This window comes from Coregonus clupeaformis, chromosome 24 (genome assembly GCF_020615455.1).
Source record: "Coregonus clupeaformis isolate EN_2021a chromosome 24, ASM2061545v1, whole genome shotgun sequence".
NCBI classification, from domain to species: domain Eukaryota; kingdom Metazoa; phylum Chordata; class Actinopteri; order Salmoniformes; family Salmonidae; genus Coregonus; species Coregonus clupeaformis.
In genome coordinates, this window is record NC_059215.1 from 9,822,936 (window position 1) to 9,895,024 (window position 72,089).

General features: G+C 43.7%; 2 protein-coding genes across 4 annotated transcripts; one reads left to right on the forward strand and one right to left on the reverse strand.

Annotated features, from left to right (window-relative positions):
• Positions 1-12,632: 12,632 nt before the first annotated feature.
• LOC121538508 (protein bicaudal D homolog 2) lies at positions 12,633-49,219 on the reverse strand. 3 transcript variants are annotated; one of them, XM_041846614.2, is made up of 10 exons: positions 48,865-49,219; positions 47,811-48,142; positions 37,301-37,513; positions 36,869-37,021; positions 29,820-30,296; positions 18,607-19,527; positions 18,049-18,225; positions 16,623-16,774; positions 14,081-14,438; positions 12,877-12,965 (listed from the first exon to the last, which is right to left on the reverse strand). In XM_041846614.2, the coding sequence occupies exons 2-10, from the start codon at positions 48,054-48,056 to the stop codon at positions 12,960-12,962; spliced, it is 2,703 nt and encodes a 900-aa protein (XP_041702548.2). In that variant the 5' UTR covers positions 48,057-48,142; positions 48,865-49,219; the 3' UTR covers positions 12,877-12,959. The 3 variants fall into 3 exon arrangements, with proteins under 3 accessions (XP_041702550.1, XP_041702548.2, XP_041702549.2); XM_041846615.2 differs by lacking the exon at positions 48,865-49,219 and adding an exon at positions 48,250-48,321; XM_041846616.1 differs by lacking the exon at positions 14,081-14,438 and having other exon boundaries at positions 12,633-12,965.
• Positions 49,220-54,078: 4,859 nt separating this feature from the next.
• Positions 54,079-58,916, forward strand: apex2 (APEX nuclease (apurinic/apyrimidinic endonuclease) 2). Its single transcript, XM_041846617.2, has 6 exons — positions 54,079-54,376; positions 54,607-54,690; positions 55,039-55,222; positions 55,402-55,545; positions 55,679-55,748; positions 55,867-58,916. Exons 1-6 carry the CDS (start codon positions 54,262-54,264, stop codon positions 57,052-57,054), a joined length of 1,785 nt encoding a protein of 594 aa, XP_041702551.1. The 5' UTR covers positions 54,079-54,261; the 3' UTR covers positions 57,055-58,916.
• The last annotated feature ends 13,173 nt before the right edge of the window (positions 58,917-72,089 follow it).

Below are 72,089 nucleotides of genomic sequence, written 5' to 3' on the forward strand. Positions count from 1 at the left end.
TGGCTGGCAACGTTCTTATCCCTTGCTTGCTACGGCTAACTTAGTCACGTCAAACAGTGCAGCCAGAATAACAGCAAAGTAGCTGATTTGCATTTGTTTAAGCTGTTTTCTAGTGACATTTCTTTGGAAACATCCATAACAATGAGCTAATGAGGTGCGATTTCGCCTGGCATAGAGAATGTGCTCACTCGTCAGGACACTGTTGTTCAGAGGAGCTAGCCAACACCTCACCTAACACAATATCTTAAAACTGAAGCTGGAAAGACTGCAAACTAGCTGCACTTCGTTTCGTTTTACCTTTTTTCAATTGACATTTCTTTGTATATATCCATAAAAATGATGCCAGCTGATTCATGATTTCGACTGACTGAGAATGGCTGTCTGTCTGTCTGTCTCGTCCGGACAAGTTCATTACTATTGGACAGCTGGAGATCGAATTTGAATATTGAAACAATGTAGCAAATGTCGGAGAGACAGCAAGGTTTATATAAATCTCAGCTGTTGAAAACTAAGTGTTAGTCTAAAAGAAATGTGAGATCATTTCTAGATGCTTTTCATAGTGGAGGTCAAGTTTATAAAGTGCCTGGCTGGCCTGATGAGACAGTGGATTGCACAGTCAGATGGAACAGAGTAAATAGATATTTTAATGTCATAGATTTAGCCTGTGGTAACTTGTGGAATAGACACCGTCTGGAATGCGTTTTTAACCAATCAGCAGTCAGGATTAGACCCACCAGTTGTATAAATGTAAATAGACCATTGCCATATATGGATCTGTGCCATTTCCTTTGAACTGGACTGTGTTTGCAGCTGTGGTCCTGAGTTGGTGGGCTTGTTTTGAGATCAAAGCAAGAGCTGCATGTAGCCACATGTGCACTTTTTGTTCATATCCTTTGCTAGTTAGAGAGTTATTAGCCCAGTTATTGTTTTCGATGGTAGGCCACTCTGGTAAGCCTACATTACGATCAAATATCCACAGTAGCCTACTAGGTCACTGTTAAAACTGTAACTTAAATTGGGTACAGCCTCAGTGTTCACAGTCAACGAACGATGGAAGTTGCACAGAATTTTTACAATGTTCAAGTTTGCGCTCAGCAGACTTGAAATTTGCTCAGTGCCTGAGATGATTAGATGGAACAATGGACATACAGTGGGGAGAACAAGTATTTGATACACTGCCGATTTTGCAGGTTTTCCTACTTACAAAGCATGTAGAGGTCTGTAATGTTTATCATAGGTACACTTCAACTGTGAGAGACGGAATCTAAAACAAAAATCCAGAAAATCACATTGTATGATTTTTAAGTAATTAATTTGCATTGTATTGCATGACATAAGTATTTGATACATCAGAAAAGCAGAACTTAATATTGTCAGAAGGTGTGCTGTGAAGGTGTGGTGCAGGAATCAAGCGCAGGACGCAGGAACTTAGTCCAATAGACTTTAGTGAACCAAAACTCAAAACGAGTCAAAAGAGCTTGGATACGAGCGATTACGCACACAGGCGTAAAATCAAACAAAATAACAATAACGCACAAACACGTGCGAGAACCTCTCCAACACAGAGGAGCGAACGAAGCACAGACATACACGACAGCAAGTTCAATCACACACAACACATGACAAACACAACGAGAACTTATAGGACAATAATGAACGCTAAACGATAACAGGTGTACAACATCAAGACAAAACCAAACGAACATCGAAACATACAACGGTGGCAGCTAGTACTCCGGAGACGACGACCGCCGAAGCCTGCCCGAGCAAGGAAGAGAGGCAGCCTCGGCCGAAACCGTGACAGTACCCCCCCCTCCCCTTGACGCGCGGCTCCAGCCGTGCGCCGACCCCGGCCTCGGGGACGACCAGGAGGACGCGGAGCAGGGCGCGTCGGGTGACTACGGTGGAATTCTGTCAGGAGAGACGGGTCCAAAATGTCTCTCCTCGGCACCCAGCACCGTTCCTCCGGGCTGTACCCCTCCCACTCCACGAGATATTGGAGACCCCCCATCCGACGTCTCGAATGCAAGATGGACCGCACGGTGTACGCCGGTGCCCCCTCGATGTCCAATGGGGGCGGAGGAGTCTCTCTGATCTCATCTTCCTGGAGTGGACCAGCTACCACCGGCCTGAGAAGAGACACATGGAACGAGGGGTTAATACGATAGTCACTAGGCAGTTGTAATCTGTAACACACCTCGTTCAATCTTCTCAGGACTTTAAACGGCCCCACAAACCGCCGACCCAGCTTCCGGCAGGGCAGGCGGAGGGGTAGGTTTCTGGTAGAGAGCCAGACTCGATCACCAGGTGCGTACACCGGCCCCTCACTGCGGTGGAGATCGGCGCTCGCCTTCTGACGACGGATGGCCCGCTGCAGGTGGACGTGTGCAGCGTTCCACGTCTCCTTCGAGCGCCGCACCCACTCATCCACCGCAGGAGCCTCGATCTGGCTCGGCTGCCATGGTGCCAGAACCGGCTGGTAACCTAACACACATTGGAAAGGGGTCCGGCCGGCCCTGGCAGTATGATCTAAGAAACCTACCCACATCCTGGTTCACACGTTCCACCTGCCCATTACTTTCTGGATGGTAACCCGAGGTAAGGCTCACCGAGACCCCCAAACGCTCCATAAATGCTCTCCAGACTCTGGAGGTGAACTGGGGACCTCGATCAGACACAATATCCTCGGGTACCCCGTAGTGCCGGAAAACGTGGGTGAATAGAGCTTCGGCGGTTTGTAGGGCAGTAGGAAGGCCCGGCATAGGGAGCAAACGACAGGCCTTAGAGAACCGGTCCACAACGACCAGTATAGTAGTATTCCCCTGCGAGGGGGGAAGGTCAGTGACGAAGTCCACCGAGAGGTGAGACCATGGTCGTTGTGGAACGGGCAGGGGTTGCAACTTACCCCTAGGCAGATGTCTAGGCGCCTTACACTGGGCGCACACCGAGCAGGAGGAGACATAAACCCTCACATCCCTGGCTAACGTGGGCCACCAGTACTTAGCACTAAGGCAGTGCACTGTCCGGCCAATACCAGGATGTCCAGAGGAGGGTGACGTGTGAGCCCAATATATCAATCGATCCCGAACCTCGAGCGGAACGTACGTCCGACCCTCCGGGCATTGAGGAGGACTAGGGTCGGTGCGCAACGCCCGCTCGATTTCAGCATCGACCTCCCACACTACCGGTGCCACCAGACAAGACTCCGGCAGTATGGGAGTGGGCTCCACGGACCTCTCCTCCGTGTCATACCGCCGAGACAGTGCGTCTGCCTTACCGTTCTGTGACCCAGGGATGTACGTGATCTTAAATCGAACCGGGCCAAAAACATGTTCCACCGCGCCTGGCGAGGGTTCAGTCTCCTAGCTGCCCGGATGTACTCCAGGTTACGGTGGTCAGTCAAAATGAGAAAAGGGTGTTGAGCCCCCTCAAGCCAATGCCTCCACACCTTTAGGGCCTGTACCACGGCTAACAGCTCCCTGTCCCCTACGTCATAATTTCGCTCCGCCCGGACTGAGCTTTTTGGAATTAAAGGCACAGGGGCGGAGTTTAGGTGGCGTGCCGGACCGTTGCGAAGCACGGCCCCTATACCGGCCTCTGACGCGTCCACCTCTACCTGAAATGGTAAAGCGGGATCCGGATGCGCCAGCACCGGAGCCGAAGTAAACAGGTCCTTCAGTCTCCCAAAAGCCCTGTCCGCCTCGGCTGACCACTGCAAACGCACCGGACCCCCCTTCAAAAGAGACGTTATGGGAGCTGCCACCTGTCCAAAACCCCCGGATAAACCTCCGGTAGTAATTTGCAAATCCCAAAAACTGCTGCACCTCTTTAACAGTGGTTGGAGTCTGCCAATTACGCACGGCTGACACCCGGTCAACCTCCATCTTCACCCCTGACGCAGACAACTGATAACCCAAAAAGGAGATCGACTCCTGGAAAAACAGACATTTCTCTGCCTTGACATACAGGTCGTGCTCCAACAGCCTCCTCAACACTCGGCGCACCAGGGCCACATGCTCGACTCGGGTTGACGAGTACACAAGAATGTCATCTATGTACACGACCACCCCCTGCCCCTGCATGTCCCTGAAGATCTCATCCACGAATGATTGGAAAACTGAAGGAGCGTTCATCAACCCGTATGGCATGACAAGATACTCGTAATGACCCGAGGTGGTACTAAACGCTGTCTTCCATTCATCGCCCTCTCTAATGCGTACCAAGTTGTAAGCGCTCCTGAGATCTAATTTAGTGAAAAAACGCGCCCCGTGCAATGACTCCGTCATGGTCGCAATCAGAGGAAGTGGATAACTGTACTTCACCGTGATCTGATTGAGACTACGGTAATCAATGCACGGGCGTAACCCTCCATCCTTCTTCTTCACAAAAAAGAAACTCGAGGACGCAGGGGAAGTGGATGGCCGTATGTATCCTTGTCTCAGAGATTCGTCTATGTAAGTCTCCATAGCTCTCTTCTCCTCTTGAGACAGAGGATACACATGGCTCCGTGGGAGCGCAGCTCCTGCCTGGAGGTCTATCGCACAATCTCCCTGCCTATGAGGAGGTAACTGCGTCGCCCTCGACTTACTGAACACAATAGCCAAATCCTCATACTCGGGGGGAATGTGCAATGCGGGCACCTGGTTTGGACTCTCCACCGAGGTAGCCCCCACGGAAACACCTAAACATCGCCCCACACACTGGGCAGACCACTCCATCAGAGCCCTCTCCTGCCACGAAATAGATGGATTATGGATACTCAACCAGGGCATTCCCAGCACCACCGGATACGCAGGAGAGTCGATCAGATATAGCTGGATAATCTCCTCATGACCCCCCTGCGTACACATCCTAAGTGGTGCTGTGACTTCCCTGATCAAGCCCGATCCCAACGGACGGCTATCTAGGGCATGAACGGGGAATGGGACGTCAACAGGAAGAAGGGGAATCCCTAATTCTAAACAAAATGTACTATCAACAAAATTCCCAGCCGCGCCTGAATCTACTAGCGCCTTATGCTGGGAATGAGGTGCAACCTGTGGAAATCGCACAGGTATACAGAAGTGCGCAACAGAGAGCTCTGGGTAAGTGGGGCGCCTACTCACCTGGAAGGACTCCCCAGTGCGGAGCCTGTCGTCTTCTCCCCTAGGAGACCCTCCCCAGCACCTAGCCGCGGTGTGTCCTCCACGGCCACAGTTGGTGCAGGGGACGGCCCCCCTCGTGCTCCGACCCCTCCTCTCTCTAGCACCAGTACCCCCGAGCTCCATAGGGCTCGGCTCGGAGGTGCTGGAGGATGGAATGGACGGACCCCCCTCGGAACATCCGCGGGTAGCCAGCAGGGTGTCCAGCCTGATGGACATGTCCACTAACTGATCGAAAGTGAGGCTGGTATCCCTGCAGGCCAGCTCCCGACGGACGTCCTCTCGTAGACTACAGCGGTAGTGATCGATGAGGGCCCGCTCATTCCACCCTGCATCCGCCGCTAGAGTTCGGAATTCTAAAGCGAACTCCTGGGCGCTCCTCCTCCCCTGCCGGAGGTAGAATAGACGCTCCCCGCCGCTTTCCCCTCAGGTGGATGGTCAAACACAGCCCTGAAGCGGCGGGAGAACTCTGAGTAGGTGATAGTGGAGGCGTCTATTCTCCTCCACTCGGCGTTGGCCCATTCCAACGCCTTGCCGGTGAGACAGGAGATGAGGGCGGACACGCTCTCGTGTCCCGAGGGCGCCGGGTGTACGGTGGCCAGGTATAGCTCCACCTGTAGGAGGAAGCCCTGACACCCGGCAGCGGTCCCATCATATGCCCTCGGGAGCGAGAGCCGAATTCCCCTGGGTTCCGGAGCTTGTATGGGCTGACTGGCCGATGGTGATGGCACGGAAGGTGGAGGTGTGGGTGTCCCTCTGGTCTCCCAGCGTTGAAGCGTGTTGATCACGTCCTGAAGGGCGGTCCCGATACGAAGGATCTGGTCGTTCTGCTCGCGGACCCGCTCCTCCAGAGACTCAGGTGCTGCTGCAGCTCCTGCTGATTCCATCTTCGGTGTGTGATTCTGTCAGAAGGTGTGCTGTGAAGGTGTGGTGCAGGAATCAAGCGCAGGAACTTAGTCCAATAGACTTTAGTGAACCAAAACTCAAAACGAGTCAAAAGAGCTTGGATACGAGCGATTACGCACATAGGCGTAAAATCAAACAAAATAACAATAACGCACAAACACGTGCGAGAACCTCTCCAACACAGAGGAGCGAACGAAGCATAGACATACACGACAGCAAGTTCAATCACACACAACACATGACAAACACAACGAGAACTTATAGGACAATAATGAACGCTAAACGATAACAGGTGTACAACATCAAGACAAAACCAAACGAACATCGAAACATACAACGGTGGCAGCTAGTACTCCGGAGACGACGACCGCCGAAGCCTGCCCGAGCAAGGAAGAGAGGCAGCCTCGGCCGAAACCGTGACAAATATTTGGTACAGAAACCTTTGCTTGCAATTACAGAGATCATACGTTTCCTGTAGGTCTTGACCAGGTTTACACACACTGCAGCAGGGATTTTGGCCCACTCCTCCATACAGACCTTCTCCAGATCCTTCAAGTTTCGGGGCTGTCGCTGGGCAATATGGACTTTCAGCTCCCTCCAAAGATTTTCTATTGGGTTCAGGTCTGGAGACTGGCTAGGCCACTCCAGGACCTTGAGATGCTTCTTACGGAGCCACTCCTTAGTTGCCCTGGCTGTGTGTTTCGGGTCGATGTCATGCTGGAAGACCCAGCCACGACCCATCTTCAATGGCTTACTGAGGGAAGGAGGTTGTTGGCCAAGATCTCGCGATACATGGCCCCATCCATCCTCCCCTCAATACGGTGCATTCGTTCTGTCCCCTTTGCAGAAAAGCATCCCCAAGAATGATGTTTCCACCTCCATGCTTCACGGTTGGGATGGTGTTCTTGGGGTTGTACTCATCCTTCTTCTTCCTCCAAACACGGCGAGTGGAGTTTAGACCAAAAAGCTCTATTTTTGTCTCATCAGACCACATGACCTTCTCCCATTCCTCCTCTGGATCATCCAGATGGTCATTGGCAAACTTCAGACGGGCCTGGACATGCGCTGGCTTGAGCAGGGGGATCTTGCGTGCGCTGCAGGATTTTAATCTATGACGGCGTAGTGTGTTACTAATGGTTTTCTTTGAGACTGTGGTCCCAGCTCTCTTCAGGTCATTGACCAGGTCCTTCCGTGTAGTTCTGGGCTGATCCCTCACCTTCCTCATGACCATTGATGCCCCACGAGGTGAGATCTTGCATGGAGCCCCAGACCGAGGGTGATTGACCGTCATTCATCTTGAACTTCTTCCATTTTCTAATAATTGCGCCAACAGTTGTTGCCTTCTCACCAAGCTGCTTGCCTATTGTCCTGTAGCCCATCCCAGCCTTGTGCAGGTCTACAATTTTATCCCTGATATCCTTACACAGCTCTCTGGTCTTGGCCATTGTGGAGAGGTTGGAGTCTGTTTGATTGAGTGTGTGGACAGGTGTCTTTTATACAGGTAACGAGTTCAAACAGGTGCAGTTAATACAGGTAATGAGTGGAGAACAGGAGGGCTTCTTAAAGAAAAACTAACAGGTCTGTGAGAGCTGGAATTCTTACTGGTTGGTAGGTGATCAAATACTTGTCATGCAATAAAATGCAAATGAATTACTTAAAAATCATACAATGTGATTTTCTGGATTTTTTTTTTAGATTCTGTCTCTCACAGTTGAAGTGTTCTACCTATGATAAAAATTACAGACCTCTACATGCTTTGTAAGTAGGAAAACCTGCAAAATCGGCAGTGTATCAAATACTTGTTCTCCCCACTGTAACTACAGCTTTATACGATTTAGGGACTTTAATTTTCGGTACTAATCAGTTTGAGGTGATGCTAGTTGTACAGCAAGAGTGCACAATGACTATGTACCTGAAGCAAAGAACAGAGTTTAGTGAGGCAAGCAAAAACAGGATTACAGGGAAGTCATAGGGAAGTCATATGAAGAGGCAAATTTACTTCTGCCCACACACAAAAACAAACAGCAGAATGTGTTTATAAGATAGATCACTGGATCAAAAAGTTTAGCTAAATTCCTGATTTATTATATGTAAATTGTAAGGATTTCAACAATGTAGCTTTTTTTTTTTGCTCCCTGTTCTTCCTGAGCAATCATATCAGTCACACAGCAAACACACATATTAAAAAGAGGGTCAACATCGGTTTCCCAATCTGTCACTAAATTCCTGGAATATGACCACATTTCATTTTGAGCTGCCTATAACAGATAAGTGGGTCATGGCCTTTTAGATGAGACAGGAGTGACAGCAGCTGGCCGTCAACGTGATAGATTTACCATATCTAACTTGTAACCTCATTCTCAAGTCTGTCTCTCCCCCAACTCTGCCTTTACCTACAGTATCAAGACCCTTCTTATGTCTTTATAGCGAGGAATTTGCCAGGGGCGCAACTTTCACTGGGGACATGTCCCCCACAGTTTTATTATTGGAATGGGATATAAAACGAGGCAACGGTGTGATTTAGGACCATGCGGACGCCGCCGAGCAGTCGGGTAGGCTGTTTGGAGTGTTTATCCTACTGGATAAAAATAATAATAATTATGTCCCCCCCCACTTCTAAAACCAAAGTTGCGCCCCTGGGTTTGCTGTGTCTGTGTGCTGACATAATGATGCTATAATCCAGGGACCAGAAAATGAAACAGAATATGCAATCATATGGCTAGTGGGTAAATGAGAACGAGTGTGTCAGAGACCATTGCCTGCCCTGCATGGGTTTGGGATTGGTCCTGAGGTTGTTTGATATACCCTAGATGATAAGAGTGTTGGTTTCAACAATTTCATTTTCTTAGAACAAGACCAATGATTGACAGGATTGCCATCCAGCTGTCATGTTTGACCCACTTTCAAACCTAGTGAAGGATGAACTGTTACAGCACTAGTCTAGAAGAGGATGAATTGATACAATCCTTGTGCATATTGTCTTCAACCTGCAGATGACATAACTCACACATCAGTAGCAAAACTCCCCATCAGCATCCAAATGGTTGTAGTTGCACATTATAAGCAATGTATGTCACCATAAGTGGATGCACATTACAAATGATGGGAATCCCTCAAAGTTTAGCCTACCTGACGTTGAGTGATAGGGGGATTTATGACAAAGGAAAACTGAGGTCAGTCTACTACTTACCGTGCACAAGCCGTTTCATCTCATTATAACGTGCCCATAGGTATGTCCTATGATCTGCTTTTGGGGCGGTGGAGGAGTATGATCGTCCGGACACGACTCCTCAGGACGCTTCTTGCCTCCTGCCTGATGTCTTTGAGTGGCAGGTGTTGAGGAAGCTGCAGGGAAAGGTATCTCTGCATCTTTACATTTCTTCTCTCCACTTTTCAATTCACTGCTTATTAAAAGTTGTTCGAAGATCTTGAAAGAGGTGGTATCCTGCTACTGTTTTGCCATAATGCACGGCCCAGTGTAGTATCCACTTTTTTGCAGGTCAGTCTAAGAAAAAACGTCAGAACCAATGTGTAAAAATATACTGGTATTGTTTACAATTACTATAAAGGAACATTACCAATGAATTTGCTGGCTGCTTACAGATAATAAATAATGTGCCGATATGACAGGTTTGACTTCCCCGGTGTAGGGGGAAGGGCCTGGAGTTAATTGAATCAATCACAATAAGTTGCGCGAATCCAAAGGAGTAGACAATGTAAACAAATGAAACATAAAATAAACTGGATACATAACTTGCTTCAAAAGATGCATTGCCTCAACTTTTAACTTGCCATGTCATATTAGGGGAGGGATCTCAAAGTATTAATCATAAAGGCAAAAAAAACATCATACAGTTTGATTAATAAGCCATCAGCCCAACAATTACTTACACTGACAGTGGTGTTGCTTTATTCTCCATCCCACAAATGTGGTTCACAGGTCAACAAAATTAACTTACTTTACATACACAGAAATTGATGAGGACCATTTGGGCATCTTAGGTTCTATCGACAAATAAAATCAATGTACAGATTAATTTTGTCCACACATACAGTACTAGTCAAAAGTTTGGACACCTACTCATTCAAGGGTTTCTCTTTATTTTTACTATTTTCTACAATTGTAGAATAATAGTGAAGATATCAAAACTATGAAATAACACATATGGAATCATGTAGTAACCAAAAGTGTTAAACAAATCAAAGTATATTTTGTATTTGAGATTCTTCAAATAGCCACCATTTGCCTTGATGACAGCTTTGCACACTCTTGGCATTCTCTCAAACAGCTTCATGAGGTAGTCACCTGGAATGCATTTCAATTAACAGGTGTGCCTTCTTAAAAGTTAATTTGTGGAATTTCTTCCTTCTTAATGCATTTGAGCCAATCAGTTGTGTTGTGACAAGGTATGGGGGGTATACAGAAAATAGCCCTATTTGGTAAAAGACCAAGTCCATATTATGGCAAAAACAGCTCAAATAAGCAAAGAGAAATGGCAGTCCAGCATTACTTTAAAGACATGAATGTCAGTCAATACGGAACATTTCAAGAACTGATTTCTTCAAGTGCAGTCGCAAAAACCATCAAGCGCTATGATGAAACTGGCTCTCATGAGGACCACCACAGGAATGGAAGACCCAGAGTTACCTCTGCTGCAGAGGATACGTTCATTAGAGTTAACTGCACCTCAGATTGCAGGCCAAATAAATGCTTTAGAGTTCAAGTCACAGACACATCATCTTTTTTTTTTTCAACAAGACAATGACCCAACACACCTCCAGGCTGTGTAAGGGTTATTTTACCAAGAAGGAGAGTGATGGAGTGCTGCATCAGATGATCTGGCCTCCACAATCCACCGACCTCAACCCAATTGAGATGGTTTGGGATGAGTCGGACGGCAGAGTGAAGGAAAAGCAGCAAACAAGTGCTAAGCATATGTGGGAACACCTTCAAGACTGTTGGAAAAGCATTCCAGGTGAAGCTGGTTGAGAGAACGCCAAGAGTGTGCAAAGCTGTCATCAAGGCAAAGGGTGGCTATTTGAAGAATCTCAAATATAAAATATATTTTGATTTGTTTAACACTTTTGGTTACTACATGATTCCATGTGTTATTTCACTTTTGGTTACTACATGATTCCATATGGGTTATTTCATAGTTTTGATGTCTTCACTATTATTCTACAATGTAGAAAATAGTAAAAATAAAGAAAAACCCTTGAATGAGTAGGTGTGTCCAAACTTTTGACTGGTACTGTACATATTGACGTTGTATGATGATCAGTTACATTTACAAAACACCTACCTGTACAAACACATTTGTGAAAGCGTGAGGGGGGGAAAAAAATTACAACAAGTACCAAAGAGCCTATTATTAGTTTCCCGAAAAGCAAAACACAGAGCTCCATAATCATATAAAAAATTAACTAGACATTTCATATTTCATCACTTCAACAGTGTTCAACATAGTTTATCTTTAAAAATATGATTTAGTCTTAAATTAAATGACTGGAGCAGGAGGAAAACCAAGGCACTGTTTTCAACATTGGAACCACCAATTAGCATGATGTGTTGACCTTCACTAAACACAGCATGGAAACCCAACTGGACCAAGTTGAATTGAGCCCCTTTTTTTCTTATTTATTTTTCAAATAGAAAACAAATTGCCAAATCACTTAGGCTACTAGATATAAAGGTGGATCTGCCCCACCATGGACCCTGTACTGTAGGAGGCTGGCAGTGTGGTCCTGTAGAGACCCTGTAGTAGAAGACCCACGACCACTGCAACCCTGCTACCAGAAGACGAGGGGGAAATTAAATAGATAGAACCCATAGAAATATAATTAATAGATGTTCTCATAATTCTATTTCTATGGAACCATCAGCCTTTGAGGCCCTCCTTACCCAGGTCCTGGAAAACAGCAGTCTGCAGGGCCTTCAGTCTCAGAGCTATCTGCATAGTTTGAAATGAAGCAAGCCCATCAAATATCTCTCATCTTTTTGTTAGCTAGTTAATTCAACTGTGATATAAACCTGAGGTGCTGAGGCTACGGCTGTGTAATTTCCATCAGTGATCTTGATCTCCTGACTGATGGGCATGGCTGGTAGGCCGAAGCCAAACAGTCGGGTAAGTCACAGGATAAAGAGAAGGATTTAACAGTTACCGGCGGTAGAAAATGCAAAGAGCTAAAGGAATAAATAAATCTCAAAACACGAGAGAGACAGGACTCTTCAATGTGCTTTTAGTATTTCAATTATGGTTAGTAAGGCTGCTGTGTTTTAAAATGCCCATGAAACCAAAATGGCACCCCTATTCCCTACCTAGTGCACTACCTTTGACCAAATCCCCATGAGCCCTGGTCAAAAGTAGTGCACAATATAGGAATAGGGTGCCATTTTAGATGCAGCCATGGTGGTCAGGCTAAGCAACAGTTGTCCAAGGGGGGATGCTGTCTGACACTAGAAGAAGCACGTTTCCAGACAGGAATATATTCGCATAAATATCCATCAACAGCAGGAGAACACCGCAGGACAGGGTTTTCAGTCAAACAAGTTCTTCAGTTTGAAAGAAAGGGTCAATAATACTGTGAAGGTCAGAAAAACAGTCCTTTACTTCATAACATAAATAAAATCAGAGCATGTTTTCTTCTTTAACTCTCCTTTCCTGGTTGCATGCAGGTAGGCATATTGGGTCCATACAGAGAGTAGGAAGACAGAAAGGAGAAACAGAAAGGGCAGCCAGTCCACTGGGTCTGAGGAGTAGAGTAGAAAGGTCTGGGAGTTGACTCAGGAGGTCTGGGATGAAGAGGATGTCTTAGGAGGAATGACGTCTTCAGGAGGAAGGGAAGGCGTTTGTTTCAGGAGGTCGACATGGAGGACTGGGGGGTTGGGGTGATCGTGATGACTGACAGGTTTTACCGCTGCAGAGACAGGGGGAGACAGAGACATAAAAAGGACATTTAGTAATAAACCAAAGTACCAAAACAAACTAAAAAAGGATACTGTCACTGATCCACACAGCACAACAATTGGTTAAGACAACAGGTTAAAAAGAGTAAGTATTAACAAGAGGTTATGGAACTATGTGGTGCCATTAGTAGACAATCAATGCCGAGGCCAGGTGTATTGTACTTTGCTTGTCTACTTTCTCTAACTTGGGCAAAATTCTTGAGCACTGCTAAAGGTGTGCAAAGGTGGGTGTAATGGTTAATCAGACTATTTGTGACTACAGAGAACTTATGCTGATGAAACTCCAAAGTGTCATCGGTTGTGTGAGCGTGATCCTCTGGGCTGTGAACTAAGAGCTCTGGGCTGTGAACTAAGAGCCCTGGCTGGTTGTGGGTGAGGAGAATCACTGGTGCCCCTATAACTAGGCCTACTCAAACTACCCTGTGATTCTGAGCCTGGGGCCTGTCTGGTCCTACTTGACTGACTTGGGAGAGAGAGCTGCTGTAAGGCACCTTGGGGTTGGAGAAGAATTGGAATGGGAAGATTTTGTGGACACCACCTCTGAAGAACTTGATTTGTAAACAACGTTTTGTTGTTTTCTATGAACAGAAACCTCCAAGGTTGGCTTTAACACTGGCTTAACAGCATCCTGTGGGTCTAAAATATTGACAGAAGGGAGAAAACGAGACCTGGAAGAGGCCAGATTCTCTATCGATCTGGAATAGGAAGACTTTACTCTGGAGGCAGAGGAGCACAAAGTGCGATTGGTGAAAAAGGTGTCTTCACGATTAGGGCCTGAAGCCCATCTGGCGCCCCTTATAAGAGCCCTCCCAAAGACAGCGCTATCCAGGGAGCTGGAAGATCCTCTACGGGAGTCGGACTGGGTGTCATCCTGCTCCTCCCACAGACTCAGCCCTGCTCGGAACACATCAGTGACACTACGACTTCTAATGAACGTGGCATCCCTGGGGAGCTTGGCTCCTTTGCGTGGTCGGGAAGTGGTACGGGTAGAGGAGGAAGAAGTATGTATGGGAGGAAGAGGGTCAGGATGGAAGGAGGTAGTGGTGGAGGAAGACTCGTTTCTTACAGGGCTGGTGTGGAGGCTGCGGGTGAGGGCTCGGAAGTGGTGGCTGGCGGTGCTGGACACACTGTTGGTGAGGACTGGGCTGGAGCGGGGGCTGTTCCTGCTCCGTACGGGGCTGTTGCGCCGGGGGCTCCGGGGGGCCCGGCCCGTCTTGGTGCCCAGCTCCCTGGCCCTGGCACGGCGAGGGCTGTTGCCGAAGCTGTGGGGGGACAGAGGGGCCTCCAGGTCCTCCAGGCGCTGTGTCAGGGCCAGCTTCTGCTGGATGGCCATGCGGAGCAGGGAGTTCAGGGTCTTCTTCTCATCCTCCGCCGCTGCTAGCTGCCTCTGCATCTCATCCAGCTGGGTGACATACTGGTCACACCTGGGAGTCACACATGCATGTTAGCGCAACACAATAACACACATTTAGTAGACATGTTAGACAGATAAATGTCATACAAACTGTACACACATAGAAAACATCTGAATAATGTACTGCTCACCATCTCAACAGCTATAACAAACACACAGAGAGGAAGATGACAGCCATTTATAAGAGAAGACAGACAGTAGGATCACATGGGACAAACCCAAGAGAAGAGAGAAACCCAAGAGAAGAGAGAAACCCAAGAAAATACAAAGACAGCAACGTTTCATTTCTGAATTGGTTGAATAATAGTTTGAGTTTGAGTGTGAGACAGTTGCTCTAAATTACCACATGATGGCACCATTACATAACATTTCCCAAGTCAAATTTCAGTCAGGGCATCTGGCCGTAGCAGCAGACTGTAGGCTTCTGCCGCACCCTGCATTACAGGGCCTTTCAAACGCTAGGCTTAATCAAATGTCAGCTCATCTACTGCCTAGTGAAGAGATGGAGCTTAATGTCTTTCCAGGAAAAAAACATTCTGAGCCAACACTCCTTTCATTGAAAGCCCTTCTTGAGCTTGCGGTACTGAACAATCGATAAATTAACATTTTATATTTCATTTATATTTAACCAGGTAAGCCAGTTGAGAACAAGTTCTCATTTACAACTGCGACCTGGCCAAGATAAAGCAAAGCAGTGCGATAAAAACAACAGAGTTACATATGGAATAAACAAAACGTACAGTCAATAACACAATAGAATATATATATATACAGTGTGTGCAAATGTAGTAAGTTATGGAGGTAAGGCAATATATAGGCCATAATACTAAATTGTAATTATTTTGCACTAACACTGGAGTGATATATGTGCAGAAGATGATGTGCAAATAGAGATACTGGGGAGCAAATGAGCAAAATAAATAATGTAAATAACAATATGGGGATGAGGTAGTTGGGTGGGCTAATTACAGATGGGCTGTGTACAGGTGCAGTGATCGGTAAGCTGCTCTGACAACTGATGCTTAAAGTTAGTGAGGGAGATAAGTCTCCAGCTTCAGAGATTTTTGCAGTTCGTTCCAGTCATTCTACATCCCTCTAACACACAGATGCATTGAAAAGAGAACACATCCACATGTGGAATCACTACAGTAACAGTTGCTCCAGTACTCAACACAGTACAGAACTGTGCAAGCAACGTCAACAGACACCATCTCAAACAACAAATGCCTTTGTCACGCCACACACTAGTTTAGGACACACATGCCAACACTGAAAAACACATCTGCCTGCCAACAGAGTATCACACGTGAGGCAGGCTCTGCACAGTCCACTCTTCGTTGCTAGCAGCTATCCCTACAGAGATTGTTGGAGGTGGGGTAGAGGGGGAGAAGGGGCCGTTGCGTGGAGAGTGTCCTTGACCCGACTTGACAGACAGGTCGGTCCAGGATGAGGCTCCAAACAGGGCAGTAGCATGTGAGTGCTAACCTGCACGTGAGGAGAGGGATTGTGGTGGACTGCAGAGGGGTAATCTGATTAGATGACACTGTAGTGACGGAAGCGCTAGCATGCGTCCCAAATAGCACCCTCTTCCTTATTTAGTGCACTATTTTTGACCAGGGTCCTTAGGGCTCTGGTCAAAAGTAGTGCACTATATAGGGATCAGGTTCCATATGGGTCACAGCCAAGCTCTAGTCTACCATGTCATGGAATGTCTGACTGTCTCATCTAAACATGAGCCACAGGAGCACAAACATGACGATTAGCTGCTTTAAGATGGAAAACAATTAGTTCCACTGGAGTGTCTGTCCACTACTAGGTCTAAATCTGCTCACAGCAGCAGAGGGAGTCTGTTGATGTGCAGCCAAGTGGAAAATAGGCCTCAAACGCTAATCTCAGAGTAGGCCTACCACAGGACTTTGGACATATGTCATGCAATACGTATATTTTTGATTGTAGCACATCACCAATTGATGCACACAACTGAAATACTTTTGTGTGTGTTATCCTCAGAGATTTGAAATACATTGTATCCACTTGTGAGGCTGAATTCTGTTTTAAATTGTCAAATAAATAAATCTAAAATCTAAACAAATAAATAGAGATTACTGTAGTCCTCCAACTCGGAGGTCTCTAGATTGGCGTTATTCTTGGTGATTGGGAATATAAAAAGGGCAGTATATATAAATGACTGTACCGGCTGGCGAACATGACCCTCAGTGAGGAGAAGGTGGCAGCGTCCTCTTTCAGGGCCTTAAGCTCATTCCTCAGCTTCACCATGGTCTCAGACACCATGCTCTTCTCTGTCTCGTACTTGGTCTTCAGGTTGCTCAGAGCCAACTCTGCTGTCTGGAATATAAACATTATGACTCATTGTTACAGGTGGGGAAAATACATAAAAGTACAGAACAGATGTCAAAGTTGACCTAAAAAATTTCAGATGGGACATATTTTTAGCAATGAAAATATCAACCCTTTATTTAAACAGAAACAATAAATACAGCATGTACCCTGTCAAATTAAATGACCAATAATTAACTGGTGAATAACTTAATTCTAAAGTGAAAATGTATGCACTCATTACTGTAAATCGCTCTGGATAAGAGTGTCTGGTAAATGACTCAAATGTAAATAAAGGCCATATTCTATTTCTAGCACAGCTGAAGGGAACAGTGCTAGAAGGGAACAAAGAAAGGTTAACCACTCATTTTTTAAATGATATTAACTTATTAAAATATCATAGTTCTGTCTGAATCTTTGTGGTAGTGGAATAGAAGAGAACCAGACATCTGAATTCAGAGGCTAACTCGTGACAGAGAGGCTCGCCTAATCGAGCAGAGATTAGCCTTAGAGTTTGTGTGTGAGAGAGAGAGAGCGAGAATGAGAGGAGAGGAGAGAGACAGTGAAGAGGTTGACAGAAGAAGGTCAGCCAGGGCTAGAGGCGTACAGAGTAGAGGGGGGAGGAAGGAGCAGTGTACTGGAAGATCTCTGAGGAAGACGTAATCATACTCCATCTCCTACTAAAGTGCTCCATCTCTGACTCAGTCTACACTCAGACCATCCAATGATGTCTAGCCTACCCCTTTCCCCCTCTCCTTAGGGAATATCATTCGTTTTTCATAGAAAAAAAGACAGAAAAAGTATATTGATTGCAAAAAAATATGAGACAATTGAACAAGGAACATTGCCTCCAGGCAGACTGGTGGTTCTAGCAGTCAGGAGGACCTTACTGGTGTTGCTATGGGTCAGATACCCAAGGCTTTATTGACAAGCCAAGAAAATAGAACAGGATGCAAAAATAGAAAAAGAAAAGTCAGATTTAATGCTCAGTTATCGAGTTAGGACATTATCTACTGTCTTTGGTCTGAGGATTACAGGTCATGGACAGGTCAGGCTGAGAGTCAGTCAGCCCCAGACCCTCAATGGAAAAATAGATCCCTCAAGGAATTACATTTATTTTCAAGACAAAAATAGAACTACACCTCATTGATGACCATTTGGTAAGACCAATTATGATGGTCACACCTGTACATCTTGTTACGCAGTAAGTGACCCGTCTGAGTCTCATTAACATGGTTGTGTGTGTGTGTGCGCGTGTTCAACTTGACCTTGTTGTAAGTTACCTGTTTGTTGGCTTTGAGGACCGTCCTGAGAGTGGCGATCTGTTCTCTCTTGGTGCTGAGGAGAGACTTGAGCTTCAGCACCTCCTCCACGAGAGCCTCGCTTTCCAGCTCCCCTCCACAGCTGATCCCTCCCGAATAGGGCAGCGTGCCCCGATGGCGACACAGGTCCACCGCCACCTGAGGGAAACAGGCATGATGAGTGCTTATTGCCTTAGTGTTGTTATTCAGCATACTTTCAGTTTTACTGACATGATGGACCACTCAGGAAACACATGTGGCTGAATAGGTCTTTCCAATGGAACTGAAGCAAGGATGTAAAAATTATCCCAAATATCTCTCATATGTAGTATTAGTGGTCTACTACTCTACAGTTCACAGATATCTGCTTCCCAAATAATGCCAAGCGCCAGACAATCTGCTTAAAAGCTTTCTGAACGTAGCCAAATAATACATTCTGTACTGTGGGATCAGAATTCAGCACGGCATACTATGACCTTAATTAACTATTCATTAAATATGTATGTTCAGTGGAAGACAATATGGAGGCAGCACTCGTACCTGGAGGTGTTTGATCTGGCAGCGGATGACAGCCACCAGGTTACGTACGTTGGAGGGGTCCCTGAAGTCCAGTGTAGGGGAGCCAGGGAAGACTGGGGCGGGGGAGGAGCAGCGTGGCGAGGGAGAGTTGTCACGGGAGTCCTGGGGAGTACCAGGCCTACTATCTCCATCCCCTCCGTGCACTGCTTTCGCAAACAACTCATTGGAGCGGCGCTTGTTACGTCCGTGATGGGGGTGGGGGTGAAGGTGGTTGGACCTCCCTCCACTCCCCCCTGACTGGCCCCTGGCCCCATCGCGGTAGTAGTCCAGGGTGACACGTTTGGGCGTGAGGTTGTTGCACACACAGATGTGGTGGTAGAGGTTGGCCAACTCCTCAGAGAAGGCCAGCAGTTCCTCCTGTGCCACGCTGAGATGACCTTCAGAATCAGTAGCCACTTTCCTCGTCGCTCCGATCTCTTTCTCCAGCTCGCTGATGCGCTCCTGGTCCTGCCGGCTGGACTTGATGCACTGGCGGATCTTCTCAGCCAGCTCATGGGCCTCTCCCCTCCACCTCTCCTTCTCCTGCCGGCAGCGTTGCTCCAGAGCCGAATAACGTTTCCCCGCCTGGGACAGCTCCTCACGCAGCTTCAGCAGCTCCTCGCCGGCCGCCTTCATCCGGGCCTCCAGCATCTCCGTGCTCTTCATGTCCAGCTCATAGTCGTAGTCATCCGCCCCATTCTCCAGGGTCCTGCTGCTGCTGTCCCCCTGGTCGCTTGCTTGCTTCCCCTGGGGCAGAATGTGTTTCTGCAACTGCACGGCCTCCAGTTGCTGGGTCAGGGAGCCCACCTGGTCCTCCTGCTCACTGAAGGCCTGCTGGGACAGCTCCAACTGCCTCTGGAGGTCCTGGACCGTGTTGGCCAGACCAGTCTTATCCCTCTCAGCCTAGAGAAAGAGACATGGAGGACTGAAAACCATTGCTTAAATTGTTTTCGCTTCATACTGTAGATAGCTAAATATATAACAGAAGGAATGACAGATTTTCCATAGCTATTTAAAGTGCCATTTTTTTCCAAAACAATTGCTTAAAATAGGTATTTTCTTCATAGATTGCTAAATGTATAGTAAAAGCAAAACATGTAATTTTACATAGTTAGTCTGAAGGGCCACTTTGCCCTATTTTGAGTTATAGTCTACATACACCTTAGCCAAATACATTTAAACTCAGTTTCACAATTCCTTGTCATTTAATCCTAGTAAAAATTCACTGTCTTAGGTCAGTTAGGATCATTACTTAATTTTAAGAATGTGAAATGTCAGAATAATGGAGAGAATTATTTATTTCAGCTTTTATTTCTTTCATCACATTCCCAGTGGGTCAGAGGTTTACATACACTCAATTAGTATTTGGTAGCATTGCCTTTAAATTGTTTAACTTGGGTCAAACGTTTCGGGTAGCCTTCCACAAGCTTCCCACAATAAGTTGGGTGAATTTGGGCCCATTCCTCCTGACAGAGCTGGTGTAACTGAGTCAGGTTTGTAGGCCTCCTTGCTCGCACATGCTTTTTCAGTTCTGCCCACACATTTTCTATAGGATTGAGGTCAGGGCATTGTGGCCACTCCAATACCTTGACTTTGTTGTCCTTAAGCCATTTTGCCACAACTTTGGAAGTATGCTTGGGGTGATTGTCCATTTGGAAACCCATTTGCGACCAAGCTTTAACTTCCTGACTGATGTCTTGAGATGTTGCTTCAATATATCCACATACCTTTCCTTCCTCATGATGCCATCTATTTTGTAAAGTGCACCTGTCCCTCCTGCAGCAAAGCACGATGGTCATTATGGCCAAACAGTTCTATTTTTGTTTCATCAGACCAGAGGACATTTCTCCAAAAAGTACAATCTTTGTCCCCATGTGCAGTTGCAAACCGTAGTCTGGCTTTTTTATGGCGGTTTTGGAGCAGTGGCTTCTTCCTTGCTGAGCGGCCTTTCAGGTTATGTCGATATAGGACTCGTTTTACATTTTAGTCATTCAGCAGACACACTCTTATCCAGAGCGACTTACAGTTAGTGAGTGCATACATTTTTCATACTGGCACCCCATGGGAAACGAACCCACAACCCTGGCGTTGCAAGCGCCATGCTCTCCCAACTGAGCTACAAGGGAGTTTTACTGTGGATATAGATACTTTTATACCCGTTTCCTCCAGCATCTTCACAAGGTCCTTTGCTGTTGTTCTGGGATTGATTTGCACTTTTCGCACCAAAGTACGTTCATCTCTAGGAGACAGAACACGTCTCCTTCCTGAGCGGTATGATGGCTGCGTGGTCCCATGGTGTTTATACTTGCGTACTATTGTTTGTAAAGATGAATGTGGTACCTTCAGGCGTTTGGAAATCGCTCCCAATGATGAACCAGACTTGTGGAGGTCTACACATTTTTTTCCTGAGGTCTTGGCTGATTTCCTTAGATTTTCCCATGATGTCAAGCAAAGAGGCACTGAGTTTGAAGGTAGGCCTTGAAATACATCCACAGGTACACCTCCAATTGACTAAAATTATGTCAATTAGACTATCAGAAGCTTCTAACGCCATGACATCATTTTCTGGAACGTTCCAAGCTGTTTAAAGGCACAGTCAACATAGTGTATGTAATATAATAATAATAATAATAATAATAATAATAATAATAATAATAATATGCCATTTAGCAGACGCTTTTATCCAAGTCACAGAGCTGGTGTAACCGAGTCAGGTTTGTAGGCCTCCTTGCTCGCACACGCCTTTTCAGTTCTGCCCACAAATGTTCTATAGGATTGAGGTCAGGGCTTTGTGATGGCCACTCCAATACCTTGACTTTGTTGTCCTTAAGCCATTTTGCCACAACTTTGAAAGTATGCTTGGGGTCATTGTCCATTTGGAAGACCCATTTGCGACCAAGCTTTAACTTCCTGACTGATGTTTTGAGATGTTGCTTCAATATATCCACATAATTTTCCTTCCTCATGATGCCATCTATTTTGTGAAGTGCACCAGTCCCTCCTGCAGCAAAGCACCCCCACAGCATGATGCTGCCACCCCGTGCTTCACGGTTGGGATGGTGTTCTTCGGCTTGCAAGCCGACCCCCTTTTTCCTCCAAATATAACGATGGTCATTATGGCCAAACAGTTCTATTTTTGTTTCATCAGACCAGAGGACATTTCTCCAAAAAGTACAATCTTTGTCCCCATGTGCAGTTGCAAACCGTAGTCTGGCATTTTACTGAGGTCTTGACTGATTTCTTTTGATTTTCCCATGATGTCAAGCAAAGAGGCACTGAGTTTGAAGGTAGGCCTTGAAATACATCCACAGGTACACCTCCAATTGACTCAAATGATGTCAATTAGCCTATTAGAAGCTTCTAAAGCCATGACATTATTTTCTGGAATTTTCCAAGCTGTTTAAAGGCACAGTCAACTTAGTGTATGTAAACTTCTGATCTACTGGAATTGTGATACAGTGAATTATACGTGAAATAATCTGTCTGTAAACAATTATTGGAAATATTACTTGGGTCATGCACAAAGTAGATGTCCTAACCGACTTTCCAAAACTACAGTTTGTTAACAAGAAATTAGTGGAGTGGTTGAAAAACAAGTTAATGACTCCAACCTAAGTGTATGTAAACTTCCGACTTCAACTGTAGTTACTGTACTGTAGCAAAAATTCAAGTGACTGCACTGAACAACAAATTCAGCACTAGACAAGTGATGTCAGTTATATTTCAGCAGGTTGATATTTCTTCTCAGTGAGACAAAAGGAGAGGTTTCTCAGACAGTAAAACACACATTTCACCCTGGAGTGCCTTTTTATCTCACTATTTATTATTCATGTAGCGGAGCAGCACTTGAGACACACAGGCTCAACCCACTCAAATACTCTTAACATCTGCTGGGCCTATGTTGGGCAGCAGCAATACCAACCCCCAGCTAAGTGCATTATAAATTATTAAATTACACAGTGCTGGACTTGAGCAGGAGCTCACTGGAACGGAGTACCGACACCTCACATTTTCTAGTGCTCGAGTCCCTGCACCTCTTATAGAATATTAGCTCAAAAGCATTGCACCTAAATACACTGCTCAAAAAAATAAAGGGAATAAATAAAGACATCCGCCAACTCCTGGACAGTCTGTTGTGCAACGTGGCGTTGGTGGATGGAGCGAGACATGATGTCCCAGATGTGCTCAATTGGATTCAGGTCTGGGGAACGGGCGGGCCAGTCCATAGCATCAATGCCTTCCTCTTGCAGGAACTGCTGACACACTCCAGCCACATGAGGTCTAGCATTGTCTTGCATTAGGAGGAACCCAGGGCCAACCGCACCAGCATATGGTCTCACAAGGGGTCTGAGGATCTCATCTCGGTACCTAATGGCAGTCAGGCTACCTCTGGCGAGCACATTGAGGGCTGTGCGGCCCCCCAAAGAAATGCCACCCAACACCATGACTGACCCACCGCCAAACCGGTCACGCTGGAGGATGTTGCAGGCAGCAGAACGTTCTCCACGGCATCTCCAGACTCTGTCACGTCTGTCACATGTGCTCAGTGTGAACCTGCTTTCATCTGTGAAGAGCACAGGGCACCAGTGGCGAATTTGCCAATCTTGGTGTTCTCTGGCAAATGCCAAACGTCCTGCACGGTGTTGGGCTGTAAGCACAACCCCCACCTGTGGACGTCGGGCCCTCATACCACCCTCATGGAGTCTGTTTCTGACCGTTTGAGCAGACATGCACATTTGTGGCCTGCTGGAGGTCATTTTGCAGGGCTCTGGCAGTGCTCCTCCTGCTCCTCCTTGCACAAAGGCGGAGGTAGCAGTCCTGCTGCTGGGTTGTTGCCCTCCTACGGCCTCCACCACGTCTCCTCCACTTCTCCTGATGTATTGGCCTGTCTCCTGGTAGCGCCTCCATGCTCTGGACACTACGCTGACAGACACAGCGAACCTTCTTGCCACAGCTCGCACTGATGTGCCATCCTGGATGAGCTGCACTACCTGAGCCACTTGTGTGGGTTGTAGACTCCGTCTCATGCTACTACTAGAGTGAAAGCACCGCCATCATTCAAAAGTGACCAAAACATCAGCCAGGAAGCATAGGAACTGAGAAGTGGTCTGTGGTCACCACCTGCAAAACCAGTCCTTTATTGGGGGTGTCTTGCCAATTGCCTATAATTTCCACCTGTTGTCTATTCCATTTGCACAACAGCATGTGAAATGTATTGTCAATCAGTGTTGCTTCCTAAGTGGACAGTTTGATTTCACAGAAGTGTGATTGACTTGGAGTTACATTGTGTTGTACAAGTGTTCCCTTTATTTTTTTGAGCAGTGTATAAACTGTACCGGCACTCAAAATGAGTACCAGCACCTATTTCAGTACAAGTCAAGCACTGCATTTACTTACATAATGGAAATAGTAGACCAAAGGCAACAAGAGTACCATTCGGGACTGAGCAGAGCTATAGGAATGTGTAGGAAAGCGCAATTTAAAATGTGCAATACGGTCTTTGTTGGGCAATTTTAACCTTTACTGTCAGTAGAGTCTCTAGAGAGACTCATTGAGTGATCCAATTCTATCTGTAGCAGGATGTGGTCTAAAGCCGGAAATAGCAGATATAGTAGGCCTGCCTCTCAGTCATGCAAAGCTAACCTGCCTGAAACCCTCATAATCTCATAAAAAGTACATGGAGAAGTAGCATAATCAGAGCAGAGCTAAATCTAGGCATTGACACGTGGTAACTACTAGTCTACAGACCATGTCTGTTTCAATGTGGTTGCGTTTAAACAATTATTCAATGAAATAACATTTAAACAGATGATTCCTTTAAGTGAGTTAGTATACATACAGTGGCTTGCGAAAGTATTCACCCCCCTTGGCATTTTTCCTAATTTTGATTTACACAACATGCCTACCACTTTGAAGATTTTTATTGTGAAACATACAAGAAATAAGACAAAAAAAAACAGAAAACTTTGAGCGTGCATACCCCCCCAAAGTCAATACTTTGTAGAGCCACCTTTTGCAGCAATTACAGCTGCAAGTCTCTTGGGGTATGTCTCTATAAACTTCGCACATCTAGCATCTGGGATTTTTGCCCATTCTTCAAGGCAAAACTGCTCCAGCTCCTTCAAGTTGGATGGGTTCAGCTGGTGTACAGCAATCTTTAAGTCATACCACAGATTCTCAATTGGATTGAGGTCTGGGCTTTGACTAGGCCATTCCAAGACATTTAAATGTTTCCCCTTAAACCACTCGAGTGTTGCTTTAGCAGTATGCTTAGGGTCATTGTCCTGCTGAAAGGTGAACCTCCGTCCCAGTCTCAAATCTCTGGAAGACTGAAATAGGTTTCCCTCAGGAATTTCCCTGTATTTAGCACCATTCATCATTCCTTCAATTCTGACCAGTTTCCCAGTCCCTGCCGATGAAAAACATCCCCACAGCAAGCTTCCACCACCATGCTTCACTGTGGGGATGGTGTTCTCGGGGTGATGAGAGGTGTTGGGTTTGCACCAGACATAGCGTTTTCCTTGATGGCCAAAAAGCTCAATTTTTGTCTCATCTGACCAGAGTACCTTCTTCCATATGTTTGGGGAGTCTCCCACATGCCTTTTGGCAAACACCAAACTTGTTCGCTTATTTCTTTCTTTAAGCAATGGCTTTTTTCTGGCCACACTTCCGTAAAGCCCAGCTATGTGGAGTGTATGGCTTAAAGTGGTACTATGGACAGATACTCCAATCTCCGCTGTGGAGCTTTGCAGCTCCTACAGGGTTATCTTTGGTCTCTTTGTTGCCTCTCTGATTAATGCCCTCCTTGCCTGGTCCGTGAGTTTTGGTGGGCGGCCCTCTCTTGGCAGGTTTGTTGTGGTGCCATATTCTTAAAAAAAATTTTTTATAATGGATCTAAATGGTGCTCCGTGGGATGTTCAACGTTTCGGATATTTTTTTATAACCCAACTCTGATCTGTACTTCTCCACAACTTTTTCCCTGACCTGTTTGGAGAGCTCCTTGGTCTTCATTCCACTTCACCAATTTGGACTATTTTGTGTATGTCCATTACATGAAATGCAAATAAAAATCCATTTAAATTACAGGTTGTAATGCAACAAAATAGGAAAAATGCCAAGGGGGATGAATACTTTTGCAAGGCACTGTACAGTATGTGCCAGTAGGTATATGGTTAGGACCATAGTATTACATATAGTCAAGTCTCGAATTTCCCTGTGTGGCCGTAATGCCCTCTAAAATAATCCAGGCCTTGCGGCCAAAGTGGCCGTTGTGCCCTTGGGCTGAACATAATCATTATAATTCCCTTCTCCCGGCTACCAATCGTAGTGCTCCAAAGCCCCCCTCACTCACAAGGCGCTCTCAGATATCTCAATTCTTATTAGCCAATGCCCGTCACGTGATCAGGTCCTTCTCACAGGGATCACAGCTCCGAAGCAGGCTACAAGTGAAGACCGACACGTCGGGAATGCAACGGCGCACGTCCTTATCGAATTCAGAGGCGCATATTGAAGATGTTAGAACTGTCCACATATACAGTGGGGGGGGGAAAGTATTTAGTCAGCCACCAAAAGTTCTCCCACTTAAAAAGATGAGAGAGGCCTGTAATTTTCATCATAGGTACACGTCACTCCAGAAAAATCACATTGTAGGATTTTTAATTAATTAATTTACAAATTATGGTGGAAAATAAGTATTTGGTCACCTACAAACAAGCAAGATTTCTTGCTCTCACAGACCTGTAACTTCTTCTTTAAGAGGCTCCTCTGTCCTCCACTCGTTACCTGTATTAATGGCACCTGTTTGAACTTGTTATCAGTATAAAAGACACCTGTCCACAACCTCAAACAGTCACACTCCAAACTCCACTATGGCCAAGACCAAAGAGCTGTGAAAGGACACCAGAAACAAAATTGTAGACCTGCACCAGGCTGGGAAGACAATCTGCAATAGGTAAGCAGCTTGGTTTGAAGAAATCAACTGTGGGAGCAATTATTAGGAAATGGAAGACATACAAGACCACTGATAATCTCCCTCGATCCACGCAAGATCTCACCCCGTGGGGTCAAAATGATCACAAGAACGGTGAGCAAAAATCCCAGAACCACATGGGGGGGACCTAGTGAATGACCTGCAGAGAGCTGGGACCAAAGTAACAAAGCCTACCATCAGTAACACACTACGCCGCCAGGGACTCAAATCCTGCAGTGCCAGACGTGTCCCCCTGCTTAAGCTAGTACATGTCCAGGCCCGTCTGAAGTTTGCTAGAGTGCATTTGGATGATCCAGAAGAGGATTGGGAGAATGTCATATGGTCAGATGAAACCAAAATAGAACTTTTTGGTAAAAACTCAACTCAGTCGTGTTTGGAGGACAAAGAATGCTGAGTTGCATCCAAAGAACACCATACCTACTGTGAAGCATGGGGGTGGAAACATCATGCTTTGGGGCTGTTTTTCTGCAAAGGGACCAGGACGACTGATCCGTGTAAAGGAAAGAATGAATGGGGCCATGTATCGTGAGATTTTGAGTGAAACCCTCCTTCCATCAGCAAGGGCATTGAAGATGAAACGTGGCTGGGTCTTTCAACATGACAATGATCCCAAACACACCGCCCGGGCAACGAAGGAGTGGCTTCGTAAGAAGCATTTCAAGGTCCTGGAGTGGCCTAGCCAGTCTCCAGATCTCAACCCCATAGAAAATCTTTGGAGGGAGTTGAAAGTCCATATTGCCCAGCGACAGCCCCAAAACATCACTGCTCTAGAGGAGATCTGCATGGAGGAATGGGCCAAAATACCAGCAACAGTGTGTGAAAACCTTGTGAAGACTTTTGACCTGTGTCATTGCCAACAAAGGGTATATAACAAAGTATTGAGAAACTTTTGTTATTGACCAAATACTTATTTTCCACCATAATTTGCAAATAAATAAATTAAAAATCCTACAATGTGATTTTCTGGATTATTTTTTTCTCATTGTCTGTCATAGTTGACGTGTACCTATGATGAAAATTACAGGCATCTCTCATCTTTTTAAGTGGGAGAACTTGCACAATTGGTGGCTGACTAAATACTTTTTTTCCCCACTGTACTTTCCGTCAGCCAACAAGATGAGTAGGCCTAACAAACAGTAAAAGCCCTAGCCTATGTCAATCTACTATCCCCCATAGTACAAAAGTTGACCTATTCTATTGGTCAACTTGTCCTTTGCGATAAATAAATATTCCAAACATACTCTAGGACAGTTGTGGGATGTGATCGATCCCAAATTCATACAACCACTGTCCATCAAAAACCTTTTAAAATAAATTAGGCTGATGCAACAGATCAGAACATTTAGCCTAATCAACATTTTAAGCTATTTCTTCACATTATAAGCGCAGCAACACGCACGCGGCAGTAGACTATAAGCATGAATGTTCCAAAATGACATTTAGCGGTAAAACACTGTTCTCAAAAGTGCACCGCAAATGCGACCGGTTTCATATGACAGGACATAGACATGTCTTATATGAGCAGAAAGCTTACATTCTTGTTAATCTAACTGCACCGTCCAATTTACAGTAGCTATTACAGTGAAAAAAATACCACGCTGTTGTTTGAGGAGAGCGCACAACAACAAATAATGTATCACGGCAACTGGTTTGATACATTCACCTCTGAAGGTAAATAATGTACTTATATTCAGTAATCTTGCTCTGATTTGTCATCCTGAGGGTCCTAGAGATAAAATGTAGCATATTTTCTTTGATAAAATCCATTTTTGTATTCAAATGTAGGAACTGGGTTCTACAGTTTGAACCCTTGCTGTCTCTGGCTCCACACCCACCCCGCCCGAACCCTCAGAATGACAAATCAGAGCAAGATTACCAGTGGCGAATTTGCCAATCTTGGTGTTCTCTGGCAAATGCCAAACGTCCTGCACGGTGTTGGGCTGTAAGCACAACCCCCACCTGTGGACGTCGGGCCCTCATACCACCCTCATGGAGTCTGTTTCTGACCGTTTGAGCAGACACATGCACATGTGGCCTGCTGGAGGTCATTTTGCAGGGCTCTGGCAGTGCTCCTCCTGCTCCTCCTTGCGCAAAGGCGGAGGTAGCAGTCCTGCTGCTGGGTTGTTGCCCTCCTACGGCCTCCATGTCTCCTGATGTACTGGCCTGTCTCCTGGTAGCACCTCCATGCTCTGGACACTACACTGACAGACACAGCAAACCTTCTTGCCACAGCTCGCATTGATGTGCCATCCTGGATGAGCTGCACTACCTGAGCCACTTGTGTGGGTTGTAGACTCCGTCTCATGCTACTACTAGAGTGAAAGCACCGCCAGCATTCAAAAGTGACCAAAACATCAGCCAGGAAGCATAGGAACTGAGAAGTGGTCTGTGGTCACCACCTGCAAAACCAGTCCTTTATTGGGGGTGTCTTTCTAATTGCCTATAATTTCCACCTGTTGTCTATTCCATTTGCACAACAGCATGTGACATTTATTTTCAATCAGTGTTGCTTCCTAAGTGGACAGTTTGATTTCACAGAAGTGTGATTGACTTGGAGTTACATTGTGTTGTTTAAGTGTTCCCTTTATTTTTTTGAGCAGTGTATATATGTAATTAAAAGTCTCATTAAAAAGTTTGGCTACATTTACAGGCGCCTCCATGTCAACGTCGCTCTGGACATGACAGGCTGCAGCCAATACGCATTGGCTATCACCTACATGTCGACATGTAGGCTAATTACTTAGGTACATTAACATACACTTACAGTAGCTAGCGTTTTTCAGTTTTCAAATAAATGTATTAGGCTATTTTGGTTAATGGCCTTGGCGCCCTGGAATAATTTTTTTACCAGGTAAATTGACTGAGAACACGTTCGTATTTACAGCAACAACCTGGGGGATAGTTATAGGGGAGAGGAGGGGGGGGATGAATGAGCCAATTGGAAGCTGGGGATGATTAGGTGGCCATGATGGTATGAGGGCCAGATTGGAAATTTAGCCAGGAGACCAGGGTTAACACCCCTACTCTTACAATAAGTGCCATGGGATCTTTAGTGACCACAAAGAGTCAGAACACCCGTTTAACGTCCCACCCGAAAGATTGGGCACCTCTTGAAGGCCAATGGCCTTACCCCTAAAATCACAAAATTCCAGGCCTGCATATAGTTATTTAATAGAATCTCTGTGGATAGGACCCGGTTGTGTACCTGCATGAGCTGCTGTTTGAGCTTCTGGCTGTCTGAGAGGTGCAGCTCACTGAGAAGGTCAGACACCAGGCCAGGGGCAGGCCTCAGGAACACATCACTGTTCCTGGGGGTGGAGAAGCGCTGGATGTGCCCGTTGGCCTTGGGGTTAGGGTTAGTAGGAGCGCAACCAGACCCTGGACCATTGTTGTAACCGCTGTCCTGGTCCTCAGAGCTCCTTTGGCCCCCTCCGCTATCCCCACTGTCATCCAGCTGCAGCTCCAGGTGGCCCACAGAGTCGAAGGGGTTGAGGGCCAGGGCCGAGAGCTCCCTCCTCAGGCTGTTCTTCTGCTCCCTCTCCTCCTTCAGAGCCTCCAGGGCCTCGTCCAGCTGACGCTCGGCGATCTCCCTCAGCCGCGCCGCCTCCTCCAGCTGGGCCCGGAGAACCTCGTCCTGCTCCTCCTTGTGGGTGAGCTCCAGCTTCACCGCCTCAAACTCCACCTGCAGATGACAAAAGAGAGGGCATGTGAGGACAGAGACTCAGAGAGATTAGGCCTGAGTATGTTAACACTTTGGGAGTAGTGTGTTGAATGTCCCAGACAATTTTTCCTTCAGGGACAATAAAAGTTAATCTTATTTTGTCATGTATGTTGGGTGGTACTGGACTAGGAATGTGTAACTGTAAAATACATAGATGATCATTACTCTGACCTTAGAACATAGATCACCGACAGGAACGTTCCATATCGGTTACTTTTGGCTGGCAGTTGGTAAAATATTTTTGAAACCTTTTCAATAATTGATCTGCACTACTTGGCCAACTGATGAGTAAACTGACAAACCAGTTAGCAGAGTTTACGTCACATTTACAGCAGGCCTATGGGTGACCAGGATGAGAATCATATCTGTCCTGATTGTTCATTGAGACGTCCCACTGGAGCGATGCCATTGTCTCCCATCAACTGAGATGACTCCCCAACAATGAGTATGTGTCAGACAGATTGACAGGGGAAAACACAGTCACAAGGCACTGTCAGCCAAACCCAGAACATACACCAGACAAGGCTAGCCCTTATTCATGAACCACTGGGAAAGAATCCTCAGACACCCTCAGATACTAAACCCAGTAGGAGTTGGAGACTCGAGTGGATAGGAAGAATAGAAACCAACCAACCACAGAATGATCTGGAACCCCCTATTGTCCATTAAGAAATAAACACATTCCTACTGTTTGGTATGACATTGCACATTTTTCAGCAGTTACACAAGGTTCTGAGTAACTCTGGGTATGCATTCCATGACCCTTTTGGGAAGAGTAGGAGTATTCTGGCCCAAGTCCCAAACTGGCTGTTGATGGGAGACCAGGGTTGTGTTCAGTAGGGCACACTGTGGTGAATCTTCATGCAATAGAACACTAAAATCATATTGGATAAGTTCCTCCCTGTTTCAAAAATGTTTCTCGCTACTGAACACGGCCCTGTTGTGGTACCCGAGAGTTGATTACATAAAAATAGAATGAATAGAACGGGCTTGGAAGCTCTAACACAGTCAATTTGACTGGTAAACTCATGGGTACACTCGCAATAGTCTGAGTCGATATTCACGTAATAATAAGGAATTCCCCTCGACCACGCCCACAAATTGGGGAAAACAAACATTCTTTCCCATTGACCGCCAGTGTAAAAGAGCCAACTTCGTCATAGATTTTTGGTTATACAGAAATAACAAAACATGCCAAAAAGCTGCTGTGTTGTTCCATGTACATGTAACCAGGTCAAAAATCCCACGTAGGGAAATGGAGCCTGCGAGAAGAGCCCTGTGGCTTCAGGCAATTTGGCATGGGAGAGTGGGAAATGTGGGGACCCAGTGTCCAAGTAGGCTACACGTAGCTACCGTATGTGTGTGGAAAATATTTATATCACAGGTAAGACATTTAACTTGTTTAGTATAGTTTGTTTGTAACTCCACTAACTACTTGTAGCTGTATAGTCTGTTTGTTTGTGTTGTTGGTCTTCACAAACAATGTTCCGGTCAGCAGCTAGCTAGCACTCACTCACGTAGCTGCTAGCACTATCATGAAAAGGGGCATGAGGGAAGCCCTACAATATTATGTTGTTTGAGAATGCCCAGGAGCAAGCAATGTTGAAAAGTTATCTTTAGACATACTTTTCTTAAATGTCATTTTGTAATTGACTAAAACAAAGACCAGAAAATAGCGTTTGAAAAATGGTACGTTTTTGCTGTGAACCAATGGGGTAACCTAGGTAACCACATGCTGTTTTCCCCACAGGCGGGCAGGGCCGCAATGTTCTATCTAATAACGACTGGGATTATGGCTGCCAGGTATTGTGATGCAATAATTTCCAGGGTATTTTGGAATGTCCCATCAACTGATGCTGGATTGCCATGTTAATAATGTAGAATGTTCATTCAAATGATGCTAACTGATGTGGCTCATGCAATGGAATGTATTTTTTGTAATGTCAGTTGAGTTGACTCAACAAATTACAGCACAGATTGAAGGGTACACTTCCTGCTTTTACTTCCTGGCATGGGTACACTCAAAATAGCTGCCAGTCCACCCATTATGTCATCATTATCCCATATCCACCAAAAAAAAAAATGATGTTGCTATGGGCACAACCAAACAACGTAAGTGAGGGATTCGACTTTCGCTTTACTCAACGTATCCTACTGCAATCTGCCTATTGTGGTAACAAGACCATTCATGAGGTCTCTAACGCACAGAAACTGGTTCAGACCATACAGTGCTTTCAGGGTGTTTTCATTGCCATAGGGAAAACTGCAAATAATACTTCAGTGCATTCGGAAAGTACTCAGACCCCTTCTCCACATTTTGTTACATTACAGCCTTATTCTAAAATGGATTAAATACATTTTTTCCCATCATCAATACACAATACCCCATAATGACAAAGCGAAAACAGGTTTTTAGAACACACAAAATACCTTATTTGCATAAGTGTTCTATGTGTTGCTATGAGAGTCGAAATTGAGCTCAGGTGCATCCTGTTTCCATTGATCCTTCTAGAGATGTTTCTACAACTTGATTGGAGTCCACCTGTGGTCAATTCAATTGATTGGACATTCTTTGGAAAGGCAAACACCTGTCTATATAAGGTCCCACAGTTGACAATGCATGTCAGAGCAAAAACCAAGTTATGAGGTCAAAGGTTTTGTCCGTAGAGCACCGAGACAGGATTGTGTTGAGGCACAGATCTGGGGAAGGGTACCAGAAATGTTCTGCAGCATTGAAGGTCCCTAAGAACACAGTGGCCTCTATCATTCTTAAATGGAAGAAGTTTGGAACCACCAAGACTCTTCCTAGAGCTGGCTGCCCTGCCAAACTGAGCAATGGGGGTGAAGGGTCTTGGTCAGGGCGGTGACCAAGAACCCGATGGTCACTCTGACAGAGCTCTAAAGTTCCTCTGTGGAGATGGGAGAACCTTCCAGAAGGACAACCATCTCTGCAGCACTCCACCAAGCAGGCCTATATGGTAGAGTGGCCAGACAGAAGCCACTCCTCAGTAAAAGGCACGACAGCCCGCTTGGAGTTTTCCAAAAGGCACCTAAAGTCTGTCAGACCATGAGAAACAAGATTCTCTGGTCTGATGAAACCCAGATTGAACTCTTTGGCCTGAATGCAGAGCGTCACGTCTGGAGGAAACCTGGCACCATCCCTACAGTGAAGAAGATGGTGGCAGCATCATGCTGTGGGGATGTTTTTCAAGCGGCAGAGACTGGGAGACTAGTCAGGATAGAGGGAAAGATGAACGGAGCAAAGTACAGAGAGATCCTTGATGAAAACCTGCTCCAGAGCGCTCAGGACCTCAGACTGGGGCGAAGGTTCACCTTCCAACAGGACAACGACCCTAAGCACACAGCCAAGACAATGCACGAGTGGCTTCGGGACAAGACTCTGAATGTCCTTGAGTGGCCCAGCCAGAGCCCGGACTTGAACCCAATCAAACATCTCTGGAGAGACCTGAAAATAGCGGTGCAGCGACGCTCCCCATCCAACTTGACAGAGCTTGAGAGGATCTGCAGAGAAGAATGGGAGAAACTTCCCAAATACATTTACATTTTAGTAATTTAGCAGACGCTCTTATCCAGAGCGACTTACAGTTAGTGATTGCATACATTTTCTTTCTCCTTTTTTTTCTTTCATAAATACAGGTGTGCCAAGCTTGTAGCGTCATACCCAAGAAGACTCAAGGCTGTAATCGCTGCCAAAGGTGCTTCAACAAAGTACTGAGTGAAGGGTCTGAATACTTATGTAAATGTCATATCAGTTTTATATTTTTTTATACATTTGCAAACATTTCTACAAAGCTGTTTTTGCTTTGTCATTATGGGGTATTGTGTGTAGATTGATGAGAAAAAAACAATTTAATCAATTTTAGATTAAGGCTGTAACGTAACAAAACATTTGGAAAAAGTCAAGGCATGTGAATACTTTCCGAATGCACTGTACATATAGGCCTAATTAAAAATAATATAGTAACTCGTATTTAAATGTAGCAATTCAACAACAAACGCTGTTTAGCCTGCACATCTTTTACAGTATGTCATTGCCTCGTTGCGCAATTGGTTTGCAAGTGATTTCCATTTTTCCAATGGTTGTCAATTCCTTTAGGTCTTCTTTTTCACTGTGCTCATCTCTGTATTTTCTGTGCTGTAGGCCTGTTTTACATTCAGCAATTAGCAAGAGCAAGCCTGCTTCTTTCCCCGAATAGGCTATTAGGCCTAGAATAAAAAAAAGTATCAAAATAAATATCCTATAGCTTTTGTAGCCTATAGCTTTCCTGGGATTTCACGAGAAGAGGAATGGCCTATTGTGGAGAGACTTGTGTAGCCTATAGCATGTTGTGCATGGGAACAGCTGGAAGAGAGAGGCTACTGATGTGTAGCCAAAGTAAGTCATTATTAGCTAGATATTAGGCCATTCATTAGCTAAATATTAGGGCTATAGCTAACTATTTCCATATCAAAGTGTAAGAAAAATAAGTTAACAGATTATGAAATGGCAGATCTGTAGTGCGTTCCGCCAGGCTGCACTCTGTGGTCCCGGGGCACGCAAAGCTCCACTATTGATTAGGCCTAGGCCTACGTTTTTAGACAAGAAAATAACTACCTGGCCTACAACACAGTGCAATGAGGAATGTATTATTGGTATGTAGTGAATAACACAATTATTGTAAACTTTAGTGATTTAGGCTAATTTGAATAACCACCGAAATAACTGCATAGGTCAACAGCCTAGGCCTGATTATGCAACCATTTGGGTCTATTCTCGACAGTTTAGAAGATCCAGAAATGTACATTAGCAGGCCACTCATATGGTGTAGGCCTATTTTGTCAGGATGTAACCCGGTGTTAAGATAGGCCTACTATAGGAAAATATGGGCTTCTCCTTTAATGCTGTAGCCTATTTTACATTCAGCAAGCAAGAGCAAGTGTGCATCTCTCCTCCAATAGGCTATTAGTAGGCTAAAGAAAATAAGTCGAAATAAGTGTCCAACAAGCTTTTGTAATCTGGCTTTTCCTGGGACGCCACAAGATTAAAAAGGTATAGTTGTGGTAGCGGAGAAGCCAGGTGCGTAATTGCGCAACAGAACAAAGACAGACAGGCTTGAGATGTAGCCTATAGCCTAAGTAGAAGCATATTAGACCATAATTCATAAGCTAAATGTTAGGCTTAATACCGCAATTAATATATCCAGTCAATTTACACAGCGAAGATCAAAGAAGTTGATCAGATAACAAAATCATAGGTAGCCTACACTGTGCGCTCCTGAGGCTGCGTTGAGTGCACTACCTCACAGTCCCCGGGTACGCAGCTCGAAAAGCTACCCTATTGTTTCAGTTTTTTAGGGAAAATAAATATATCCTACCTAGGCTACAACACATTGTAATGAAGAATGTTATTATTGTTTTCAAGTGAGTACAAAACGCTAGTCTAGGCTGTAAACTGCAGTGAATAGCCTGTCATTTGAATAACCTCTCAAAAGCCTGGCGTTTTGAATGTATATTCATTTCGAAATAACTGCATCTTGCCTGCCTGCGATTGGGCAACCATTCGGATCAGTTATGGGTTTTTTCTCGGCAGTTTAGCTTGCAAGGTCCAGGCAAATTTACAGGACAGTAATATGGTGTTTTTTGTCAAGACGTATCAGGGATTTCTAGTGCCGCGCATTTGATATATGATAACGCGCGAGCGCGGAGGAAGTTATATCCATAGTTTCCACGTTTGGCTTCAGTGTTTTAAAAGCGTTTAAAACATTTGGTGGATACACCGAGTGCACAAAACATTAGGAACACCTGCTCTTTCCATGACAGACTGACCAGGTGAATCCAGGGGAAAGCTATGATCCCTCATTGATATCACCTGTCAAATCCACTTCAAAAAAGTGTAGATGAAGGGGAGGAGACCGGTTAAACAAGGATTTTTAAGCCTCGATACAATTGAGACATGGATTTTGTATGTGTGCCATTCAGAGGGTGAATGGGCAAGACAAAATATTTAAGTGCCTTTAAAACGGGGTATGGTAGTAGGTGCCAGGCACACCGGTTTGTGTCAAGAACTGCAACGCTATTGGGTTTTTCACGCTAAACAGTTTCCCGTGAATCAAGAATGTTCCACCACCCAAAGGACATCTAGCCAACTTGACACAACTGTGGGAAGCATTGGAGTCAACCTGGGCCAGCATCCCTGTGGAACGCTTTCGACACCTTGTAGTCCATGCCCCAACGAATTGAGGCTGTTCTGAGGGCAAAATATTAGGAAGATGTTCCTAATGTTTTGTACACTTAGTGTCTATCATTACCCATTATGCCATCTTTCTGCTTGCATTCTGTATTTATATTTTGATGGCTGTATTTTCTGTAATTCAGGGCTCATCTGTAAAAGAGACTTTGGTCTCAGTGTGACTCCCTGATAAAATAAAGGTTAAATGAAATAAAAATTGACTTGAATGGAGACGCCCTTTCTATTCATTCTATTTCTATGGTTGATTATCAGTGATGTGAGTGGTGAGCAGTGAGAGACTGACCTGGTTCTCCTTGAGTACAGACACCTGTTTCTGCAAACAGGTGTTCTCCTCCTCCAGCTCACTGTTGTCCTGGAGCTGCCGGAGCTCCCGCACCTTATACTCCTTCATCTCATTCCTCATGTGGCCCTTCTCCGCCTCCCAACACTCACACTCCTGGGAACACACACACGCTCTCAGTGGAACTAATTACACATTAACGTTATGGAAGCACTGCACACTGCTCTTTACTAGACATTTTAACACACACAAGAAACTAGCAGGAATTAAGAGTGTAAAATATTTCCTTATTTGACTTTTACTAGGTAGACCTACATTTGAGTTGAATGGAGAGATTAACAAATACCATTAGAGTTTTATCCTTCCATATACAATAAAATATTGGTGTGTAAAGCATTCAGCATCTCAGTGAATGGATAGGCCGTAAATGTATACCTTCTTTAGCTGGGAGGAGAGGCCAGCCAGTCGGTCGATCTCTGCGTGAGCATTGCCCAGAGTGATGCGCACCTGCCGTAATTCAGCCTGCAGCTCAGCCATGCTGGTTGCCATGGCAGCCTCCTTGCTGGCAGTCTCCTGCAGCAGGCACTCCTCCCGGGTTTCCCCATCTGCTGCTGCTCGCTTGTGGTGGGTCACAGAGTCTGACAGAGCCTAGTACACACAGACAGATACAAAGCAAAAAGAGGCATTTATTTGTATCGAGTTTTGGTTGGGTGACCACAATATGGTGGTCTGTATGGCACATGGTCTATCAGTAGGGTGCATTGTGAAATGCAAGATGGAAACTAAAACAGTGCCAAGTGCCGCATCTACTAAAGACGCAGCACTTTTTCCTTAGACCCAAAACAACAAAGATGTATATCTGTGCCAGTGAAAATAGGACTCCACAGACCAGCTGTCGAAATCTGAGCAGTCTTGAGTACATCCCATGCATAACTTAAGCCTACATTTCCTCAATTGAGAATGTGGTACTACCAAACCAGTTTCATCTATGGGACAAGCCAAAAAGGAATATATTCTTTTAAAATGACAGCTGACATCACCAGTCTGTCTAGAAAGTCAGTCAATTAAATAAACTGTCACTAATGGATATGGTCCACACACAGATCCACTGGGCATGACTATGTGTGAGGGTTAGATGGATTGGACATGGTAGGAAAAAGATTGTAGAATCCCATGAGAAGCTATCTCTAATCATGTCTGTTGAGCAGCCATGCACAAGGACAACGCCCCATGCCACTGTTACTAGCCAGGAAGGATTACTGCTACTGCCCTAGCTCAAACCAGTCTGGTATGAGCTAGGGCTGGGCGATATATCGAATGAATTCAAATTGATGTTTTAGCGCAATGTTCCAAATGCCTGGTTTTTATATTTTGACGCTTTTATGAGCGTTTGTCTTTTTAGTCTATTTTCCTTGGCTCCTTCTGTGCTGTGTGCACTGTGCACCTTCCCACTCGCACACAGACACCAAGCCCCTCCCACTGCCACTCAACAATAAAGACAAAAGATAACTTCTTCCTCTGTGACAAGCGGTTTCAACTCGCTATTTGCATTGGAGTTTTGGTATAACAGAATCGGTCGGTTTCCCTTCTAACGATACACTTATGTCTCAATTTCCAAAATGTTGAACAGAGCAGACCCTACTAAATTGAGAGTATCAAAGAACATGATTGTGGAAAATCTATTTTCAGTTTCCGTCACGCGCTAGCAGAATTTTTGCCACATACTGTTGGGTGCTAGCAGTCTAGTGCGTGTTTTAGAAATGTGCAATGAGCATAACACGCATTTATATAAGGAATTGGCTTGACAACTCGTTCTCATTCTGAGAAATGCTAATCTTCTTATCCAGGTAGGCCACTTGATTTCAAAATCGAAACAAAGTGAACAGGCTGTTGTTCAAACAGGTTGGAAACGGACTGGAGGGTGTATTCATAACAGTTCAACCACAGATAGAACAATGAGACAGATATTTCACCGGATGAATAAATGTGAAGCATCCGCTTGGCGTTTCCACTCACTACCAAATATGGTAGTGAGAGGAAGCCCAGTGGCCGGCAGTGGGAGAAGATGGAAGGAGATGGATTTTGGCCAACATTCTGCAAATTTTCTCAGTGATTAAACATTTGATCTCAATACAGTTTTCTGTTCCCAAAAATAGAATATGTTATGAACAGAGTGGACTACGTTTTGTAGACTTTAACCTTTGCCAAAGTAGTAAAAAAACGCATTGTTTAGAAGGAGTGCAAAGGCGAATTGAGTAATCGCACACGCGCACTTCACAGAGTGGGCGTTCCCAACCAGAAATATGCACATGTATGCTAGAACGGGCTAATAGGATCTCGCTAGCGTGTGCTTGGCTCTGCCCACCTCCTTGCTTGTTCTGCCCACTATGACTCATTTGTCCCCATTGGAAACTACAGGCTGTGGTCGATCTTGGTTTAGTTATAGAAATCTTTGGTTAAACTGTTCTACCTTGTTAGCAAGCAAATAGATCGAAGTTGGCTAGATTTTAGTCTTGCATGGCCATACCTCCAAAATCACGTCATTGTCATGCCTACCTTGGAGGTCTGGAGAATTTTATATTACCAAAACGGTTTGAATGGACCGCTGGCCAGCGGCAAGATTTTTATTGGATGTTACATTTCAAGAACCCTCCCCGACATGCCCGTTGGTGCTACGTGTTATGTTCATCACTGTTTTCAGACCGGGTAGGACACATTTTGCAGACAGTTGTTCCGTATGCTAGTTTGCAGAAAATTGAAGAAAAACTGAATTGTGTTTTGCCAGAATTGTGCTCTATACACAAAATCGGCATACATCCGACACACACTATATATACAAAAGTATGTGGACACCCCTTAAAATGAGTGGATTAGGCTATTTCAGCCACACCGGTTGCTGACAGGTATATAAAATCGAGCACACCGCCATGCAATCTCCATTGATAAACATTGGCAGTACAATGTCCTTACTGAAGAGCTCAGTAACTATCAACGCGGCACCGTCATAGGATGCTACCTTTCCAACAAGTCTGTTTATTAAATTTATGCCCTACTAGAGCTGCCCTGGTCAACTGTAAGTGCTGTTATTGTGAAGTGGAAACGTCTAGGAGCAACAACGGCTCAGCCGCGAAGTGGTAGGCCACACAAGCTCACAGAACGGGACCGCCGAGTGCTGAAGCGCGTAAAAATTGTCTGTCCTCAGTTGCAACACTCACTACTGAGTTCCAAACTGCCTCTGGAAGCATCGTCAGCACAATAACTGTTTGTCGGGAGCTTCATCAAATGGGTTTCCATGGCTGCGCAGCCGCACACAAGCCTAAGATCAGCATGCGGCTGGAGTGGTGTAAAGCTCGCCGTCATTGGACTCTGGAGCAGTGGAAATGCGTTCTCTGGAGTGATTAATCACGCTTCACTATCTGGCAGTCCAACGGACAAATCTGGGTTTGGCGGATGCCAGGAGAACACTACCTGCCCCAATATATAGTGCTAACTGTAAAGTTTGGTGGAGGAGGAACAATGGTATGGGGCTGTTTTTCATGGTTTGGGCTAGGCCCCTTAGTTCCAGTGAAGGGAAATCTTAACGCTACAGCATACAATGACATTCTAGACAATTCTGTGCTTCCAACTTCGTGGCAACAGTTTGGGGAAGGCCCTTTCCTGTTTCAGCATGACAACGCCCCCGTGCACAAAGCGAGGTCCATACAGAAATGGTTTGTCGAGATTGGTGTGGAAGAACTTGACTGGCCTGCACAGAGCCCTGACCTCAACCCCATCGAACACCTTTGGGATGAATTGGAACGCTGACTACGAGCCAGGCCTAATTGCCCAACATCAGTGCCCGACCTCACTAATGCTCTTGTGGCTGAATGGAAGCAAGTTCCCGCAGCAATGTTCCAACATCTAGTGGAAAGCCTTCCCAGAAGAGTGGAGGCTGTTATAGCAGCAAAGGGGGGACCATCTCTATATTAATGCCCATGATTTTGGAATGAGATGTTCGACGAGCAGGTGGCCACATACTTTTGGTTATGTAGTGTATTTTGATGAGGTTTTAAAATATGCGATTTCCCGGCCATTCTCATGCAATTTTGCACCTACTACACTTATCTATGTAGTAAGCACCTTTGGAGCTCCGCTGAAGCAAGGCATTTGATTGGTTTGACATGTTGCGAGGCGTCAATGATTTACAGCGGGTTCCCTTTAAGAGAAGCCTGGTTTTCGACGAGGCTAGCTAATCTAACATGGCCCATTATTAGTTGATGTGCACTGCATTGTGCATGGTTCTGGTTAAATATGAAACAAAAACGACATTTTCATAGACAGACTTGAAAGCCAGATCAGTGACTATTGCAAAATAGCATGTTAAACTATTTTGATATAATAATGAAATAATATTATTATTATTATTATTATTATTATTATTATTATTAGTGGGTCTTGTGGTTGTGGAAGGCTAGGTATAATTTAGCCTAGGTATAGTTTACAAGCCCTGAATTCATTAGATTATTCCCGACTGTTTGAAATGCAGCGTACTAACCTTTAATTGTGCAACAAAGCTAATTTAGAAAAAAATTTTAAAACAAAATAGAGTCAATCGTCCATACGTTAAAAAAATTTAAATAAATACGAAAAGCTCTGAGAATAGCCTATGCTGTATAGACTTTCATTCTTGTCATTTTTGAAAGCCACAACTTTAGGCCAACACCTTTGTAGGCTAGACTATTTGGGAAATAAGCTACTGTTCATAACTAACTTTTCTTAAAGCTTTTATGATAGGCCAGTAAGAGGAATGAGGATGGGTTATTGGTCATTTGGTTTTCAACCTCGCTTGGAGGGATTTTCCCGGCCCACATGGATAATTTATTTCTTAAAAGCTTAAACTTGATATTCGATTTTTCAATAGGCTATTGATATTGTTTGTTCCCTCATTATTAGTCCCCTGGCTACCTTACGGTTTTAGGCTATTCAAATGGTCCTGTATAAAACACAAACTCACTTCCTTGACAACTTCCACAAAGGCTCTGCTCAACTTCCACAAAGGCTCTGCTCAACGCAAGAAGTATGAATGCCCTGACTTCTGCAGAGGCCGTATCACCGTAAATGCTACACGGCCAATGCCAACGTCGGATTGACCATGCAGCGCCTTTAAAGCCCATGCATCCGACAGAGATGGCGAGAGAAACAATATTTTCTGACTGGACATTTTGTGCCGCTTTGATGGAATTATCCACTCTGTCTGGCCTACATTCCTCTCTTGCGTTCTGTATCACATACTTAATGAAATAGGCTATAGCAAATAGGAATAGGCAAATTGTTACTTTTGTGCTGTCTTGCTGTGCGCTGCGAGACTCCGTTCTTTACTGCGGGGCGCCAGTCAAGTTCAAATAGGCTAAACCATTGTCTGTCACATCACGATGTCGTCACCATCGACGATGGCTGTCAATCATCGTCGATAGATGACGCTATCGTAATATCGCCCAAATTTCCTGCAATTCTACACATTTTGCCACGGAGCAGAAAAAATGTAGTTTTAAAGCAAATTTCCTGCAATTCTATGCATTTTGTCACGGCTAATGCTGTGTTCTTTTGCTCAAACGTAATAAAATCAATACTGCTAAATGTATGGTTTTTGGAATTTAATTCTCCCTGACTGTCTAGCGTTTATTTTGGGGATTGTTAGTTCACAAAGATTATAAAAAAATATATAGGTCCATTACAGGGTTTCTGTTAGCTGGTAATTAGCTTTAGGCTGATCAAATTAATGAAAAGCTGATAAATATAATTGTAAGCGGCCAAATTGTCCGGGGCTGCCCTACTGCTGAGGAGAGAGAGAAGCCTTGGCTACTGTTGATTGTGAAGATGGAGGCCTTTTTCATTGAAGTAAAATGAAAGTTAGAGTAGTGAAAAGCCTACAATGCAGGGCTCCAGACCGCGGCCTTTTAGTGGCATTTTATGACCCTTTGACTTGGCTGTCCGAGTTTAAAAAAATGTATTGGTCGCATCGGTGCGAGCAGCACATTCATTCACCTCACTCAACACTTCCTATTTTTTAGGAGGCTAAAATCATGATTTGGGCTGTAAAGTACATTATCCTCATGATTCCTCTAATGAAAGTGTCTGCCTACCTGCCCCTGTATCCGTTTCGCTGGGGCCTGCTACTGTGTCGAGCAAGCCACCCGCTCTCTCTCTTTTCAAATGCTCCAGGAGAAAGAAAAGTGTTCTGATTATATAACATTTTGAGCTCATTAGCAACTATTTTACTAACAAGATATTTGATATGGCTTTGAGATATGGCGCGCGAGTGCAGTGGCCTCATTGGGCAGTAGGCTACAACGGCAAGGTTTTATGATTATAATTTTTTTACATAACAATGTACTGTTAGATTAATACCTGGCTACTAGCAGTGGTTATTATCTTTAGAGCTAGTGATCTAGCTAATGTGTTTTGAGTTTCCACTTACTCAGGTGGCCAATTGGCCACAAATAAATTAGCCTATGATATTAGAACGCAAAGATACAAGCAAAATAATCTCTATTGGAGAAAAAAAATTGAAAGAAAATTCTGGAAGACTATTTTAACATTAAAATATAATTGTCTTCCCAAAATGCCCGCCAGTCACTGGATTAGGTTGCACATTAAAGTATTTTGAATGACAACATGAAACAACTTATTTCTTCAATACCATCTGAACAGCCTAATACACTTTTTAATAAAGCACTGAATTACTCTATAAGATGATAGGCCTACAAATGTTTTCTATTGCATAATGTTGCGAGAAAAAAAAATCTCTGACTACGATGTCTTCCTAGCAGAAGTAGTGGTGCACGACTCCAGGATTTTTGGAGTCGACTCCGACTCCTGTGGTTGGAGTTGAAGGAGTCGACTCTTGCTCGACTCCCAAAACACGCTGAAACGGATGCGCACACACCATATTATTGCACAGTCATTTGCATTCTAGAGGACTGGCATGAGCATGATGCTGCCCATTTTCTCATCAACTTAGCCTATAAAAGGCCTATTTTTGTTTGAATATAGAAGGTGATGTGTAGGAACTAAAATATTTCTGTGATATTTCTGCTGTGCGCAGCCTTGATGGATCCCATGGGATGATGCCGCACACTCTAAGCTGATAAGCCTATTCTTTGCCATGTTATAGCCCGTTTCGGATGGGTATTACTAGAGACATTGGTTACGTAATCATTATCCAAGCATGTGCGTTATTCCAGAGGACGATTCACACAGGATTCGTTTTTCCAAACTACAAATCAAAAAAAAAATCTAACTTAATTGACTCTTATGACGGAAGCCTGGAGGTTTTTAATCTAATCGTGAAGATATTTCAAAAGTCATGTCTAAATGATAATAGGCTACACTGATAACTCATGCTTGGCTGCCAAATGTATAGGTGTCCCCATAATATTTAAATTGATGAAGTGTGATCATAATAATTATTTTAGATACAGATTACCAAGATATAGCGTATGCGCACGGTTCCGACTGTGTCTGCCTGCCCAGATCCTCTCTCTCCCCCTCCCTCACCTGCTCTTTCTCTTCGCTATGAACAACGCTAGTGTGTGTTTGGTCTTCGGTCTGTTGCATGTAGAATAGCTCAGCCTACTCATTGATAGCCCCTACTTTAGTGAACTTGCGCGAGACATCCAATGAGAGTCTGCCTGGTGGATGACATGCCTACCTATGCCCCTCCCCTCTCTCCCTAGCTCGCTCTTTCTTTGCTGTAAAAAATGTGACAGTATTCTCGAAAGTAGCCTACAAGAACTAGTTTCCTCCATTGCAAAAATACTGAATCTTAGAGGAGTCAGTTCCTAGTGGAATCGAAGCTTGACACCCAGAAATTGGAGTCGACGGGCAAGGAATCTATTATTTTGGAGTCGACTCCCAACCACTAAGCAGCAGACAGTTGTAGCAAACTCAAACTAACAATGAAAAAACACCCTAGCTGTGAACAAAATGATATAACTGGCCAAGAAACTTTAGTAGCCTTTCTTGTCAATTCGACCAAAATTCTACATATGGCCTTTGGATTTTTTTTTTTTACTATTCCCAAATGCTGTGTGACCACCCACCAACATGGCTGGTGAAATAGACATTCTTACCAGCCAATGGCGGGTGTTAATTTCCAACCCTGCATAAGACTCACTAATAATTTAATTATTTTAACCTGCTTTCTTGCAATAATCACTTATTTAGCTTTCAAGTCTGTCTATGAAAATGGCCTTACTGTTACAAATTTAACCAGAACCATGCATAATGCACATTCACTAATAATGACTAACTTCTTGTAGCAGGCATTATCGAAAATGAACACAGATCTCAAACGATCTCTCAAGCACAAGGCCACGTGCTAGTGAGTATGAAAAAAATGTATGCACTCACTAACTGTAAGTCGCTCTGGATAAGAGCATCTGCTAAACGACTAAAATGTAAAAATGTAGCCAGTTAATCTTTATATTCAAGTTTAGCCAACTTGGATCTATTTACTAGCTAACAAGGCAGAACAGTTTAATTGTTATGATTGAACACACCGTACTGTCTGTCTCCAACAGTTTGAACTGCATGCTAGCCTGTCCACTTTGTTCAGATGTTGAAATCAAGTAGCCTAACTTTTCTCAGAATGAGAACAAGTTGCCAATTCCTTATAGAATTGTGTTTTATGCTTATTGCACATTTATAAAACACAGACTAGACAGCTAGTATAACAGTCTATGGCTAAAATGCTGCAAGCGGTATGACAAACTGAGCATACATTTTCCAGAATCAATGTTCATTGACAATCCCGTTTTAGTAGTGTCGCAATTTGCAGAGAAGACATTAAAAGGGCATCGTTAGACAGGTTAACTTCTCCTCTATTACAGTAAAAATAATGTTTCAATGCGTTTCGGTTTCCATATGACCTATTAATTCTGTTGGACCAAACCTCAAATAGCGAGTTGAAACCGCTTGTCAGAGAGGAAGAAGTGATCTCTCATCTTTGTTGTTGTGAGTGGCAGGGGGAGGGGCTTGGTGTGTGTGTGTAAACAGAGAGGAAGAGGGGTTTCACTCTCGCCAAAAATCGGTCCAAAATAAGCATTTCTATGTACTTATTTTAAACAGATCTCTGGTGTAAATGGGAAGGTGCACACAGCACAGAAGGAGCGAAGGAGACAAGACCAAAAAGACATTAGAACAAGCAGACATAAACGCTCATGAAAACAAAAAATATGCGATATGGGTATTTGAAATATCGCGCAAAAACATAGATCCGAATTAATCGATTTCATTAGATATATTGCCCAGCCCTACAACGCAGCTTTTTTAAAATCATAATATCAAATCATTTCTGGGTAACAATTAAGTACCTTAAAAAACAGTCAAAAAGAAACAAATAGATTCTTAGCAAAGAGCAATTTCTCAAGCAAGTATTTTGCTAGGACTCTCTGGGAGTGGTCTGAGTGGAGAGGGGGAAACTGAAAACGAGCTGTTATAGCAGAGAGGTTTGGAACTCTCTTATTGGTCTACCAACTAATTTACCGCCGCAGGCCAAAACTCCCATCCACCAAAACAGGCTGAAATTTCAGGCGGTCTTTTCAAACAGCTCTTACACTAAAAGGGGATTATCATAATTTTCACAATTTCACAGTATTATTCGAGCCTCAGTGTAGAAATATATATAAAACACAGGAAAATTACATTTTTGACTGCACTGGGCCTTTACAAAACCATAGAACTATATGCACAAGGAATACTTTTAACAATTTACACTGAACATTTTACAAAAACACATTTACAGGACGAACTGAAGATACAAAGTTTGGTAACAATAAAACTGAGGGAGTTTTACCTCAATTCTGCACAGTTCTTCCAGTAAATGTTTTTCCCCCCTGTGTAAATTGTTCAAAGTAGTCATTGTGCATAGAGTTATGGTTTGTTAAACTTTGAAATCATTGGTTTTTGTTTGGCATACATTTTAAAGTAAAAAATCGGAGTCTCAGCGTAATTCTGTTACCGTGGAAATGCCCTTATGTAACTATAAACTCTGCTGAAGCATTTAAAACAGAATGGTAGGCCTGTTTGTGCAGGGTCTATGTTGGATGCTACTAGTTGGAATAATTCATTAACAAAAGCAATGGTCAGAATGTGACTGTACGTTCCATTACAATATACATTTTTATGAGATTATTTATTTACATGAATGCCGATTAACCTTTATACCAGTGATAATGATTTGCGTGCTGCGACTGATATCTTTCCCTGCCCTGTTCACCCCTCTAATGCCATGCAGTCTGCATCAGACAGAGCAGCTTAGAATTAATTCCACTTTCCACTTCCAACATGGGATATGCTGACTAATGTGCTCTCATCCCTCCATCACAGATCCCTAGTAAAGATAAACAGTATCACATCTATACACATCAACACCATATGACACTACAGGAGCAGAAACCGACCTGTCCTCCTCTTTATCACACAAACTGAATGATTCATATGAACCCTAGGATATGTCTCTTGAGTCTCGGGGAACTGTCATTCAGCCAAGATAGTAACAGAGTTCAACATGATAGAGTATCTTCATGGAACCTATCAAATGTTCAGTAGGCAATTAATAAATTGCTAAGTAACACTGGATTAAGAACAACTCCCTAGCAACATTATGATTGTGATTATTTCTTGGTTTAGAACAGTTTAGCTAAAAGCTTCTGTCCTAACAGCAAGTCCATTGTGTGGCTAATCCCAGGTTGGTCAATACAGAGCAGTGTGTGACTGGAACTTGTTCACACTGAAGTAGTTAGTTAGTGTGGTGCCTGATTAGACAAAGCAATAAGAAATCTATGAACAAAAGGTCTTGTCTTCACTCAATCATAGAAAATGTCACCACCGTGCACACATAGTAGTAGTTGTACGTTTGGAAGTAAGGTTGGTATAGCTATAGACATCGAACATTTCTGCTGACCTCTTTGAGCTGCTGTTGCTCCTGTTTGAGGGTCTCGTACTCCTCCTCCAGCTGGGTGTGTTTCTTCTTCAGTTCAGCGCTCTCCTCCAGCACCACCAAGCCATAACGGGCCGCCTGTAGTTTCTCCTCGTTGGCCTCCTGGAGCTCCAAATTCAGCCTCACCACCTCCGCCCTCAGGTCCATGCCCCCCATCTCCATCTCATCTCTCTCCGCCTCAGTCCCTGCTTGGCCTGCCTCCTCAAGCATCCTGTCCTCCTCCTCCCGCCTCCTTCCCCAATGCTCCGCTGAGACACCTGCTTCCTCTGTCAATCCTCCTGCCTCATTACTGCTCGCTGTGGGGGAGGAGGAAGGAAACACAGCCCAGGAACATTGATTGTGTCATCATACTGTTCATAGCCACAAATAGTAACCAATGAGTTGAAAGCAACTTCAAACTAACCTGAGGTTTAACAATATGAATTGCTATCCTAAGAGATGCTGGCAGCTGACAACTGGCTTAAATGGCGTTTAGTGAATAATAAACTTGGCAGCCCTATCACAGACGGTCAAGAGTCAGATTATGCGGTTAACGTTAGATGAGTTTAACTGGCTCCTCTCAGTCACTTTACTTATGATCTTTGTTGTCAGCGTGAAGAAAAATGCAACTGTCTGTCTGCAGCTAACGTTACTGTGTGCAGGCATTCAATCAGTTTATAGGCGAACGTTAACTTACCAACCATGTTGGAAACTAACTAGAAACATTTCGGTGCACCTGCGATAACATCTGCAAAATATGTGTACGCGACCAATGAAATTATATTTAATTTGTTAGCTAGTTAGCAGAGTTGATTCTTCTAGCTAGCTATCAGACACGAAGATTATCAGATAGCTAGTTAGCCAACGTTCCCATTTTCTTAGCTAGCTACACTAACTAGTTGTCAGAACGGTCAAAACAAAGACTCCTAGCCATCTGTGGTCAGACTAACTAGCTAGGCTAATTATCTACCTAGAAATCAGCCGCTAGCTTACAAGTCAAGCGCATAATTAACGTTAGCTAGCTGGCTAAATTACTCACCTCCAAATATCGATTCACGTTTGTCGCCAAAAGTACCGCTATTTCGAAATTAAGCTAACCAGCAGCGCTCAGAGACAATTTGACACTTCGTCGTCGAGTTTCTGTGTGGACAAGCTACCCGCCCCGGTTTTCCAACCAATGTGCTTTTTGCTTTCTAGCTTGCGTTAGCACTTTGAAAGTCATTGCGCGCGGAAGCAACGAGAGAGTGAGTAGACACAGACCAGTGTGAAAGACTGCCCCCCTAGCAACGTCCAGTGTCACACGGTTTGGAATGACTATAGACCATATACTTATATAGACATCATTGTATCTGTCCTACTATGGCGTCTGTGAGAGCACAACGGGCAGCGACATTGAGGCCACTTCCATTTTGAAGTAGGGGTTGGAACCGGTTCAGGGAACAGAACCGAAAATAAGAAATTTTTGAGGAACAGAATCAGAACCGGGAACGAAAGTAATCTATACTGTTCCGGAACAAAACCATTATTTTAAAAGCATGGGAACCAGTTAATCATGTTATTTTATGTTCCTGGCATTTTTTTTGCAGTCCCACAAAAAACGCAACAATGTGCCAATACAAAACCCTGACTCTGTCACTCAGAAACTTATTCCAGTGCCCGCCTGTCAGATGGAAATATTTTCTAGTGTGTTTATGCTACCTGCTCCTCCGAAGTATAGGTTACTGTATCCTACAGGTAACTTTACAAGCGTTGGATTAACTTTTTCAATGCTAGTTAAGGATACTATAGTTGGATTTAATAACTACAAAAAGGTAAGACGTATTTTTAATTCTGGTGCTGCTCTGCACACACAAGCTTATTAGCTAGCTAAGATTAGCTCTGGTCCCATGTTAAGCCAACTCTCAGAAGTTCAAAGACATTCAAAGTTACTCTATAGAAGCCGCTCATCCGTAGGTATAATTCTGTGGGCCTAATTCAGACGCCCAGTGCTTCAAGTCAAGCCTCCTCCTCCCTCTCTCGCTCTCTCCCCACCTGCAAAATGTCCTTCTCATCTCGCGCCGTACACTTGTCTGTCCATCACGCATATAAACAACTATAGCAAGCTGCTCTATCATCACTGATTGGTGAAGTAATTTAATGGTGAACTTAATGTAAAAAAAAAAAAACAGTTCAGAACTTTTTTTTGCTGGTTGAAAATAAAAAATATGGATCTGTTCAGAACGTTAAAAAATGAAAATAATTTAGGTTCCAACCCGTTTTGAAGTAGTCAATCTTCTTCTTCTACTACTTATTTGAGTTGGCAAAGAAACTGAAAAGGTGCATACAGCCACCTGGAGTGTGTTGTTTGAACAGGTATAATGCCAAGGTTGGCGATTTAGTGCCATCTGCAGTTATGGAATGTTTGCTCACGAGTATACTTCATTGGCTGATCCCTCCTGGTGACCTGGATGGATTTATGTGATCCTTCCTTAACCCATAAGAAGTCCCACCCAGTTAATTACTTCAAAATGGTGAATGTGTCATGCTAAGTCAAGCTTTTGGGCACTAGAGTTCTCTATCTATGTCTATGCTACAGACAGACACACAGATAATTATATTTTATCAAATAAATTGTTACTCTGTTACAAAAAGTTTTTATTCCAAAGAAAATGTCAAATAAAAAGTTAAAAACAATGCATACAACTCGTTGCATGCTTCTCATTCATGTTCTCTTTTTCTTATTGGAAAAGCATAAACTGATCCTCGGGACATGCCAACTCTGAAGTCACCTCATTGAAGTTGACATTTATTGCCGCATTCAAGTGCTAGTCGGAACTAGGAAACTCTGACATTTCCGACATGCTAACTGGTTGAACGTGATGTGTATAACTACAACGAGTTAGCATGTCTGACATTTCTTTGTTTCCTAGTTCGGACTAGCACTTGAAAGTGACATAAAACGGTTATGGTTAGGTAAAGATCAGTGACGTCATGACGACGTAGTTTTTTTCAGAGTTCCCTGTTGTTTTGAAAGCACCATCATTGATACTTAACCAGAGTTTTATGACCATTCAAAACGATTTTTTCCCAGTCTGAGGTCGTTTTTTTTCAAGTTCCCATTTGTCTTGAAAGCACTGAAGTCGGAAGTCGTAGATTTCTGAGTTCCCAATTCCCAGTCGTTTTGAACGCGGCATTAGCTGGACGTTGCTGACTGGTCTTGGAACTGTGACAACAGGCAGCCTCTCCCCGCTTGGCTCGATTAGATATGTAGTGATTCTGCCAACACAGCCAGCTATGTAGCCTACACAGTGTTGTATGTACCCTTAACCTTTTTTCAACTGACTATCGTATATGTTGATTAAATCGGACTTTAATAATATAATGAGCAATTCAGGAATGTCACGAGTTAATTGACACGAGAAAACTCGATAAAATAGCAACTCTACAAATCGCAATCTTCTTCTTCTGTGGAGTTTAACAGGGGTTGGCATCCAATAAATTACATTACCGTCCCAAACTATAGTATAAATTCATTACACTTTGTGACACAAAATGGGGAAACTGGAAAAATAAATATATATAATTTTAATTAATATAATTCCATAGCTGTGGGAAGTCGTTTCAGGGTGGGGCGCTATAGTGGGTCTGCTAATACAGGACTATGAAAGGCCTGTTTTTTTATATATATATATATATATTTTTTTTTTTTTTGTTTGTTTTAATTCAGATTTTTCAGGGGATGCTGCAGCACCCTCAGAACCCCTACTTCCCGTGGCTATGCCTTATTCCACTACTTTAACCCTATCTGATCCTACCCCAGGCCAACGACCTGGGAAGATGGGACACTAACACACCATTTAACTCTTCTGAAGTCAAATCTCGTACCCCCAAGTACTTCTCTGCCGCTGCCACCACAACATCTATTTTGTGTGACTTACATTCCATCTCTGCGGTACAGTTGATAACCATTGCTATGAACGCTAAGAAACCAACCTTACTGAAACATAGGCTATATCACTCATTGGCCTATCCCTCTGTTCTGGCACGGAGCTACTATTCACAGGGATCCTCTCAGAATCCCTCACCCTTGATCCACCCTCCTCTACTTTCTTCACTGCCTCAGCATATGACATATTCTACACTACTCTGACCCTGGCCACCTCAACCGGCCTCTCTCGCACCGGACACCTCCGATCCCCAGCAACATGGGCACCCTTACAGTTGACACACACAACTTTTCCCACCGAAACTACACATTCCTCAGGCCCATATCCTCCTGCACACTTCCCACATCTTGGAATCTCCCTCCTACACACTGCTGTGACATGCCCATAAATCTGACACCTATAACACCGCAGTGTATTTGGCACAAAAGCTCTAACAGCATAACTCATATATCCTATCATTACTTTGTCAGGTAAAGACTCTGAATCAAAGCTCAAAAGAACAGACTGTCACCTGTGTTGTTTCACCACACTCCCCACCGAATCTGCATCGTAGCAAACGGTCGGTATCACAAACACCAGGAATCTTCAACTTAAATTGCTCTACCTCCACACTTAACACTACCCCAGAAATCACTCCCTTCAATGGTGCCCTGTACCTAAGCGCAAAGCAAGATACAGGTCTTTCCCCAAGTTGCGTCGCACGGAGTGCCTTTTCCCTCTGATCTGAAGAAACACAAACAAACATCACAAAAGGCCTGGTTCCACTCTCTTCAAAACTCTCACTCCCACTGGACCAAACACATCTTTATCATAACCATGTCCATCGATGCAAGGCTCGGGCACCGAGCTCCTCACAACACCTTCTACCCCTTCCATTTCACCTTCAGAACTCAAACTGGCTTCCCGGCTCACTCTGTTTAAACTTGACACCAATCTTCCTCAACATACCCTCTCCCTTGGTATTGCTAGCTTCAACAGATTGAAACCTGTCCTCTGCCTCCCTCAGTCTTTTCAACCTCCTCTCTCTTTCCCTCCAATCCACCTCCCTTAACCAATTACCCGACTCCTTCTGAAAATATTCAACTTTTCCAAGCCAAAATCTATTTTTAGCCTCCTCAAGAGACATGCTAAGCCCTGTACTCCCTCCACTTCAAACTCTCAGTTCGGCGTTCCAAACTCTCTAAAGATTGCAATGACAACAATTAATGGCTAAATTACTTCCGGACACGAAGGGTCCACAGAGCTCCTCCTCACCGCTCTATCACATATCAATCAATCAATGTCACAAAGTGCTTATAAAGAAATCCAGCCTAAAACCACAAAGAGCAAGCAATGCAGATGTACTTTGACCAAAGACAGTACAATATGAAGATAGGCAAAAACTGCTTCTCCAATAGAAATCCCCGATCACACTTGTATGCGACGTTGGCTAGCTAAGCTAATGCGCAGAAAAACGTCACCGGGTCTAACTGCCGTCTCGCTCCAAACTGTGCATGTGCAGGCCGTCAAATCAAAGACACTCCTTCGATATAAAGTAGTTTTTGACTAAAATAAAAACGTGTCAGTTTGTCACTTTCAAGAGATTGGAGTCAAAACATGTTCTACTACTTAAATATGTAACTTTTTGGACGAATGACCAAATGTACATAGAAATGTGTGTTATAAATCTGTCATTCTTATTGAAAACATGGTTAAGAAGTGGTAGATGTGTTCTATGTGCGCTATTTCTATGCTTCCCGTTCTTCAGTTTCGTTTTTTGCATATTTTACTTTTGGTTTTGTACACCAGCTTCAAACAGCTGAAAATTAAAACATTTTGGTTATGGAAAATATATTTCACAGCGGTTTAGATGATACAATGATTCTCTATACTAGGGGTGTCAAACTCATTCCATGGAGGGCCTAGTGTCAGCTGTTATTTGTTTTTTTCTTTCAATTAAGACCTAGACAACCAGGTGAGGTGAGTTCCTTTACTAATCAGTGACCTTAATTAATCAATCAAGTCCCAGGGAAGAGCGAAAACCCACACACACTCGGCCCTCCATGGAATGAGTTTGACATGTGCTCTATGCTAAACTTGCTTATTTTGTCACATAAATTGAAATTAGGTGAACTATTTGAATTTTAGCAACCAGGAAATGGCGGAGTGATTTCTGCATTATGCATCTATAAGACATTGGCTCTTATCTAGGTTGTGTTGTGCTTTTAGATTTCGAGAAAATTAACAACTAAGGAAGAATTGTTGACTTCTCTCATTGACTTCTCAAACCCCAAACTCCGGCCTGGTCTGCTTGGTTTGTTTTACAAGCGTTCCCGAAAGTCTAGCGATTTTGTGCCTCTGGGTTTAGAAACTCTGTGCTTTGACTCTATGTCGAACGCGCCCATTTTCTTCTTCCATACACGTACTTCCGGGTCACTTCCGTGTTATCCAGTCGTCACGTTTCAAGTAAAATTTTTGTAAAGCAAAATGTAAAACATATGTGAAAAGTTGGTCACGAGTGTTGTAAAATCATGAAGATTGTCAGTTGGAACATTAATGGCATAAGGACTTTCAAGGGCGGAATTAAAAAGGCGCTTGATTCGCTGGATGCAGACATCATATGTGTCCAAGAGACGAAAGTAACAAGTAAGAGTTTTACGCGGGAGATTCTACAGTATCTTTTGAGTGACAAGGAGTTGGCAGGCATGATAGCACAAACAGATTGGCACTCAGGCTAACTTGATAATGTAACATAATCATATGATAAATGTGTGATTGTACAATACATGTGACATACTCTGCTTCAATTTGAACTCTTGACAATGTTACAGCTAGGCTAGCTACTGTATCTGTCATACTGTGTTTGTCTGTGACAGGAGACCTGCTGGATGAGAGGACTGCTATTGTTGAAGGTTATAACTCCTATTTCAGCTTCAGTCGTGGACGCAGCGGCTACTCAGGTTGGGACCATTCATTATTTTCCAAAGTATTGAGTTTCAGGATCACGCGAGTCCAGATTCAGTCATTTTCATCTGAACAAAATAGCCACATAATCCCTTTTATATCAGAGAGCAAGCCACAATGAATCTTGGGTCCCCTGGAAACAGTGTCCCCGGTCTGTTTGAATTAGTTTCCATGGATTGCATTGGTCTATTAGTTCCATTATCACAAATTCCTGACAAAGAAAATAATGAACCACAAAAAGTGGTATTCTGTATTAAAGGATGTTTTGAGTCCTATGTTGTTCTCCCATTGCACCTTCACATTACCACATTAATATGTACCTTCCTAATCTGTTTATTAAATAGGAGTTGCTACTTACTGCAAAGACAGTGCCACCCCATTTGCTGCAGAGGAGGGCTTGACCGGCCTGCTGACCACCAACCATGAGGGGACCATTGGATGCTATGGTGACCCGAGAGAGTTCTCCAGTGAGGAGCTGCAGCTCCTGGACAACGAGGGAAGGGCTGTTCTCACACAGCACAGAGTCATGTAGGGAGGAAAAAAATTGACCGTTATCACATGATTTGTGCCATGCTATTCTCTAGGTTTTCTGAAATAACGTCATGGAATGTATCAATTGTTAACTTGTTGTGGCACTGAAAAGCCATTGTGTTTCTCCTATGATCTGAGTGTTTCTTTGTTTTTGTGTGCCCACTTGCTTTTTAAAGGTGTGAAAACCGACCTGAAACAGTTACAGTTATCAATGTATACTGCCCACGAGCTGACCCAGAAAAGCCTGAACGTAAACAGTTCAAATTGCAGTTCTACAAGCTGCTTCAATGTCGGGCTGAAGCCATTTTGGAAGCTGGGAGGTGAGTAGGCTATATGCAGGGGGACTTGGGTTGGGTGGGTATCATAATACGGGACAAACTGATATGAGATTTGCTCAATGCATTTTATTGGAAGTCTCATTTTCTCTTAGTTTTCTCTGATTCTTCCACCCAGCCATGTAATCGTCTTAGGAGACGTGAATACATCCCACCGGCCCATAGATCACTGTGACCCAGATGCAATAGTAAGTGAAGTAATCAGAATTCTTTCAGGTGATGGGTTTGATGTCCTCATTCACAGACATAATCTGTTTATTAATAGCTGACATATTGTTACTCCTGCTATCTGTTTACTTTGATTAGGATGATTTTGAGGATCACCCCGGGAGGAAATGGCTAAACGGTTTACTGGTTGATGACAGTGAAGGAAAGGAGTGTGAAAAAGATGATGATGAAGAGTCTGAGAATACCTCCTCAAAACCCCTCAGCACCGGCAAGTTTGTGGACACCTTCCGCCATTTTCACCCAACACGCTCCAAGGCCTTCACCTGTTGGAACACTATGACTGGAGCCAGGCAGACCAACTATGGCACACGTATCGACTACATCTTCGCAGACCATCCCTTGGTTAAGATGGGGTTTGTGGCAGCAGACATCATGCCAGAGGTGGAGGGGTCTGATCACTGCCCCATCTGGGGGAAACTCAGCTGCCCCATCCTGCCCAGCTCCAAGCTGCCTCCCCTCTGTACCCGCCACCTACCAGAGTTCGCTGGCAGGCAGCAGAAACTCTCACGTTTCCTGGTCAAGGTGGACCAACAACAGCCTGCCAGAGAGGCCTGCAGGGACCCACTACCAGGATCTCAGGAGGCTGGGGAGACCCGAGAGAACCTGAATCCACTGGGAGCAGCAGGGACCAGCGCCACTGGAAAGAAGAGGAAGTTGGCAGTGGAATCTGGTGTCCCAAAGGGCAAAAAGATTAAGACACTGAAGGCTGCTAACCCAAAGCCCCAGGGCAACCTCCTAGCCTTTTTCAAGCCCAAATCCACACCTGTGGTCCCAACCAGGGAATGCCCTGTGAGTCAGTGTGAGAGGGGAGAAGAGAGAAATGAAGTGACCCCATCACAGCCACAGACCCTCAAGGGAGGACATTCTGCAGGACAAGATGTCCCTTCAATTACAGGCACGTGCACAGAAGATCCCCAGGGTGTCTGTATGGGAGACAAAGTCCTTGCACCTGGCAGCACCATGGAGGATGCCAGTGTCAATAGTCAAAACCAGGGGAAGGATGCAGCCCTGGCTTCAGAGCCTACTGTAGACCCCTCATGTCCCAGGAAGGGGGCGTCACTGGGGGGGTTCTGGAAGACGGTCCTGCGTGGGCCACCCCCACCGCCCCCCTGTAAGGCGCATGGGGAACCCTGTGTACTCCGCACAGTCAAGAAGGCAGGGCCAAACATGGGCAAGCAGTTCTTTGTGTGTAACCGCCCTCAGGGCCATGCATCCAATCCTGAGGCTCGCTGTAACTTCTTTTCCTGGGTGGATAAAGGAAAATAGTGACTATGCTGTAGAAACGCACTGACATTTCCTCCATGTACTGTTTTATAAGCGTTGTTAATCTGTAATTTGGATTTATTAGTAAAATGAAGACGATAGTTTTAAAAATGACAAAGTTTAAAAAACTTCAGTAACGTATTTCACGTAATCACGTTCAGAGGCCTCCTTCTCACCATATGGCAAGCGTCCCAAAGCTTACTGTTGGTGTTGTGTATATTTACTGGTTATGAAATGACAATGGATGCTAAACGTAGTCACAGAGTGATCTGTTTCTCTTCATCTATAATGCAACATGAGCATGAATAGACAGTGGTTATTGTCAGAAAATAGACTGTTGTCAATTTAATTATACCATGGTATTCCTTGTGTGCTGCTGTGCTGTGTTCTTTATGCTCACTAGATGGTAGCAGGACTCAAGTATGATCATCATAGTAGATGGGAAAATCACCCAATTATTTCAACAATTGTGTCTCAATGTAATTTATCATTCTGTAGAGCTCAAATATGGAGTTGGGTATGCCAAGGTTTCGCATCCTTCCTATGCGTACTAATCTTTTTTTTATTTGAATTTATGGTCTTTCAGCTTTGCATGTCAAGAGCTGAGGAAGCTCTTGACATGCAATATATTACAGATGTTTCATCACATATTGTGATTTAATCACAATAAAAGATTAAATACAGCTGTGATGAAACATCTGTTATATATTAGGACGCAGAGCTTCATTGTCTTTTCATTTAACATCTATTGTAGGGAATTTGAAAACCTGCTGTATGTAAAAGTCTGCCTTCTGAGTGAACATTCCCCCATGTACTCCTCATAGTGATGCTCTGTCAATTGTGTTGAGGAACAGAACACTTCAAGGCCTTACTGTAAGTATTGGGAGTGGCTAAGTAGGAGTATCTGCTTCTATCCCAAGCAGTTTTTCTCTCCTCCCCATCCTTCCTCTCTTCCTCTTTCTTGCAAGGAAGGCGTTTCACTGTACTTGTGCATGTGACATTGAAACTTGAAACTCCTCTCATGAAGTTCCAAACAAGACTCCCTGGCTTTCCAGTATACATTGGGACATCATGAGCAGCACCTGTATCTGCAACTGAAGCATTTGTACAGTATATCGGCCATCATTCCCTGGTGGGTCCTGAGAGACCTGTGTGTCAATATAATCCACTAAAAGATTAAATCACAATATGTTTTTGGGCCACATAATCAGAGATAGGCTTACATTACGTTCTAAAACGGTAGCTGTCCATAGTGCTGTTATCCCATTGGCCCCATGTGGTTATTGTTGTTGGCAAGGTGGGCACGGGCTAGCCCACACCAAACCCAACACAGGGTTCCAGGCCTTTCTATCATGCCAATTTGGGCATGTTTGCTTGCATATGTCTCACTGTTCAAATGTCAACATAAAGCTTCCTATGACCTAGCTTTTTGTTCAAACTCATCTGTTTTGTATTCTAGGGACTAGTGAGTAGACTGGACCATGTTTTTATGGACACACACAATCAATCGTTTTTCCTGTACAGTGCTATATTTGTAACCTATAGTGTCCGGGCACCCCACTTTAAGCTCTTTGACCACAGTAAAGGTCCAGCAACACTTACTATGACCTAGCTTTTTGTTCAAACTCACCTGTTTTGTATTCTAGGGACTCTAGTGAGTAGACTGGACCATGGTTTTACGGAATCACAATAGTTTTCCTGTACAGTGCTAGTAGCCTATGTGCTGGATACAGACATTTTATTATTTATTTGACCTTAAAACATGTTTTAAATGTAATGTAAATGTCTTAAATATGAACATATCAAGTATTGTTAATGTTTAGATCATTTTCTTACATATATCATAAATATATATACGTTATTGACACTTTTGTACTATTTTGTGGGGGACTTTTATTCAATCAAGATTCCGTGATCGGGAAGTGTTTTTTTTATTGTTGCTGACGAGACACCACTCTGAAGACGACGTCATATCAAATACCATATTTCTTAAGTGGTCAAAGCAGAGATTATGTATACATATCTCTGCCGCCTCTGGCCAATGTAGGTTATCAGTTTATCTACTGTAGCTTATATTGTATGCAATTGTTTCTAGAAGAGAGCTATAGATTAGGAGCTATCTGATTTTTAGCGATTTATAGACAGTTAAAGATAAACTTTCTCTGGGATGATTGATGGGCGTTGTGTTTTTGTTGCTGAAATGTATCCCTGTTTAACCTTTAGCATACTACTAGTGTAGTTTTTTCCTATGCTCATGTGACAGTCACTATATATTGTCAGTAAAAGGGAAACAACTTACACTCCCCTAAGTATTTATTTGGACAGTGAAGCTAAAATGTTTAAAGTAACTGTCCAGTGTTTCCAGATTTCTATGAAATATGACAAACAATTAATTACAATAAGTGAAATAGTTTTCCTTTCCTTCCAATTTTTTTTGATTAAGTATGTTAAAAAGCATCCTTTTTGTGTTGGAATGATGTGTGCGTACCCCAACAACAGAATGGTGTGGGCGTATACCAGTCGTTAAAAATATTAACGCGGGTACACCGCTGATTGGCCATCTTATCCTCCTCACGAGGATGACATCGTCAATATGTCTTTTAAAAAGTGAGACAGTTACTTTAATTTGTCACTATACTCCAGCATTTTGGATTTGAGATCAAATGTTTTATATGAGGCGACAGTACAGAATGTCACCTTTTATTTATTGTATCTGTTTTGGCTGTGGGGAAAAAAAGGCATTTAACTATACATTTTCGTCTTTAAATTAGGCTACTTTTATTAATTATAACACAGAAATTGATTACTATAGTCATTTTTTTATCACCCAAGTTCGGTAGCCCATTAGCTGTTGGATGCTCTTATGGTCATGGGAATGGTTGTTCATGAGGTGGTTACAATGTATCACTGATCAAACATTCTCATAGAAGGTCTGCAGCGAAGCAAACGAGTTTACCAGCAGTACAGGGATAGACATCTTTTTACATGCAAATCTGATTGGATACAGCTTTTGATTATTGAAATATCAACTTCAATTTAACTTTATAGTTTATTTTTTCTTTCTGAGGGCTAATCGGGGACATTTCCGAGGACAGCTCTAGCCTGGGACAGGCCACCAAAATCTGAGACGCAAACATACAGTCACCATGGCATCACTGGGAACCGTGGGGAGACATACTCACACTTTGCCTCCATCCTCAACACATGAGAGTAAGACTCCCCAACTGCTCTCTATATCTGATCTCGTCAATATCGACTGAAATAACTTAAATTAGTTGACCATCTGATCTTAGTAAGATATAGGATTTCCCACTGAATCATTCACAACTTCTTTCCATCAGAACTGAAGTGTGCTACCAGCTATTCGGTCTTGACTACGGTTTCACGTAAAAGTGATGATGATAATGGCAAAAATAATTACTCAAATTCATAGTAGGTCGTTGGAGTGGCTGATCCCAGGAAATTTGCATGACAAAAACTTCAGAAGCAACACAGAGTAGCAGATGACGTGTTTGCTGGTGTGAGTGTTAAGTCAATGTCAGCCCACACCCATTTTCTCCCTCGCCCTTATTTGGTAGCACCTCATTTGAACTATACTTCATAACCAGTGTCATATTGCCATAAGCATGACATAACAATTTTCATAAGATATCAGGGCATCTTATGTCACTGAATGTCAAGTACAAGCCAGTGTAATTTGCATGCATAATATGTCTTAACACCTGTATTAACGGTTTACAATTCATGCAACTGATTATATTCCTCTTTCCCAGATTGGCCTGGTATAGTAGCAAGAGAGAAGTTTGCGGATGCTGTGTTCATTTGTACCCCAGACCGTCATCATAAGCTTATAGTAGAAGAGGATACTTGTTACTCAATCAATTAAATTTGGTAGCTATCTCACAGAATCTGATCAACCATTTCAACATACAGTTGAAGTTGGAAGTTTACATACACTTAGGTTGGAGTCATTAAAACTCGTTTTTCAACCACTCCACAAATTTATTTTTAACAAACTATAGTTTTGGCAAGTCGGTTAGGACATCTACTTTGTGCATGACACAAGTAATTGTTCCAACAATTGTTTACAGACAGATTATTTCACTTATAATTCACTGTATCACAATTCCAGTGGGTCAGAAGTTTACATACACTAAGTTGACTGTGCCTTTAAACAGCTTGGAAAATTCCAGAAAATAATGTCATGGCTTTAGAAGCTTCTAATAGGCTAATTGACATCATTTGAGTCAATTGGAGGTGTACCTGTGGATGTATTTCAAGGCCTACCTTCAAACTCAGTGCCTCTTTGCTTGACATCATGGGAAAATCAAAAGAAATCAGTCAAGACCTCAGTAAAATGCCAGACTACGGTTTGCAACTGCACATGGGGACAAAGATTGTACTTTTTGGAGAAATGTCCTCTGGTCTGATGAAACAAAAATAGAACTGTTTGGCCATAATGACCATCGTTATGTTTGGAGGAAAAAGGGGGTCGGCTTGCAAGCCGAAGAACACCATCCCAACCGTGAAGCACGGGGTGGCAGCATCATGCTGTGGGGGTGCTTTGCTGCAGGAGGGACTGGTGCACTTCACAAAATAGATGGCATCATGAGGAAGGAAAATTATGTGGATATATTGAAGCAACATCTCAAAACATCAGTCAGGAAGTTAAAGCTTGGTCGCAAATGGGTCTTCCAAATGGACAATGACCCCAAGCATACTTTCAAAGTTGTGGCAAAATGGCTTAAGGACAACAAAGTCAAGGTATTGGAGTGGCCATCACAAAGCCCTGACCTCAATCCTATAGAACATTTGTGGGCAGAACTGAAAAGGCGTGTGCGAGCAAGGAGGCCTACAAACCTGACTCGGTTACACCAGCTCTGTCAGGAGGAATGGGCCATAATTCACCCAACTTATTGTGGGAAGCTTGTGTAAGGCTACCCGAAACGTTTGACCCAAGTTAAACAATTTAAAGACAATGCTACCAAATGCTAATTGAGTGTATGTAAACTTCTGACCCACTGGGAATGTGATGAAAGAAATAAAAGCTGAAATAAATCATTCTCTCTACTATTATTCTGACATTTCACATTCATAAAATAAAGTGGTGATCCTAATTGACCTAAGACAGGGAATTTTTACTAGGATTAAATGTCAAGAATTGTGAAAAACTGAGTTTAAATGTATTTGGCTAAGGTGTATGTAAACTTCCGACTTCAACTGTAACTATTTTAGGATGCACAGGGTCTGATGAGGCTATTCCAAAAAGTATTTTGCCCTTTGATGCTACAGTGTCAAAAAGGAGAATGCATGATTGCTGTTCTAGGTGAGTGTGTGTTCTTGTCTTCTTGTCCAGGACCCCGCCATAGCACTGGCAAAGAAAGGCTAAAATATTATTCTGGAGAAGCCCATGGCTGTGTGTTCTCCAACCCCTGTAAAAACGATGTTGTTCTATGTGTGTGTGCGTCAATGTTCCCTCTAAGCTGCAGCGCAGCTCCCATCGGACTGCCTCGCAGAATAAATATCCGCCCTCGCAGAGAGCATTAGATTGAACTTCACTCACCTTTCTTGAGTTTTCCCCTTTAGTTTTCCCCAACGTTTTGCTCTACTGTGAGAATTGTGATCGAATCAATGCAATGTTAGCCAATTTCAATGTAACATACCGACACAAAACTAACTATGCAAGACTTAGTAATAAAACATTTTTATTTGATTGACTCACAGCCCTAGTAAAAAAAAACTTGTTCTTCATAGGTGTTTAAAAGTTTCATAGCTTGGATCTCTGTCACTTCCGCAAAAAGCACGACACCTCGTAGTCTACTCATATCATCAGAAAGGATGTGGTTCAACTATGTCTGTTTTGGACACTGGAAAAACTCTTACCAAAATAGTTTTAAACAACGGGCTTGGCATTAGGGTTGAATATATTCTGGTATTTTACAACTGTTTCCCGCCAAAACCGGAAGTAACCCTGTATTTCTCACCAAAACCGGAAGTGTCATTCAAAAGCATTATAAAGCATATAAATATGTCTGGATTTGATTAGAGCTTTGATCAGAATGACAATTAAAACCTGATGCTACCTGAGCCTGATGAGCCATATATGAAATACATTTTATGAGCCCTACATTAATGACATTTAATGAACCCAAGCCCAAAAAAGGCCAAATGATTGTGCCATTATCCAATACATATATGATACAGTGGGGGGGAAAGGATTTAGTCAGCCACCAATTGTGCAAGTTCTCCCACTTAAAAAGATGAGAGAGGCCTGTAATTTTCATCATAGGTACACGTCAACTATGACAGACAAAATGAGAAAGAAAAATCCAGAAAATCACATTGTAGGATTTTTAATGAAATTATTTGCAAATTATGGTGGAAAATAAGTATTTGGTCAATAACAAAAGTTTCTCAATACTTTGTTATACACCCTTTGTTGGCAATGACACAGGCCAAACGTTTTCTGTAAGTCTTCACAAGGTTTTCACACACTGTTGCTGGTATTTTGGCCCATTCCTCCATGCAGATCTCCTCTAGAGCAGTGATGTTTTGGGGCTGTCGCTGGGCAACACGGACTTTCAACTCCCTCCAAAGATTTTCTATGGGGTTGAGATCTGGAGACTGGCTAGGCCACTCCAGGACCTTGAAATGCTTCTTACGAAGCCACTCCTTCGTTGCCCGGGCGGTGTGTTTGGGATCATTGTCATGCTGAAAGACCCAGCCACGTTTCATCTTCAATGCCCTTGCTGATGGAAGGAGGTTTTCACTCAAAATCTCACGATACATGGCCCCATTCATTCTTTCCTTTACACAGATCAGTCGTCCTGGTCCCTTTGCAGAAAAACAGCCCCAAAGCATGATGTTTCCACCCCCATGCTTCACAGTAGGTATGGTGTTCTTTGGATGCAACTCAGCATTCTTTGTCCTCCAAACACGACGAGTTGAGTTTTTACCAAAAAGTTATATTTTGGTTTCATCTGACCATATGACATTCTCCCAATCATCTTCTGGATCATCCAAATGCACTCTAGCAATCTTCAGACGGGCCTGGACATGTACTGGCTTAAGCAGGGGGACACGTCTGGCACTGCAGGATTTGAGTCCCTGGCGGCGTAGTGTGTTACTGATGGTAGGCTTTGTTACTTTGGTCCCAGCTCTCTGCAGGTCATTCACTAGGTCCCCCGTGTGGTTCTGGGATTTTTGCTCACCGTTCTTGTGATCATTTTGACCCCCACGGGGTAAGATCTTGCGTGGAGCCCCAGATCGAGGGAGATTATCAGTGGTCTTGTATGTCTTCCATTTCCTAATAATTGCTCCCACAGTTGATTTCTTCAAACCAAGCTGCATACCTATTGCAGATTCAGTCTTCCCAGCCTGGTGCAGGTCTACAATTTTGTTTCTGGTGTCCTTTGACAGCTCTTTGGTCTTGGCCATAGTGGAGTTTGGAGTGTGACTGTTTGAGGTTGTGGACAGGTGTCTTTTATACTGATAACAAGTTCAAACAGGTGCCATTAATACGGGTAACGAGTGGAGGACAGAGGAGCCTCTTAAAGAAGAAGTTACAGGTCTGTGAGAGCCAGAAATCTTGCTTGTTTGTAGGTGACCAAATACTTATTTTCCACCATAATTTGCAAATAAATTCATTAAAAATCCTACAATGTGATTTTCTGGAGAAAAAAAATCTCAATTTGTCTGTCATAGTTGACGTGTACCTATGATGAAAATTACAGGCCTCTCTCATCTTTTTAAGTGGGAGAACTTGCACAATTGGTGGCTGACTAAATACTTTTTTCCCCCACTGTATATGCTACTGCACATTACGCACAACAGAAAAACATAAAAACCCATAGATATAGATAGCTATATGCCCTCTTGGGTAAATAAATGAAACTAGCTCCAGTAGGCTAGTCTTTTTGAGTGTGAACTGTATTACTGTACTGTACTGTACTGTACTGTATTATACTGTATTATATGGACTGCAATTACTCATATCGTTCAAACCATGATAAAGCAGAAGAGAACATGTGATTCTGGTGCAGCACATGCAGCCTACAAAGTTACAAATATAGGTGTCAAGGCGTCAGTGGAATGCGGTAGGCGAAGTCAGGCGCAGGACACAGAGCTAATCAAAAGGCGTACTTTACTCGAAGGTAAAAGAATGAACAACAACCTCCACGCAGGGAGAGAACAAACCCGCACACTAACGACAACCGAAACATGAACAAACACGCACAACACACAGTGTGAGACAGAGGGTTAAATAGGGAAGACATAACTACATAATGGGAAACAGGTGTGACCAATAAAGACAAAACAAGTCGAACATAGATACATGGATCGGTAGCAGCTAGTACTCCGGTGACGACGAACGCGGAAGCCTGCCCGAGCAAGGAGGAGGGGTAGCCTCGGCTGAATCCGTGACAATAGGCTAGCGAATTTGAGTTTAATTTTGAAATATAATAGGGCCTATTTGTATAATTAGAAGGCTGAGGCATACATACCTTTCATAATATTTCTCCTAATGTTATTAGCCTACCTCCTCTTTCTCTCTGTATTGTTGCTTCATTCCTTCCTCGCTTTCAACAGTTAAATGAAATACGTTTCATTGTCCTTATCTTCATCATTCTAATGACATGCTTGAATAAAATAGGACTAGAATTAGATGCAGAAGGCTTTCACTTCTCTTCACGAAGATTTAATGGTTATGGGTCTGAATAAATAACTTCTATAGCCTACCGCCATCGCGCATTTGCTCTTCTTTCAGTTCTATTGGCGGCTGTATTTAACATTCAGCAAAAAAGAGCATGCATCCCTCTTCGAATAGTCTATTGGTATAAGAAATGCCCAAAAGATTATGACCAACAAGCTATTCTTTCCTGCATGGGACTCCAAGAGCTAAGGAGCGTTTTTTTAAGGAGAGGCCAGCGGAGGCTATAAGTTAGAAGCTTATTATGCATAACCCATCATTAATTAGCTAAATATAAGGCTAATACTGCATTGAATGTATTACCTGAAAGAGGTAGGCTAGGACATCTATATATAGGGCTATATATCAATCTAGAACAGGATGATCTATTTTGAATGCAATTTGAATGGAGTTGATGGAGAGAGAGAAAGACTGCGAGAGAGTGCTCGCGTGTGCACTGATTTAAAGCAATGATAGGCTGTTTTAAAAGTCTAAAATTCTGAAAGTATTCAGACCCCTTCACTTTTTCCACATTTTGTTACGTTACAGCCTTATTCTAAAATTGATTAAATGATTATTTTCCCTCATCAATCTACACACAATAACCCATAATGACAAAGTGAAAACAGTTTTTTTTTATGTTTGCAAATTTATTAAAAATAAAAAACGGAAATACCTTATTTACATAAGTATTCAGACCCTTTGAGGAGAGGCCAGTGGAGCACAGGTGCTTGCGTATTGCGCAAGAGACAGAGGCTATAAGTTAGAAGTTTATTATGTATAACCCATCATTAATTAGCTAAATATAAGGCTAAGTTTGGAACCACCAAGACTCTTCCTAGAGCTGGCCGCCCGGCCAAACTGAGTAATCGGGGGAGAAGGGCCTTGGTCAGGGAGGTGATCAAGAACCCGAAGGTCACTCTGACAGCGCTCCAGAGTTCCCCTGTGCAGATGGGAGAACCTTCCAGAAAGACAACCATCTCTGCAGCACTCCACCAATCAGGCTTTTATGGTAGAGTGGCCAGATGGAAGCCACTCCTCAGTAAAACATTTTACATTTACATTTTAGTCATTTAGCAGACGCTCTTATCCAGAGCGACTTACAGGAGCAATTAGGGTTAAGTGCCTTGCTCAAGGGCACATTAACGTCATTTAGCAGACGCTCTTAGCCAGAGCGACTCACAAATTGGTGCGTTCACCCTATAGCCAGTGGGATAACCACTTTACAATTTGGGGGGGGGGGGGTTAGAAGGATTACTTTATCCTATCCCAGGTATTCCTTAAAGAGGTGGGGTTTCAAATGTCTCCGGAAGGTGGTGAGTGACTCCGCTGTCCTGGCGTCGTGAGGGAGCTTGTTCCACCATTGGGGTGCCAGAGCAGCGAACAGTTTTGACTGGGCTGAGCGGGAGCTATGCTTCCGCAGAGGAAGGGAGCCAGCAGGCCAGAGGTGGATGAACGCAATGCCCTCGTTTGGGTGTAGGGACTGATCAGAGCCTGAAGGTACAGAGGTGCCGTTCCCCTCACTGCTCCATAGGCAAGCACCATGGTCTTGTAGCGGATGCGAGCTTCAACTGGAAGCCAGTGGAGTGTGCGGAGGAGGGGGGTGACGTGAGAGAACTTGGGAAGGTTGAACACCAGACGGGCTGCGGCATTCTGGATGAGTTGTAGGGGTTTAATGGCACAGGCAGGGAGGCCAGCCAACAGCGAGTTGCAGTAGTCCAGACGGGAGATGACAAGTGCCTGGATTAGGACCTGTGCCGCTTCCTGTGTAAGGCAGGGTCGTACTCTCCGAATGTTGTAGAGCATGAACCTGCAGGAGCGGGTCACCGCCTTGATGTTGGCGGAGAACGACAGGGTGTTGTCCAGGGTCACGCCTAGGCTCTTCGCACTCTGGGAGGAGGACACAGCAGAGTTGTCAACCGTGATGGCGAGATCATGGAACGGGCAGTCCTTCCCCGGGAGGAAGAGCAGCTCCGTCTTGCCAGGGTTCAGCTTGAACCCTGAAAAGGCACGACAGCCCGCTGGGAGTTTTGCAAAAGGCACCTAAAGACTCTCAGACCATGAGAAACAAGATTCTCTGGTCTGATGAAATCAAGATTGAACTCTTTGACCTGAAAGCCAAGTGTCACGTCTGGAGGAAACCTGACACCATCCCTACGTGGAAGCATGGTGGTGGCAGCATCACGCTGTGGGGATGTTTTTCAAGGGCAGGGACTGGGAGACTAGTCAGGATTGAGGGAAAAATGAACAGAGCAAAGTACAGAGAGATCCTTGATGAAAACATGCTCCAGAGCGCTCAGGACCTCAGACTGGGGCGAAGGTTCACCTTCCAACTGGATAACGACCCTAAGCACACAGCTAAGACAACGCATGAGTGGCTTCGGGACAAGTCTCTGAAGTCTCTTGAGTGGCCCAGCCAGAGCCCGTAGCGTCATATCCAAGAAGACTTGAGGCTGTAATCGCTGCCAAAGGTGCTTCAACAAAGTACTGAGTAAAGGGTCTGAATACTTATGTAAATGTGATATTTCCGGGGGAGTTTTAAATACATTTGCAAGAATTTGCAAAAACCTGTTTTTGCTTTGCCGTTATGGGGTATTGTGTGTAGATTGATGAGAAAAAACAACAATTTAATCCATTTCAGAATAAGGCTGTAACTTAACAAAATGTGGAAAAAGTAAAGGGGTCTGAATACTTTCCGAATGCACTGTATTTGGCTACTGTCTGATGTTAGTTCATAAAGAAGACCTCCTGCAATTTCAAAAGGGGTTCTGATCATGTAATGATTGCTTGGTCCCTATAGGGGGAGCTGTGGTATAACGGCCATTAGATTTGAGTGTTTGACTTCCTCACGGGGAGTGCCAACAAGCACACTGCAGAGCCCAGCGCTACAGAGGCCTTTGGTATGGGCAGGAAGCCTTCATCTCTGCTGTGGTGGTGAGTGCTGGGAGCCTGTGTGAATGTGTTATGAGAATTTCTATCCCAATGTTTCAAAAATGAACTTATTACTCAGTCTGTATCCCAGAGGTTGTAAGTCTCTAATAATCAGACCAAGCAGCCCAGCATACAATCATCAGGGTTATTCATGAGAACGTTCTAAAACAAAATGGTCGTACAATATTTTTATATGCACACGTCAGAGAAAAAATCCCTCCCCTCTGTAGGCAGGCTGTAGTTTTCCACTTAATAATTGCTCTCCTGACCATCAGTTCACACACACACACACACACACACACACACACACACAAGCCTAACAGTTTCTCTCCACCCTAAATTCCTCAGTTATCTTGGTTTCTCAGTTGCCTGTAGACAGTTCTCCTTGTCCTTTGTTGTCTGGCCTAACTCTTACTCACATTACTAAATAGTAGCACAATGTCATAATCTTTACTGGTCCTACACTCACACATTACCAGGTAGTAGATTCTAACACATCTCACACAGTTTCAGAGTGTAATAATTAGTCACTACTAAGAAAGTACTAATCATACTTAAAACAAGAACATTTCACAACTATATTTAAGGGTGGAACATTTAGTCATTACTTTTAACCTGATTCCTATATCAATCCACCCTTTGACTAAATTATCCACACTTTAATACACAGAAAATCAATACAATTACTTTTAAACTAGAGATTTATAGTTCTAGGAAAACATCCAGTCTCAAACTATCTGAATCGTCGTCGTCCTCCACCAAACCTGGTGGGTCATATTCTTCATTCCTTAGGTCGGAGTCCGGGATTGGGCCGTATCTCACCATGTGCTGTGATACTGCATCCTCCAACGCCTTGCTCACCAACCCTCGGACACAGGGAATAAGACAACATCCACAAAGAACAAGTATACCCATAGAAGCTATAGCTGCACCCAGAATAGTTACAACAATAGTTTTCCATTTACCAAACATGTTATCAAACCAACCAGTCATTGATGTATTCACCCCCCAGTTCTCAGCCCATTCTTTACTTAATGCAGTGAGACCTGCCAGTGCTCTAGTTACTGTACCATCTGGGGCTGTATTGTTGGGGATAAACATACAACAATGACCTCCCACCATCTTGTAAATCCGCCCTTCTCTGCTAAAAGCATTTCGAGAACCAAACTATTCTGCAGGTCATGAGTGAGGTGGCGGATAGTTGGCCTGAGATTCTCTTAACTGCATCCCTTGTCTAATTAACGAACCTTTGTAGATGTAATTAATCCAGTCAACATTTTTATCAATTGTAACCCACCAGAAAAACGTTGTTGTAAACCCTTCTCCAATTTGATCTGTGATTCGCATTACTTTGGCGTCTATAACATTGATAATCTCCGGGGTTCATGGTGAATTGGGGTGCCTTAGTACTATCCTTTTTAAGAGTGGTTATTTTAATATCAGAACAATTAGGTGAGTTTTGGTTTGATCCCAAATCTATCACACAAGAGAACATGGTCTGAGGCATAGGTGCAGTTACAAGGGTTGGCCTACCTGTTGAACAGGCATAACAATTAGTTTGACCCAACGCCCTAGCTGTGTAGTTCATCCACCTTACCCAGAAGTTCTCATTTGAAATTCCTTCTACTTCTCCTTGGTTCATTTCCTGCAAGAGGAAATATTCTACCCTTGGTGGTTTAGTGCTATTTAGGATTCCTTCTGAGGGCCTTCCAAGGGGTATTAGACTATTTGTTGATACCTCTGGTGATAACATTAGATCTACCTGCTGTTCTGTCTCGGGGGTGGAAGATTCATTTCTCTCCTGAAAAATGAACCTCAAACATATATCTGCCCCGAAATCATCAACACAAGCCCAATAGTTCCTTGCTATGTCATCTTGCATAATTGACTTTACCGTTATCACCAGTTCCGTTTTACATTTATCATGGGTTTGTTCAATTCCCCATCGGTGTACTGCGTCCATTCCATTCTCCTAGTATGTTCCCCAGGTATGTTTAAACACCCTTGCCCAAGGACATGAGCGTTCCCCAGTGCAAATGTATTTACCATACCTTCTAGGACCTAACTTTCTTGTACACGCCCCCTTCTTACCAAAGCCCCCAAAACCTCCTATCTCTTCATGGGAGAAGTCGAATGGTATCTTGAATCCCCCAAATACCTGTTGCATTGATGTTTTAAAAATATAAACCTATTTTTTAATAACTTCATACTTATAACCAATGTTTATTCAATCCATCATCCAAATAGTCACAACTATATCCCATTGTTAAACGTACCATAAACAGATTATCGTTTTAGAAATCACCAATTATTTTCATACACCACTGGTGTTACTCAACCTATACAATAAAGTAATAACCAATAGAATTTGTCAAAGAAATGCTTTTCATTCAACTATTCAAACTTCTGCTCGATATAGTCAAGCAAGTACAACTCTTTTACCCGCGAACTAGAACCATAAATTATTTTCCTTTGTTCTCAATTCAAATCATTGTCCCAACTTTATAGCAATTTTCAGTTCGCTATTCAATTTCTTTAACTGTTCTCTCTGATTAGGCCCTAATTAATAAAACAAATACTTGCTATCGTTGATAAGCATACATTTAATTATATTCCTATCATTTGAACTATGTACTGTCTCTCACCCCTTCCCCCCCCCCCCGCTCCTTCCTACACAACGGGGGAGGCACGGGGACCTGCCCTAATCATCTTCCTTCTTACGAAACATATTTTCATAGACCTTTCTAGAATACTCATCTACTTAAGCTATCTAATTCATCCTTTCACATTTCCCAATCCACCTAGTAATCTAGGTCCATAGCTCCAATGCGAAAGCTTTACCCACTGTCCCTACCTGGGTTCGAACCAGGGACCCTCTACATACATTGCCAGTCACTCCACAAAATCCGTGATCCTTTCAAAGCAACTACTTCCAGTTCATAGAGCAAGTGACGTTACCAAATGAAAACAGCACTAGCTCTCACCTCATTCAGCAACACAAAAACTATCTCTCCCCGCACCTATTCCTGTTGAATAAGTGAGTCTTTCTATTTAACCCAAACCACGCTACAAATCTTCCATTCAACATCACCAAACCAAATACTCAGTAGTATCCGGTTACCACCCATACCAGCCGTTGAATTCCACTCATACATAAAGATTTCACCTTATGCCATTGAAATGCCCAATAAACCATAATAGTTCAATGGAACCCTATATTGGCTTTCTACTATATTATACATAACCACATTATTTTTTTTATCTATAACCACATTATTTTTAACTTTTAGTCAAAACAAACAAAACATCTGTTCCCAGAGCTGCAACTTAAACTACTCTGTTACACTAACCGCTATGTGTTGCTAGGACAATCTCTTTTCTCACCAATGACGTACAGTGGGGAGAACAAGTATTTGAT

Excerpts from the sequence above, each read along its gene's own strand:
- LOC121538508 (XM_041846614.2), bottom strand. The coding sequence starts at position 48,056 with ATGCTTGAGGAGGCAGGCCAAGCAGGGACTGAGGCGGAGAGAGATGAG. Across the intron at positions 30,297-36,868 it reads CTGTACTCAAGGAGAACCAG|GTGGAGTTTGAGGCGGTGAA; the intron begins GTCAGTCTCTCA and ends TGTCATCTGCAG. Across the intron at positions 14,439-16,622 it reads AGGGTCATGTTCGCCAGCCG|GTGTGACCAGTATGTCACCC; the intron begins GTACAGTCATTT and ends TGTGACTCCCAG.
- apex2 (XM_041846617.2), top strand. The coding sequence starts at position 54,262 with ATGAAGATTGTCAGTTGGAACATTAATGGCATAAGGACTTTCAAGGGC. Across the intron at positions 55,223-55,401 it reads CTCACACAGCACAGAGTCAT|GTGTGAAAACCGACCTGAAA; the intron begins GTAGGGAGGAAA and ends TGCTTTTTAAAG. Across the intron at positions 55,749-55,866 it reads ACTGTGACCCAGATGCAATA|GATGATTTTGAGGATCACCC; the intron begins GTAAGTGAAGTA and ends TACTTTGATTAG.